At 41.2% G+C, this 71,367-nt stretch overlaps 4 protein-coding genes and 3 long non-coding RNA genes across 11 annotated transcripts in view; 4 read left to right on the top strand and 3 right to left on the bottom strand.

Annotated features, from left to right (window-relative positions):
• Positions 1-6,184, bottom strand: part of CDK2AP2 (cyclin dependent kinase 2 associated protein 2) — an 8,743-nt gene extending 2,559 nt beyond the window's left edge. Inside the window, exon 1 of one of the 3 annotated variants that reach the window (XM_081313499.1) lies at positions 5,626-6,184. In XM_081313499.1, the coding sequence (XP_081169625.1) occupies positions 5,626-5,722 (97 nt within the window). In that variant the 5' untranslated portion in view covers positions 5,723-6,184. Of the gene's footprint in view, positions 1-5,527 lie in introns of all 3 variants that reach the window. The other 2 variants (XM_081313501.1, XM_081313500.1) reach the window with 2 other exon arrangements.
• Positions 6,185-13,627: 7,443 nt separating this feature from the next.
• On the bottom strand, positions 13,628-31,775 carry CABP2 (calcium binding protein 2; the record flags this gene model as incomplete). The annotated part of the gene is made up of 7 exons (XM_081328804.1): positions 13,628-13,653; positions 19,346-19,493; positions 21,926-22,035; positions 23,501-23,635; positions 28,331-28,361; positions 29,757-29,927; positions 31,734-31,775. The coding sequence occupies 7 exons, from the start codon at positions 31,773-31,775 to the stop codon at positions 13,628-13,630; spliced, it is 663 nt and encodes a 220-aa protein (XP_081184930.1).
• Positions 21,459-26,270, top strand: LOC308668748. Its single transcript, XR_014026583.1, has 3 exons — positions 21,459-21,475; positions 25,351-25,519; positions 26,209-26,270. It is a non-coding gene; the product is annotated as an uncharacterized lncRNA (long non-coding RNA).
• On the top strand, positions 28,380-33,094 carry LOC308668746. The gene is made up of 3 exons (XR_014026582.1): positions 28,380-28,516; positions 29,524-29,602; positions 33,083-33,094. It is a non-coding gene; the product is annotated as an uncharacterized lncRNA (long non-coding RNA).
• Positions 33,095-48,238: 15,144 nt separating this feature from the next.
• Positions 48,239-58,801, top strand: GSTP1 (glutathione S-transferase pi 1). Its single transcript, XM_081328811.1, has 7 exons — positions 48,239-48,317; positions 48,514-48,552; positions 52,963-53,069; positions 53,369-53,456; positions 54,295-54,398; positions 56,159-56,266; positions 58,227-58,801. Coding segments are annotated over exons 1-7 (636 nt in total). The 5' UTR covers positions 48,239-48,316; the 3' UTR covers positions 58,416-58,801.
• A 1,430-nt stretch (positions 58,802-60,231) lies between these two features.
• LOC308668735 lies at positions 60,232-63,621 on the bottom strand. 3 transcript variants are annotated; one of them, XR_014026577.1, is made up of 5 exons: positions 63,379-63,621; positions 63,015-63,146; positions 61,650-61,761; positions 60,547-60,649; positions 60,232-60,303 (listed from the first exon to the last, which is right to left on the bottom strand). It is a non-coding gene; the product is annotated as an uncharacterized lncRNA (long non-coding RNA). The 3 variants fall into 3 exon arrangements; XR_014026578.1 differs by having other exon boundaries at positions 63,417-63,621; XR_014026579.1 differs by having other exon boundaries at positions 60,236-60,281.
• Positions 63,622-71,142, top strand: NDUFV1 (NADH:ubiquinone oxidoreductase core subunit V1). Its single transcript, XM_081328783.1, has 10 exons — positions 63,622-63,795; positions 64,675-64,757; positions 67,760-67,930; positions 68,776-68,959; positions 69,086-69,275; positions 69,566-69,778; positions 69,942-70,108; positions 70,184-70,265; positions 70,576-70,721; positions 70,873-71,142. The coding sequence occupies exons 1-10, from the start codon at positions 63,715-63,717 to the stop codon at positions 70,954-70,956; spliced, it is 1,401 nt and encodes a 466-aa protein (XP_081184909.1). The 5' UTR covers positions 63,622-63,714; the 3' UTR covers positions 70,957-71,142.
• Positions 71,143-71,367: the final 225 nt, after the last annotated feature.

Genomic DNA, 71,367 nt, shown 5'->3' with positions numbered 1-71,367 from the left:
TGAATTAGAGTAATATATTCAGAAGCTGAAAAGACTAAACCAAGCATAAAGCCCAGAAAGGATTTTTAAAACTACCACCTAGTGCAAATATATTAATTTTATATAGAGGAACTTCAATATTCTCCCTAAAATAAGTAGTATTATTTTAATGTTAAGTATTTGATAATTAAATTGTTTCCCAATTTAAAACTGGAGAATATGGTCAAATTTACATGAAATTGAAAAAAGAATTTAATCCTTAAATTTTAAACCATTTAATGTTTTCACCATTAACACAATAGAATTTCCTTGGACTAGTATACTTACACATCTTACCAAGCCAAGGCCAAACAATGTGCACTAGAGCAGGGCTTTTCAACCAGTGGTACGGGTACCATCTGTGGTACATTGGCACCTGGCAGGTGGTATGCAACCATCCTAGAAAAGTGGTAGCAGGGGAGGGGAATGAGCTGAACTGGTGGCAGCACTGCATAAGCCTGAGCGAGAGATGGCTGGAGCTGCAGGGCTGTCAGGGCTCAGTGGAAGTGCCAGGATCAGCGGCAAGCTCCAGCTGGAGCTCGGCGCTGATCCTGGTGCTTCTGCTGAGCCCAGAAGAAACGTCAATCAGCTGGAATGTTGCAGCATCTCCAGGGTCTTGTGGTTTACATTCAGATGCTTGGCAACTGATTCATATTTATGATGGTCAGTGTCCCAGGGTCATGTGAAGTGACCAAAACCTACTGCAACCACCCAGCAGAGGGGGGGGGGGAATAAAAAACAAACACCTCCCCCACCCCACCCCTGCTGCCAATCCTCAACAGAAATGCTCACAACAATGAAAACCTTGGATAGGAGGAAGAGCGCCGCCAGTCTTGCTCGGCTGTGGCTTGGGGGGCACTTTTTTCAGTGCCATTGTAACTTCGAACAGTCACTAAGAGAACTGTTGTAAGTCGAGGACTACCTGTACTTCATCACTTTTTCCGTGGTTTTTTTTGGTCATCAAGTTTTTGACATTATGCTAGGCAACTGGTGGTACTTGGATGTTTCCATATGCTAAAAGTGGTACAATGGGTGAAAAAGTTGAAAAGCCCTGCACTAGAGGTTAGCAAGGATATGTAGCTTGCTTACTTTGTAATCCCAGATTTTTTTTAAAAAAAAAAAACTAATATATTCACACACATACAATTTTAAACAGCTGATTATTTGTGAATGCAGATATTATTTTATTCTAACTTATTTTTACCACTTTTTCAATAGAATACAGTAGTTGCTCAAGCATGTGTACATTTTAGTATCTTTTGATTCCCTTTTTAGGACTGAAGTAACAGAAATTTTATTTTAGGCTTTATGTTATATTCTAATATTATATTGACATTCTAATCTTATTTTGAGTGACAAACAAATTGTAACCTTTACCTGATGTAGGAGGTACGCTAATTTATATCTTCATTACTATCTGACTGACTACTGCAATTCACTGTATATGGGGCTGACATCTTTTATCCCCCTTGTTACTTGTGTACATTTTGTTTTTGCTGGAGTTTTATGGTGCTACTATTGTTTTAATCATAGCTTGGATCCTTTGCATTTTGCTAATACGTTATGTGAGCTACTGATTTTGCCTTGCTAGACTGAGATACGTTTAGTAAATAAATGAATAAAATATCTTGGAAGTATCAGCAAGTCTTTAAGAAATGGAAGAGGAATAAGTAACAAAAATATATTTATAATGTGAACAGAGAACTTCCCCTTGGCTTTTCCGTCTTGACCGCAGTAGCTTGTGGGTTTTAATTCAACTTCCTGTAGCCCAGTGTATAACATAAAGCAGAATTTTATGGGTTTTTACTAAGAACTTGCTGCTCTATACTGATCTGAATTCAGCCATTATTCTTGGCTGTCAACTTCATCTTCCTTTTCTCATCCTAACCATGTGAGCCTAACACTGTAAAAGAAGAGCATAATTTCAGTATTTTATGAGTCATCTTGCGAATTCTATTATACAATGATAAGACACTTAAAAAATAAATAGTACATATGTACACATAAAAGGTACACTATTCATCATTCCTAAATCATATTATGGTCTACTAAAACTATTCAACTCAGGACAAATTTCTAAAAGTAGAAAACTTGAAAATACAAAGTCCTTAACTGAGGAAAGAAAAGAGTATTATGCCACTAATAAAGTGTATGTTTTAAGACTATGAACTATCTGAAATTAATTTGTGACAGAAAGAAAGAGTATGAAAACAACTCAATTACTTTGATCAGTAAATTAATTTGTGCAAACAAATCACCTATTCAGGGGTAGGCAACCCAGCCAGCATGGCTGGCTTAGGAATTCTAGGAGTTGAAGTCCACAAGTCATAAAAGAGCCAAGGTTGCCTACCCTGAATGCTACTACAAAGTGAAGCAAACTATTGCAGATGTTACTTTAGTACAGATTTCTTCCACAGGAAATACCTTTTCAAAGTAATTATACAAATAATATACCATTTTCTTTAATACCATCTAATAATGATTTCATCCACGATCCATATATTTCGGATTGGCATAAAGGCAATATGTTTTCTACTAACTGTCTAGTTTTTCAGCCACAGCAATACAGTAATTACAGACATGCAATTAACTTCCCTGAACTGAAGAAAATATGAGAACTAGAAAAGGAAGATTTTTATAAAGTGGAAGTCTGCCGATTCTTTTCTTTGAAAACTATTAATGTTTTCAAGATATCTAATACATGCATATAGAAAATTCAGTTAATAACCCTTTGCATGGACTAGAATATATAAAAGATTGATCAAATCCAACAGTATTATTCTGGCTGCTAATATTAGTCCATGGTGAGGCAGATAATTAAGTTTGCTATTTGAAATCTAACTGAAGACGACTTCCATGGAAAAAATGGCAAACTAAAGACAGCTCTGTTACAAGCAAAGCCAATAACTGCAGCAGAATGAAGAGAGAGTGAGAAAACCAGAATTTGTAATTCCTTTCTGAACAAGGAGAGGACTTCAGATTACACATAAGTGCTCAGAGAGCTGCTCCTCATCAGAAGGCTGCAAGACAGCACTGGAAATCGAAGTAAAGCCAACTTTGCTCAAACCACGGTCTACACTTTTAATGACACTGGGTTTCCATACTTCCTTCTCTAGTTACTTTCAGAAATTGCTTGATAAGTGCTGTTTTAGATATTAGGAATCTTTGAATTGACAAATTTTATAGCACTAGGTGAATTTCTTTCAATCCTTTCAAAATACATATTAAATACAAGTTTAAGGACTTATAAAATTCTTAGAGTAAATGGGTGATTAGAACTTTGATTTTAGAAAGTTACAAATGGTGTAAGGGTCTACTAGTTGAATTTGAAATAAAATTTTGAAATTAATTCTTAAGAAGCTTTTCCATGGGAAAATGCATTTGTTTTGAAAAATGATTTGATGGGACTTGAAGGCTATACATTAGAGCCAGGGTGTCAAACTGCCAGCCCATAGCCTGGATGCGTCATGGCAAAACTGCGCCCTCCCCATTGTCAGCAATGGCAAAAAAGTCAAGATACGTCGCAACATGTCACGTGACATTGCAAGTTTGACACCCCTGTATTAGAGGGAACTAGAAGAAACTAAAGATTACAATTAAAGATCTAAATTTGATTTATTAATATAGAAAGGAACAAAACACTCTTAACATTGCATGTTTTTGAAAAATGGACACATGTTAATTTTAAGTGTGTCTACTATTATAGATTGTGCTTAAAGATTTTATGGAGGACAAACATATTTTATTGGACAAGACTGAGGGTGATTTGACATTTAAAAATGACAGGCTAAAGAAATTATATGGAAAAAGAAGCTATACTGGATATACAAATGAAACCCATTGATGTCTATTAAGACATCAATATACAAATATACAAATAATAAACCAAAAGATGAACTGGCTAACTTTCCTATATTGGATTTTTAAAAAAGGTTAAAACTTTGAAGAATTTTGTGAGTGAAAAAAAAAGAAATCAAGTTCCTAGTGCATTATTTGAAGGAATAAAAAATATCTGGTAACCCTTAATGGACTTTTGCTGAATGACAAAGTTTTAAAGATTTGTGGTATGGAAGGAAGAAATCACGTTTTATATTTTAAGAGAAGGTATTAAGTTACTAAAAGGGACGCGGTGGCTCAGTGGTTTAGGACGCTGAGCTTGTCGATCAGAAGGTCGGCAGTTTGGCGGGTCGAATCCCGAGTGCCGCGTAGCAGAGTGAGCGCCTGTTACTCGTCCCAGCTTCTGCCCACCTAGCTGTTCGAAAGCATGTAAAAATGCAAGTAGAAAAATAGGGACCACCACGGTGGGAAGGTAACAGTGTTCCGTGCGCCTCTGGCGTCTAGTCATGCCGGCCACATGACCACGGAGACGTCCTCGGACAAGCGCTGGCTCTTCGGCTTTGAAACGGAGATGAGCACCGGCTCAATCTTTTGCAAGCACCATACATACATTCATTCCAACAGTCACTTATCTTCAAAGCTATATAATGGAATGCCAAAAGAAGCATAAGTACATTGGCAGGAGGGTATCAGCATAGCTAATATCTCCAGGAACTTTCTGTAACCACACCAAGATATGTACAAGGAGCAGAATTAGTAGTCTGTGTACTAGTAAAAAAGTAATTTCCATTCCTAAATATGGTAGCCAGATTCTAGGCAACACTCAGTCAGAATACTCTTTAACAGAAAAACTGACAGGATCCAGTTCCGTTCTTCAGGTATATGAAATTGCTTCTTCCTGGCCACTGCCACTTATGCTATGTTCAAATAAGTTAGCCCTAGTTATAAGTAAAATTGTAATTTGTCCTCCTTTGTGCTTTTCAATTAAACTTTAATGTATTGCTAATCTAGGAAAACCCGATTCACCCGACATTATGTAACCCTATATTGCTCAAACAGAAATCCAGCTGAGTTTAATGGGGCTCACTCTTTGCATACACTGCAATTTTATACCAGTCCACACCGAATATAATCAGAAATCTCTCAAAATATGCAGACTGAGCTTTCCTTCTATTTCTCCGCTTTTACCATCCAGAAGTTAAAACTTTTTACTTTTCTGGGCCGGTTCGCTTTTCTTTTTAACCAACAGCCCTTTCTTACTTTAAAAGAAGTAGTGTAATAAGACACTCACACATATATATAGAAACAAACAAAATGAATGTATACTTCAAACAAAAGGGAAAGTAACTAAGGCGAATAATATATATATATATATATATATATAGTGTGTGTGTGTGTGTGTGCACACTATATATATATATATATATGTGCACTATATATATATATATTATTCGCCTTAGTTTCTTTCCCTTTTGTTTGAAGTATACATTCCTCTTGTTTCTTTCCATCTAATACAACCAGGGTTTCTTTCTCCCCTCTTCGCTTTTCTAATCCGCCGCCCCCGAGCCTCTGTCTTATCAAGCTGCTCTGGAAGGCCCAAGAAAAACCTGCCAGGAAAAGGGCGGAGAAGGGGGGGGGGAGGTGAGGCAAGCCTCTAGGGCCGGGCACTGACCCCAGGCGACTCCGCCGTCTAGCCTTCCGCCCCGTTCGGCTTTCCGCCGGCCCCTCTGCTCGGGCGCGGGAGGAGGGCAGGCAGGCGGGGGCTCTTACCGACCGGCGGGGCTCCGGGGGCGGGACTGGCGCTACTGCTGCTGGTGCCGGCGGCTCCTGAGCTGGTGGGGGCAGGCGCGATAGGCTTGTAGGACATCCCCGACTCCGCGCTCTCTAGTACTGGCTGGCCCGCGATTGGCGCGCTGCTCCGGCTTCAGCCGCGACTGCCGCTGCTCCGATTGGAGGGGAGGCTACAAAAAGTACACCCCTGGCTGGCAAACTCTTTTTTCCTCCGCCGGTCCTGATTGGTCAGAGGCGTCCTAAATGCCGCCTACCAATCGGCTGCGTGGGTCCTTCCTTCCCCCCTGCCGGCTCCACGCCTCTTCAGCTGCTTGTCCCGGCTTGGTTCCCCGGCGAGTGTGGGGGGTCTCTTTTCTCGCGCCCGAGGAGGCGCGCGCGCTTCACCCTTCGGTCCCTCGAGCGAGCGGAGCGGCCGCGCTTTTCCTCCCTCTTTCGTGCTCGCGATGCTAGGCGGCTTGACCCTGGGAGAGCGAGCGAGCGCGCGCTTCTTCCGCCCCGTTTCGCTCCTCGTCCCCTCGCGCTCCGAGCGGAGTCCCGCGAGTGGCCGCCGCGGATTACGCCTTCATCTCGCGCCTACGTGTCTCGCTCCCTCCCCCTGTGACCTCACTGCGTACTATCACCCGTCCCGTCCGTTTCCATAGCGACGAGAGGGCCCGAACAGTGGCCTGCCTGATGTCCCTTCGTCAGGCCTTTGGGTTCCGAAGGAAGGCGGTGGGGCCTCAGTTGCCTCTTTACCCCGCGCCTTGGTGGCTCGTTGGGCATCTACGTGTAGCAGAGTGCCCTCTTGAACCGTTTTGAGCCCCCTAAAAGTTTGGGGCGTTCTTTTTCCGGGGGGGTAGGGAGGGAGTCTATTACCTCGAACGTTGAACATGACCTATTTCTGTATTTTTATTTTAGTTTTTATATTTCCTATGCCTGTAACTGGAATTTTTCTTCGAAGAGAGATGAGAGGGTCAGGGGTCAGAGGTCAGGGTTTCTCTTTGGATACTGCATGGTTCACTAGCTGGATATTTTGCAAGACTATCAGAGAGGTGCGAGGCCCTTCTGCAACACATTTTGCAAGTTTATTCAGATATTTTTATTGCAGTGGACTTCCAAAATTTCATGGTGATTGAACTGCCTCTCTTTTCTTTGATATATAAAGAAAGGATAAAATTACTTCAGACTGAGGGATACGATTTTTTATTGTATGGCTACATTTTATAGTTTTGCATATTGATGATAGTGAGGGTATAAAATAGTATTAATAAACAGTAAAAAAAATAGCTTCATCTCAGGTGCTGAGTTGTTTAATGATAGATTCCAGATTCCCAAACAAAAATAGTATTTTTGTTGTCATCTGTAATAGCATCGATTTATGACAAAAGAGTTGAACAGTTTTTTACTATAAGATAGTAGTCATATGGGGAGAAGGTAATCCACAAACATCTGAAGCAAACTGCAATACAGATATTCCTCAACTTACGACCATAATTGAGCCCAGAATTTATGTTGCTAAGCGAGAAATTTGTTGAGTTTTACCCTATTTTACTACTTTTCTTGCCACATTTGTTAAGTGAATCATCATTGCAATTAAATTAGTAACATGGATGTGAAGTGAATCTGGTTTCTACATTGCTAGTCAGAAGGTCACAAAAAATAATCACATGACCCCAGCACATTGCAACTGTCAAAATATGAACCAGTTGTCAAGAATCCGAAAATATATGATTTAATTTATATATCACATGATTTATTTTCATATAAATGAAAAATGGTCATAAGTCACTTTTTTCAGTGCCATTGTAACTTCGAAAAGTCACTAAATGAACTGTTGTAAGTCGAGGATTACCTGTGGTGTCAAAATCATGATGTGTTGTCACATAAATTACAGCTATGTTATGTTCATACAACATATATAAACTGATAGAAGTTCATAAGGTGTGTTATTTGCCCCCCTGTGAATAAAAGTGAGCTACAGGTAGTCCTTGACTTACAACCATCTGTTTAGTGGCCAAACTTACAGCTGCTCTGAAATCCTTTCATTTATGACCATTGCAGCAACTTTATTTGACAAGGGGAATGAAAACAGAAATATGAAAATAAAGCTCAAACTTTTCATGGAACTGTAGTTAATGCCTTCTGAGTCTGAATTTCAAGTCCTATGCTGGCTGGAATTCAATCTTATTGTACAGCACCAAGCTAAAGAAAGGTATTTTAAAGCAGAAGTCACCAACCTTTTGGGTACCAGGGACCGTTTTCGTGGAAAGAGGTTTTTCCGCGGATTGGAGGGTGCATGGTTTTGTGTGCTGCCTGCATCTCGCGGATGGGGATTTGTTTGTGTGGCCCGGTTGCTGGCATGCCGCAGCCCAGTACTGGTCCACGGACCTGGGGTTGGGGACCCCTGTTTTAAAGTATATATGAATAGATGGCAGGTTCAGTTTTTAAAAAAACAGCTCTTCCAATTTGCAGTACAGAGAGGAATGTATAGCAGACTATCCACTGCCTTGATTTTTTAATTTTAAATGGTTCCCTTCTGTTTAAAAAACCGAGTGCAACTTTGTACTGATTTAGGCTATAAAATATGAATATTTTCTTTACTAGGTCACAATTCTTTGGGAGTGAACTTCAAGAATCTATTAGGCATAATAGAGAAAAATTCTGTGTTAGGTAAATATGTCAAACATGGATGGTGGAAATGCAATAAAAATTAAAAGCTAAGATTCCATAAATTTTTTAATTTAAAGTTTATTTAGAATAAGATTAGGATGATGCCCTATGAATAATTTTGATCTCTGAGACAATGCAGTTCCTACTTATGACCATTTTTGTATCCTCATGGTCAGTGATCAAAATCTAGAGGCTTGGCAACTAACTCATATTTATAATGGTTGCAAGATCCTAGAGTCATATGGATTACAAGCAAAGTCAATGGGAAAGCCAGATTCACTTAACAACTGTATTGCTAACTTAAAAACTGCAGAGATCAAAACTTTGTCATTCAGTCCTGATCTGCACAAGCCCAGTAAAGATTACCAGAGATAACAACATATCTATTTTAATCTTGATCAAATAAACCAACTTTGCAGTTGTTAAGTTAGCAACACAGTTGTTAAGTGAATCTGGCTTTCCCATTGACTTTGCTTGTAATCCATATGACTCCAGGATCTTGCAACCATTATAAATATGATCAGTTGCCAAGTGTCTAGATTTTGATCACTGACCATGAGGATGAAAAAATGGTCATGTAGGAAAAACGGTCATAAGTCACTTTTTCCAGTGCTGTTGTAACTTTGAACAGTCACTAAATGAGATAGTCAAGGGCTACCTGTACTATCTTTGAGTGTACTTTGAGTATACACTCCCTACAGTAGTGGCCAAAATTGTGGAAACCTTTTGGGGAAAGTGTACAGTAGAAATGCTACCTTTGGTTAAGTTTCCACCAATTTTTCTTCTAATTTCTTTATAACTGTAGCCTTGTTCACTTAATAATACTATTTTACATTGCTTTCTGGGCGACCAGTCAACTCTTTGCACAATTTCTTTAATTTTACTACGTTTTACAAGCTCACTAAATGAAAAAAAACAACAACCAACCAACTTGATAGCGATCACATAATACACTGATAAATGTCCTCCTCTCAGCTTCAATACATGACATCAATAACTGAATGCTACTGTTATTTGATTGGCTCATTGCCAAAACAAGATGACGCCTGATTGGCTCTCTAAACACTCATGCTCATTGGCTACAATCAGATGAAGGAAAGCTACCTGATATCAACCTAAGCAAGTTGTGCTTCCTTTTTCTGGTTATTTGGCTATACCTTTTCATAGAATACAGTACAGATAATTTAACAAACTATATTGCATTACATTCTTGATTAAATTATCTATTTTATGGTACTACTCCCAAAAGAAAGTGGTGTTATTAGCCATCAAACCTCAAAAATATACTTTTCCCAAAAGGTTTCCACAATTTTGGCCACTGTGTATAGTCAGTGGTGGGATTCCAATATGTGAACAACCGGTTCTCTGTGTGGATGCCGCTTCCGGAAGTCCATTGTGGGCCTGGGCAACAAAAAAATTAGCTACCGGTTCTGCCTAAGTCAGACATGTCAAACACAAGGCCCGGGGGCCAGATCCGGCCCGCGAAGTGGTTTCATGCGGCCCACGAAGCCATCCTGGAAACAGTGAGGGAACGGCCCCCACTGCCTTGGCCCTGGCCCAGAGACCCTCCTTCCGCCAGAGACCCTCAGATCTGTCCCACTCCTGCCCAGGCCCCATAGGCACCCTTGATGTGAATGATGTAGAGCTGGCCACGCCCACCCAGTAGGCCATACACACTCTAGCCACGCCCACCCAGTAGGCCACGCCCACCCAGGCCACACCCACCCGCCCCCCTGAGGGCAACCACAATGCTGATGCGGCCCTCAATGAAATTGAGTTTGACACCCCTGGCCTAAGTGGTGCAAACCGGCTGAATCCCACTACTGCCTATAGTCTTGGGAGCAAGTCAAATGTCAGATGACTAGAGAAGTGTATTATCTTCCAAAAAGGGAAAAAGGAGAAACCCAGGAATCATAGACTAGTCAGACTTAACATTGATTCTAGAACAGATCATGAACAGCTTTATCTGCAAACATAGAAATTACTTTCTCTGGATTTATCAAAACAAATCTCACCAGACTAACTTTAACTCTGAACAATTATTTTCTTTAATTTTCATGGAAATACTGTAGACATAATATTTCAGCAAGGCATTCAATAAAATCACTGAACAACATTCTGATTAGCAAGCTAGAGAAATGTGGGGTAATAGCATAACAATTAAATAGATTCATAACTACCTGAAAATTATACTCAGTGTTTATCAAAGCTTCTTCATCAAACTAGGTGTGGTATTGAGGGGACAAGACTAAGGTGTGGCCCTGGGCCTTTCAGTATTTTTATTAACAACCTGTATTAATAAAATTTGTAAATAAAACTTGCAAAATAAGTAAAGTTTTATTAGTAACTTGCATATGTAGACCGAATAAATGCTTATTAAATTAGCAGATGACACAGGACTGGAAAGGATAACTCCAAAGAAAATAAAATTCAGAACAAACTTGTCAGGTTAGGGAAATGGGCTGAATGAAATTTAACAGAAAAATGCCAAAATTCTTCACTTCAAAAAAAACAAAATATGCAATTATAGAATAGAAAATTATTGGGTTGTTTATAGTACTTGTGAAGCAGTTTTTGGAACAATAGTTGATCAGAAGCTGAACATGAATTAGCAGTTCATCTGGCTATAAAAAGTCAAACGCATAACCAAATTATTATAGGTACCGGTAATAAGAAGAAATAGTTCCCCTTGTCTGCATTCCACCTGAAAGTTTCAGGCAAACTGAAACAGGTTCAAAGAAAGCCAGCAGAATTGGATTAGATTAGAAGGCTAGAAATGACATGGGAAGAATGCGAATTAAAAGAACAAGGATGCTTGGCCTTCAGAATAAAAGCTGAGAGGGGACATAATAGACCTCTCAAATATGATACTGCTAGTTCATATTCAATTAGTAATCACATAAAAGATGATACGTATATAAAAATTCAAGACCTGTTTTTAATGGAAAATGAATTTAAATTATAGGAGGGAGATTCCGATAGTTTTAAAAAAATGGTAATAGGAAGAACAGTTTCACAATGCAGTTACGTTTCTTTGCTCAATGTGTTCAGAAAGGGACATCTTTTGGAAATGTTTTAATTTGGATTTCTCTGGAAACCCTATCTTCACAGACTTTATTGGTCTGCTGCGAAATCATTGTGAAACTCTGAAACATTTTGGTACACACTTATTTAGGACATCATGCTGGGTTCTGTCTGGTGTCTTTGAGTGCATCTTAAAGCTCATTCTATATTCCCTGCAGGCTGTACGTTTTCAAAGACACAGTAGGAAAGCTAGTTCATCGTGGGTTTGTTGGTTTTTTTGAGGGAATTCTAGCAAGCTTCCAAGAGTTTCTAGGGTTCTCCAGAAGACTAAAAATATGATACAAAATTACTAATAAAATAGAATAATATATTTCTGTCATAGGCCCGGAGAGGAGACATTTAGTCATTGAGTTTTCTCCATGCAGGAATCCAAGTTAAAGCATCTCATATAAATCATTGTGCTGGAACACAACCAGTGAAAGGGAGTCTATCCATCTCTGGGTTATTGGTTCCACTACTAATCTGTTCTTACAATTAGCATATTTTTTTCTAATATTCAATCAGAATTGGTTTTCCTGTAACTTATCCATTGTTTTGTGTCATGTATTGAAGTGCAATCTACAAAGCATATGTTTTCATAGAGTGCATGGAAGAAGTATGTCCTCAAATTAGACAAAGAAGCAGTAATGTAGTTATATCCTTTAGCATTCCAGCTCCATCAAAGTACATACACCTCTGGATCGCAGATGCTACTTCCTGTGGACTTAATCAACATTCTTTTATCATCATTTTATTTAGACATTTAAACTGATTCAAGAGTAACCAGCTGCCTATCTAGGTCCTAGTAATTCTGTTTGGAGCCTTTCCATTTCTATCCTGCTTTGGAAGAAGAATTTATGACTTTATATATGGCATATTAGAAATGAGGGAATATTATTAATAAAGAAGAATATTTATAGCTCAAGGTTGACATGAGGGGTCTCTGGCGCTCTCTGAGCATGCTTGTTTTCTTGCAGATGTTTCATTACCAAAACTACGTAACATCATCAGTACTAGTAAAGAGTGCAGTTTGCTGTCAGCTTTATATTCTGATGGCTTGCCTGTCAGTGTTGGTGGGGGTGGTTTAGAGATACTTTGGTTGGGCTGTTTGCTGTTGGCTTCTTTGGCAGTTTCATGATTGGGGTATGTTTGTTTGATTGTTGTTTTGATGTTAACCTTGGAGTTAATCTATGGTGATCTGGGGGCTGATTGCTGGTGAAGAGGTGCTTGGGTCTTTTTGTTCCTTTTGGGGCTGGGTGTCTACTGAGGGCTGATTTGTCAAAGTGCCAGGCTTCTGGAAATTCCCTGGCATTTTTGGACTTGGCTTGGTCTAGGATGGTCACATTTTCCCAATTGAAACTATGGTTAAATCTGTCTATATCTTGTGAAATTAAAGAATTTTCATCATGTCTTCTGACTGCTAGTTGGTGTTCGTGGATGCTTTCTGCCAGTCTTCTGCCTATTTGTCCTACGTGGTATACAAGCATGGCATACAAGCCAACTAAAGCCCTTCAAAACATCCTAAGCAGACGAAAAGAACCAACAACCCAGAAGAAAAAATATGAGTCATTTACAACATACAATGTAAGGATTACAACAACCACTATGTAGGACAAACAGGCAGAAGACTGGCAGAAGCCAACAGCAAACAGCCCAACCAAAGAATCTCTAAGACCACTCCCACCTACACTGACAGGCAAGCCATCAGAATATAAAGCTGACAGCAAATTGCACTCCTTATCAGTGCTGATGATGTTACCTAGTTTGGGTAATGAAACGTCTGCAAGAAAACAAGCAAGCGCAGAGAGCACCAAGGACCCCTATTATTATTAATGCCACAGTGGGAAGCAAAATATATTTTGAAACAGAAAACAGCTGTTAGTTTGACAAATACAGACAGAACAATCATGGAGCTTTGTTGGTTAAGCCTGCTTAGAATGAACAAAGTGGAAGTTCAGTGTTACAGCAAACAGTTCACAAGATATGATGGCCTCTGAAATCTAAGAGAAGTTAGGGTTAATGTTCATGGCCACATTTAATACAGAGATCTGGTATTCCTCTGGTTTATGATCCACAGCATCCTTAAAGGTGCTGAAGCTGGCTGAACTTTCTGGATTTTAGGAATGGCTGCTTGGTTCCAGGCAGAGAACACAGGATATGTGGGAAGTTGTTTGCTGCCTTTTCTCCTAATGGCTGGATTGACTGAAGCTGGAATATATGGCAGTTGTCCCTCTCAAGGCACTTCATTCTTACATTGCTGCTGTTTTTCTCAGCGGGACATCATCCGTACAAACTCTACATGGAGAAAAGCAAGGATGTCAGCACACTAGGAGAGAAGAAAGAATGTATCATTTTTTAAACATTGCTTAGAAATAGGAATGGTTAGTTAGCTATAGATCCTCACTTTCTAATATTCCACCTCATTTTTCCAATACTGCAGTATTTCATCATGCTCTAGTTTGACCAAGAAACATCTGTAATGTACTGGCCTATTTATACAGTGTAACTGCTTGCTTGTGTTGCACTGTTTGCTAATTGCTTAATTCACATGTATGTTTTGTAACGGTTGCTGGGCTGGCCTAGACTGGCTGTCTCCAGCCAGTTAAGTAGGTTTTGGGCGGGAAACCATTGCTTTGAAACTATTGGTTGCCACCTACCGGCCAACTGTTTAAATAGCTGCGCAGCAGCTCCTAGTTGCTTCTGTTATGTTCTGACCTTCAATAAAGCCTGTTGCTGTTTGAACCTCCCGTCTAGCTCAATGCCTGCAAAGAACCAACTACACAATACTGGCAATGAGGGTGGGATGTGCTGCTTCCTTTTAAGAGCCTGAAGTCACTAGGGGGTGAGACCAGCGCAGAGCCTGGTAGGGAACAGCGTTCCCCCCCCCCATGGTATGCCTAGCAAGCCATGCTGGAGACCATCCCGTCCTGAGGATCCATCCCATGGCCTATGCAGAAGTCAGCAGTACAAGGCAATACGAGACATGAGCCGTGAAAACTTCTCACCAGGGCAAAGGTCAGAAAGCTTGAAGAGTTCGACGTGACGCACCTGGAGAGATGGTCACCCTACATTTCCCATGTAGAGAACTACATGCGCGCAAATCAAGTCAGCGAAGATGGGCTGAAGGCCACGACCCTCCTCTGCGTGTGCGGCCCAGCCACCTTTGATATCACTGAGAACTGGTCGCCCCAGCACTACTGGAGACCGACATATATGCTGACCTCAAGAAGAAACTGCACAACCATTTTGAGCCAAAGCTATTGGTGATAACGTGGAGGCATGCCTTTGGACAACGCGAACAACAACCCAGAGAGTTGGCGACAGAATTCATTGCAGCGCTTCGTCAAGCATCGTGACTGCAACTTTTCTGACTTAGAGGAGCGACTAAGAGAGCGCTTAGTCTGTGGACTCAGGAACAGAGAGCTCCAACAAAAACTCTGCTAAGGAGATTCTCTCACTACAAGAGGCCTTAAAGGAGGTAATGGCAGACAAAACCGCCAGAGCCGCCGTGAAGGCATTGCGGCCCTCCAAAAGTGCCAACTACAGAAACCGTCCACCACGAGGACACCAAACGGTCGGAAGACACTGACTCCAACCACGAAGTCAACAAGATTCAGCGGCACCACGGAAGGGGAACGAGGCCATCTGACAAGGCAGTTCTGTTCCCAAGGTGTTTGGGCTGCAGAGGCCGCCATCAATGCATGGATTACTGTTTCAGAACAGCCACGTGCCGGGTGTGTGGAAAACCAGGCCACATTGCCGCTCTCTGTTAAGGTCGCCAGAGGGACCGCCAACTGGACGAGCCATTCAGGAGAGGTACCGTGGCCCTGGGGCAACACGAAGTAGGGTTCTGCTCCAGCCGTCAGAGCGTTTTCCGCACTGGTGCCCACCAACCTCTTAAACAGAAGTTGCAACTGCAGGTCGAACTTCAAGGAGTTCCATGTAAAATGGAACTGGACACAGGCTCAGCTGTGTCCATCATCTCCATTGGAACCTTTTGGCACGTTTGTAGCTGTAGTAACAGATGGGTCAAGCTACGACCATCTAATATTTTACTCACTGATTTCCAGAATTCCAGAGTGGCGGTCAAGGGCGAGGCCACACTTGTGGTGAAATTCAAGGGGTTTTCAGGCCCACTAGATGTTATTGTGGTAGATGGTCAACGTACGAGCCTCATAGGGATCGATTGGTTTGATGCATTGGGCATCCAAGTAACCGGCATTCACTGAACTCAAACGACAGACTTGTCTTCCATCTGCAAGGAATTTGCAGGTGTTTTCGGCCCAAGTTTGGGACTACAAGGGCCCTCCGATAGCTTTTAAAGTTGATCCCCAAGTCGTGCCAATCCAGGTTAAGCCCCGCTGTGTGCCATTTGCATTAAAGCATAAAATTGATGCAGAGCTGGACAAACTTGTCAGTCGGGGTTTTGCAGCCCGTAGACAATGGAGAGTGGAAGACCCCCATTGTAACGCCACTCAAGGCCAATGGAGAGGTACGAATATGCTGATTACAAGTGTACCATTAAGTGGGCACTACAGCAGCACGCGTACCCTGTCCCAGTCATCAGCCACATTCTGGTGTCGTTGCAAGGAGGCTGCATGTTCGCTAAATTAGATTTAGTGCAGGCCTATCAACAGCTGCTGGTGGACGAGGCCACGGCAGCCGCCCAAATGATTGTTACACATAGGGGGGCCTTCAAGGTTGAGCGCCGTCAATTCGGGGTGAGTGTAGCCCCAGGGATTTTTCAAGGAATCATGGAGCATATGCTCAAGGGTATTCTGGGGGTCTGCCCCTACTTCGATGATGTACTCATCGCTGGGGAGTCCACAGAAGTTCTGGCTGAGCGGCTTAGAGCCGTCCTTCAGCGGTTCCGTGCCACGGGACTTAGATTAAAGAAAAATGCAAGATTGGGGTTCAGTCTACAGAATTCCTTGGGTTTCGAATCGATGCCAAGGGCATCCATCCTGCAGAGTCAAAGCTGACAGCGATTCAGCTGGCACCAAACCCCAGGTCCAGCGGAGAGCTTCAAGCCTTCTTGGGCCTCCTAAACTTTTATGATACATTCCTCCCCAACAAGGCCGCAGTGGCAGAGCTGCTACACCAGCTCTTAGACAAAAACACTCAATGGCAGTGGACCAAGATCCACAATAGGAGTTTCCAGGCAGTCAAAGCGCTGTCCTCGAACTCAGTGCTCACGCACTTTAACGAAAAGCTGCCAGTTTGCATCGCGTGTGATGCATCCCCATACTGGGTTGGGGCTGTGCTGAGTCACTTGGCGAATGGGAAACAGTTCCCATCGCATATTACTCGAGGACCTTGTCCTCAGAGGAACGCAATTATGCACAAATTGACAAAGAGGCCTTGGCCATCGTGGCCAGGGTAAAAAAGTTCCATGACTATTTATATGGGAGGTAGTTCATGGTCTTTACTGACCACAAGCCCTTGCTAGGCTTATTCACAATGAACAGGCAGACACCTCAAATTCTGTTGCCACAAATGTTGAGGTGGTGTATATTCCTTTCGGCCTATGACTACAAGCTGGTTCACAAACCTGGCAAAGAAATGGGCCATGCAGATGGCCTTAGCAGATTGCCGTTGCCGCACATGGAGCCAGATCCGGCTCCAGCTGCAAGCATTTTAGCCATACAGGACTTGCCAGAGTTTCCCCTACATGCGGGAGACGTCGCTGCAGAAACAGCAGCCGACAAAATTCTAAGTCACATGTTGGCTTGGATTCACACAAGATGGTTGTAAAATAGCGGGGGGGGGGCAAGTTCCACAGTTTTTTTACTCGGAAAAATGAGCTTTCATCTCATAAGGGGTGCATCCTTTGGGGCAGTAGGGTCGTAGTCCCCAGCTCACTCAGGCCCAGGGTTCTCTAGTCTCTGCACGAAGGCCATCCAGGCATCGTCTGGCTGAAGGCACTGGCGAGGAGCTACCTCTGGTGGCCAGGGCTAGATAAAGGTATCAAGGCCCAAGTACACAGGTGTTACACATGTCAACAGTTCAGACTGGAGATGCCGCAGGCCCCTGTCCACCGATGGGAGGAAACGCACACACTGTGGTCAAGAATCCATGTAGATTTTGCCAGGCCCTTTCAGGGACAGTTGTTTTTAATAGTGGTCGATAGCCACTCTAAATGGTTGGAGGTGGTTCCAATTCCCAATATGACTACTGCAAGGACCATTCAGGTGTTGCGGTCACTGTTTGCAATGCACGGGCTTCTGGACATCATAGTCTCTGACAACAGAGCCCAGTTCACCATGTCAGAATTCCAGGCCTTTCTCAGGGCCAAACTCATAAGGCACGCCACGTCGTCAGATGGGCAGGCAGAATGGATGGTTCGTACAACCAAAGATTCCCTCAAACGCATTACTATAGGGGACTGGTAGCCCAGGCTGGCTGATTTCCTGTTATGCCAGCATACAATGCCCTGCACAGCTACAGGCAAGAGCCGTGCAGAGCTTTGCTGGGGCAAGATGCTAATAACCAAACTGCACCCCAATAGAGTAGACTCCGACACGGCACGGCCAAAGGCACCAAGGAACTTACAAGTGGACCGGGTTTGGACCTGGAATTATGGGCAAGGGCAGTTGTGGGTGGCACCGAAGGTTGTTAAGGTGTCAGGACAACTCTCCTACATGGTGGTCCTGGAAGATGGGCGAGTCATTCGCCAACATGTTGGATCAGTTGCACCAGGGGCTAACAGAGCAGTCGCTGACTCAGGACTCCCAAGAGGGACAGATCTTGAGGCTGCAAACCCACATTCCAGCAGAACAGTTTGTATGCTCTGAGCCATCGTGCACAAGAGAACAGGGCCGGGGCCATAAAAGCGCTTCCCCCAGGAACACAGACTGGATCACAGGAGCTGGACAGTCATCCGACACCCAGTAGCAGCCCTGCTGATGTCGCAGCACCTTTAGACTTTGGGTTGGGCCGACTGGGACTCGAGTCGTTTTGACTCCACCGAACCACAGAGCCCAGGTCTACCCAGCACGGCAGGCGAAGGTATCAAGGTATCAACTCCAGGTAGACCAGGAGTTGCCGGTGACCCCCCCCCCCCAACGCTTTGAATGAGCATGAAGACCTCCCCAAGCACATACAAGATTTTGTAACCAAATGAATGTGTGTGCTATCCAGGGGGAAGGAGTGTAATGTACTGGCCTATTATATGTTGTAAGTGCTTGCTTGTGTTGCACTGTTTGCTAATTGCTTAATTCACATGTATGGGCTGGCCTAGACTGGCTGTCTCCAGCCGGTTAAGTAGGTTTTGGGCAGAAAACCATTGCTTTGAAACTATTGGTCGCTGCCTAACGGCCAACCGTATAAATAGCTGCGCAGCAGCTGCTAGTTGCTTCTGTTATGTTCTGACCTTCAATAAAGCCTGTTGCTGTTTGAACCTCCCATCTCGCTCAATGCCTGTAAAGAACCGACTACACAACAAGATGTATATGCATCAATGGACACCCTCCCATGAAAGAAAGAATGAAAGAAATATAAATACATCACAAAGAGGCAACAGAGTTTTATAGGAGCAAAATCTGATTTTGCCATTTTTCACTGAGTAAAAATCTTCACTGAGTAAAGATTTAGAGCCAAGCATTGAGTTCAAATGTTTATCTTCTCAGTTAAAATATGCCTGCCAATAGGAAAAGATAAAATGCTCTACAGTAGTTGAGTTTAAAAGGATGCATTGCTAGGCTTATAATATATAGGCATTCTAGTTAGAATTTGCTGTTTTGAAATAAAACAAAAATCTTAGCTTTCAAACTGTCCCTTTTTGACTTTATTGTCTATTAAACAGAAATCGGTAGAGAGAAATACATTACCTCAAACCCCAGTATATATTTTCTTCTGCCAGCCTGTTCAATATATTCCTTCCCAAAACCAAAACCAAGTTCCAAATAGTCTCCCGGCTTCAGTTTGGACATCCCACTCCATTTATAAAATACTAATTTTCAATCCCAAAGAACTTTCCCTGTCATACCTTCAAAGTCCACAAGACCATCCCCGTTCAAATCAACATCCTGCAGGATCTCATCCATCTCTTGGTAGTTCAGCTGTTGCCCTAGGAGCTTATGCATTGCTTCCCGTAGTTCAGCTATGCTGATCTGCCCATCACCATTTTTATCAAACTGGAAGGAGGAAACACACACACCTTATTCACTGTTCATTTAGCTATCTCTCATACTTCTCCAGTCTCATTTGAACCCAGTATTGTTTTCTGTTCTTAGCTGACTTAATCAACGATGGCAATTGGTCTAGTAGTTAAGGCACTGGGCCAGAAAGTGGGAAATCATGAGTTCAATTCCCACCTTAGCCATCAAAGCCAGCTGGGTGATTTTGGACCAGTCACTCTTTCAGTCCAATCTACCTCACAGAGTTGTTGTTGTGGGGAAAATAGGAGGAAGATGTGTTGGATATGTCAGCCACCTTGCGTTATTTGTAAAAATGATAAAGGCAGGAATTAATATGTTAGTAAATAGTAGATTAACACAAGACAAGACAAACTATCCTGATGTATACATCCTGTCCATCCAAACAGGCTTGCATAAGCCAGATATTTCAAGCAGCCACAAATAATTACATTACAATGTATAGTCATGTGAAGTTTGCAAAGTCAAAACGAAAATCATGTCTGAAAAAGCATTCATTACATCTAGGGTAGCTGCTGCAGTTAAAAAGTATTACTTAAGAAGGATTCAGAGAATTTGGAATGGGCTCAGAATAGGGCCATGAGGATGATTAGGGATTAGAAAGTACATCTATAAAAAGAGATTGAAAGAACTGAACGTTACTCTTGAGAAAAAACAATGATAACAAAGTTAAATTCCTAAAATAAGTTAATGTGCACAAAAAGGTCAAAACCTGTTTTTTTCTCTCATTCCAGAATCATAGACATGGAAGAATGCATTTAAATTACAGGAAGGGAAGCCTTACTCAGTAACAAGAAGAGCAGGTTGTGGAATCATTCTGCGAGAGGGTGAATTTCTCTGTGCTGGATGTATTCAGGCAAAAGCTTGATAGTTATAGTATATGTGAGATAAAAAATTTTAGGTTTCTGCATGTTGCAAGAGAATGGTTCCTAATGGCCTGAAAATAACTACTTTCTAATTCTACTTTCCCTGTTTAAAATGGCACCATAGTCTCCAGTTACTACACTAGATAAATTTCTCTGCCTGCAGACTCGTGATTTATTTTCGATGAAACCCCAAATATAGAGCATCCTTAAGAGTTTAGCATTTCATTATTTCCTATACCTAGATGATTCCAGTAAAACAGAGAATACTAAGGAGGGTTCTTCTTAATTTCACAAGTACTTCATTAGTTTCTCTATCTGTTTTCTCCAATGCCTTGTTGGTCTTACTAAGAATTATTTTGATACATAAAGAATATGCCCTTATGTCAGCTTTATCAAAGGAAGGGGGCAAAGTCTGAAGGTGGGGCCTTAGCGTGACCTAGAAGACTGTCAAAAACAAACAGCAGTTAAAGTATGGAGGATATACTTCTACCTTATTTATTAGTCAAGGAAAATAAAAGAAAATCAATACCCCTGAATTTTCCTCAGAGTTCTGCAGAGGAAAACCTGGTGGGTTGAAGGTTTCTTATGCAACAACAATACTTCAGAAAGTTAAAATATAATGGTAAAGTTATTTCTTGCCTAAATATCACATCTATGCATATCAAGAGTAAGAGAGTTACTCAAAGATATTTTACATAGTAAGAAAGAACTTAATTAAAACAGTGAAGATTTGCTTCTTTTACAAATTGGCCTTAGAATTATTTTTTTAAACAGTGGACGGCTTTAAAATAATCTCATCTATCCTAAAGGAACAACAAGATATTTCTTTTTTACTTCTGCTCATGGAACCTCTGTATTTGTGTAAAGCTGGAGAAAAATCTGAATAACAGGGGCCTTTGTTTTCAGGAATGAGAATAACCCTCCAAGTCCTTGGTGTCATTTGGCACATCTAGCAATGACTAAATCATTCTCTCTTCACTTTGATATTGAAACTAAAATGAAAAAGTTGGGATATAATTTCTGGTGTCAGTTTCTTACCTTGTGGCTTGATTCTTATTTATTTTTTAGGCTGATGAAACATTGATCATCTTAAAGGTACACATGCCATTTGTTTAAATCTTTTGATGGTTGTTGTAAAGATATTGCCTAACTTAAAATTGTGAATATCCATTATAAGGGGGGGGGGGAAAACAAGGCAGCAAACAATTTAATCAAAATTAAACACCCATAATATATAGTTATCCAGCACTCCTTGCTCACCGTATGTGATCATGCAATTTGTCACATATGACTTCATTTGAATTCCTGGCTTTTCCCACTCTATGATTCAGTGTGATTTGCTTATTTATGGCTTAGTGTGTTGGCTCAACTCATCCAGAATTGTTTTGTAAGCAACAGTTTATGACTGAAACAGGGCAAATGTGGTTTATTCAGTAAATCATTATTAACATATTCAACCATAATGCATTATGGGAAGATAGCCAGCATACATGTAATACTATCAGCTCTGATCCTTATAACTGTAACTTTATAACTGTAGCTCACCTCTCGGAAAGCATCCCGCAGCTCTTTAACCCCGATCATGTCTGCTGTCTCTGCCAACAGCTTAGGGCCCATCAGTTCTACAAAGTCATCAAAATCCACTTTTCCTCCAGCTGTAGGCATACAAAAGCATTTTCAGAAGAAGCAGGGCAACACAAAGTTAAATATTTTATATTGTGAGCCAAGGCCACCTCACACTGGAGAAACTGAATTTCACCTGTCTAACCACCATGTCCCCCAACAGAATTCCCTCTTATGTGGATTCTGTGTATTTATTAAAAAAATATACAGGAGTAAAATGATTGTTACCAATATAAATAGTCAGAATTTGAACCCTTTTAGAAAGTCTACACAGTCAGTAGTTTTTCCTTAGCACAACCATTTCTACGTTCAGGGCATCTTTAATGTGAGGCTTCTGTCCTCATTTGAAAATAGTTTTGGCCCCTGCCATCCCACTCCATTGTCTATGTTCAATAATCTGAGCCAGTATTTTCAGCTCAGCTGCAATAGCAGCATGGGTAGTATCCATCTCTTGCTGTTTGTGCATGGTTCTTTTCTTCATTGATGAGAATTCTTGCCTCACCCCTCCTCTTGAATTCAAGGCAAACCTCTGTTTGAAATGTATCCTCTAAGGAACTTTTGTTTCAAGGCAGTCACTGGGGGGGGGGGGGAGAGAAACCTAAATAGACCCCTGGAGCTTTGTACTCTGCTTGTCTCTGCAGAAAAGACGTGAAAAATCATTATTCTTCATTTCACATCTGCTTGCTTTGCCTGGGTTACAGGACTCCTGGGAACACTCACAATGGTCTTGAAAAAGTCAAAACAGCATGGATCAATCTTGGCTGAGTTCACCCATTTCAGCACAGCAACCAACCACCATGGTTAGAGCTACTGGGAAAAATGCCTTTGTTTGCTGCAAAATGGCTAACATGCTACCCTCGCAGTATCACTTCACAATCTTTTCAGCATAATCCAGGGCAAAGATTTAAGATTTGGGGTTCTATTAATTTGTTTAATTTATATACTATCTTTCATTTAGCTGCTCACAGTTCTGTATATATTATGCCCACCTGTCATTTTTCTCCATCCTGAAAATCCTTTGAGGTGGATTGGGCTGAGAGACAGTGATTGGCTCAAGATCAACTTACGAGTTTCTTGACTAAGGAAGATCTTGAAAATGGGTCTCTCCTGTGCCAGGCCAGCATTTTAATTGCGAGACCACACTGACTCTCAGTTTTGTGCTGTTCTTCGTTTTCTCTCCATTAATACCTCCCTTAATACCTGTCAGCCTGAGATATTCCTAGTCAAGGTAGCAGATAATTTCAAGGATGCTATTCATAACAAGGTGGATGAAAGATTGGGAGGGATCGAGAGAAGAATGCCCAGTAAAAACAATTCAAGAATGAAAGGCAGTTAAAGGCTAGTGCTGATTATAATTCCAGCACTCAAAGATAAAGAGAAGGGAGAAAAAGCTCAGAATCCATATTAAATGTAACTGGAAGACATTTCTCAATGTGACATCCATTACTGCAGAATATTCCTTAGGCATTAGGTTGACTTATAGGAAAAGGTACATACTAATTTGTTGAGATAATTCTATGAGTTCCATTTCAGTAGGCATGTAGCCCATGGTTCGCATGCATTCTCCCAAGTCCTTATAACTGATGTAGCCATCACGATCTTTGTCAAACTCCTGAAAAGCCTCCTTGAGCTCTGAAAAGAGAAAAGTTGCTATAACAAACTATCATTAATAGGCAGGCGAACCCCTATCCCACATTCTGACCCACAGTTGCAGCCTGCCTGCCAGTCCTTATACCAGACAACAAGATGCAGCCATTCTCTTCCTATAATTGTATAGTTCTTTCAGCGAGGAATCCTTTTCATTTGAAATATGTATTTTCAATAGCTCTGTTTTATCTTCTTGCCAATGTAATGGGCTGTGAGAAACCTTGGGAAACAGCAAGAAGAATCACAGCCTTGGCAAAAGTCTGATAAGACAAAACTAAATCTAGAAGAAAGACAGGGATGGAGAAAGCACCTCAGAAGGGACTCTCCCTAGTTCTCTGGTAATTAAAAGGAGGGGGCAAATGCCTTCAGACTTGCAAGGTTTTGCAATATGGTAATTATCTTACAGTAAAGGTAGTATTGGTACTCATGGTGTTGGTTTCATACGTGGACCAGCTTGAAGAGCTAACAGCCACTGAATATCTTACCAGTGATTATTTAAAACTGGAAAGTGATTTTCTCTTTCCTATTTTAATAACATTTTATTCTAGACAAGCCTTGTGAGACTGATGAATCTCCCAAAGGGGTGGTATTGATTTCCCTACGGGTTTTTTCCCATGTAGAATTGGATACCTCCAATTCTACGTGGGAAAAAACCCAAATGACCAAAGATCTACATAGAAACACCCGCAAAAACCTCAGAAAACACACACACACACACACACATATATATATATCCTTTTATTATCTAATTAAGCACATGGTCTATGGGGGCCCTATCTTTCTCACATACCACATAAAATTCCTCTGAAAAATATTTGATAGTACCATGGTTCCCCGAAAATAGGACCCAACCGGAAAATAAGTCCTAGCATGATTTTTCAGGACGCTCTTAATATAAGCTCCCCCCCAAAAATAAGCCCCAGTTAAGATTGTCAGCCAGACAGACACATTTAGTGCCGTATTTCGCTGAATATAAGCCCTAATGCATTTTTGGAGCAAAAAATTAATATAAGACCTGGTCTTATTATCAGGGAAACACAGTAGCACTAACTACCAAGCCACCATACCCAGACAGAAGAGTGTGTAGTCAAAAGAGTTTCAAAAATAAGAGGTTAATACTTCCAGTCTTTTATCCTATGTGTTCAGCTCTGTTGATATAGGATCCCAATAGCACTTTATTTAAACATATATGGGGCAGCAATCCAAAATTGCTACAGCCAGGCACACTGGCTGAGGAATTCTGGGAGTTGGAAGTCCACAAGTCACAAAAGGGCCAAGTTTGAAGACCCCTGCCTTAGTTCATAGCTAAACTCAAAACAGTTACGTCATAGCAAAGAGGAAGCCTACAGGAAAGAAGATAGAACGTTGTACAATTAGGCCAGGAATGTATTAACAAGGAAGATCAGCAAAAAGAAGCTACTCTGAAAAGCTGAGTAATTAGCTCTCAACAAATGAACTAGCAAACGTGGAAAACCCTTAAAGTCAGGGCTTTTTTTCTCATAGAACGCTCAGAACGGAGTTCCGGCACCTTTTATGGATGGAACCTTGTAGGGTAGGCGGCGGGTTGTATGACGTGTGAGTTCTGGCACCTTTTTCTTTTACAAAAAAAGCACTGAAGTTATCACTGGTTACAGATAATCTCCTTCCCATGCTGAAGGGAATTGACAACTGGCAGATGACCTGAATATGTTTTACTGTAGGTTTGAGAAGAAACCACCATCAACTATTGCCACCCTCTCCATCTGAAACACAACAGCCAAGTCTCCTACAACTGACTCCATCTCTCTGGGGTCCCCAACTCTGGTGATCACAGAAAAAGATGTATGAGGTTTATTTCATAGACTAAAGCCTGGAAAAGGCCCAGACAAGGTAACTCTTTCTTGTTGAAAATTTGTGCTGACCAATTGGCCCCCATCTTCACCCATATCTTTAATAATCCCTAGAGATGTGTTATGTTACTTCTTGCTTCAAAAGTTCTACTATAACCCCAATGCCTAGAAAACCCTCCATTAAGGAGATGAGTGACTACAGACTGGCATCTGTAGTTATGAAAACCTTTGAAAGGCTAGTGCTGGCCCACCTGAAAACCATCACAGATCCACTGTTAGATCCATGACAATTTGCCTATCAAGCAAATAGATTGGCAGATGATGCTGTTAATATAGCACTACGCTACTTCTTACAACATCTTGAATCTCCAAGGACCCATACAAGGGTCCTTTTGTAGACCAGGGTTGTCAAACTGCCAGCTCACGGGCCGGATGCGTCATGGCGAAACTGCACCCACCCCATTGCCGGCAATGGAAAAAAAGTCACGATATGTTATGACACGTCACATGACGCGAGTTTGACACCCCTGTTGTAGACTTTAGCTCAGCATTCAACACCATCATACTCAGCTAGCTGTACGTGACCACACTTATAAGTGGATCATAAGCTTTCTAACAGATAGGAAGCAGAAGGTGAAGCTAGGCAAAATCATATCAGATACCTGTACAATTAGCATAGGTGCCCCCCCAGGGCTGTGTGCTCTCTCCATTATTTTTTTCTCTCTATAGCAACAACTGCATTTCAAAAGATTGGTCTCATTCAAAATGAAGATGAATCGGCATACAGATGGGAAGTTGAACAACTGGCCCTACCACCTCTTACATACTAGACAATACAGTATCTACAGTAGAGACCTTCAGGTTTCTAGGTTCTATAATATCTCAAGAGTTAAAATGGACACCTGGCATCAAAAATGTCATCAAAAAAGCACAACAAAGAATGTTCTTCCTGCGCCAACTCAGAAAGCTCAGACTGGCCAAGGAGCTACTGATACTGTTCTACAAAGGAATTATTGCGTTTGTCATTTGTACTTCTATAACTGTCTGGTTTGGCACTGCAACCAAACAAGACAGACACAGACTTCAACAGATGGTTAGAATTGCAGAAAAAACAATTGCTACCAACCTGTCTTCCATTGAGGACCTGTACAACGCACAAGTCAGAAAGAATGCTGTGAAAATATGTATAGACCCCTCACATTCTGGATATAAACTGTTTCAACTTCTTCCCTCAAGATGACGCTATAGGGCATTGCACAGCCAAACAGCCAAACACAAAGACAGTTTTTCTCCCATGCTATCACTCTATTAAACAACTAATTCCCACGACACTGGCTATGCCCTGGGATGTCAAACCAGCCAATAGGCCTGTATTACTTATTATCTTTCTCATCTGTCCTATACCTATTTCCTTAGATTCTTATGACTATAACTTGTTGTATCTCACCATTTATGTTGATTGCTTGTTTAGTATTCTATTATGATTTATATTGATTGCTTTAGTATCCTATGAGTATCACTGAGTGTTGTGTCTATAATTTATAATGATTATATTTTATGATTATCACCTGTTGCTTGTATGTACACTAATAGCTTATGCACCAGAGACAAATTCCTTGTGTGTGTCCAATCACACTTGGCCAATAAAGAATTCTATCTATCTATCTATCTATCTATCTATCTATCTATCTATCTATCTATCTATCTATCTATCTAATGAAGATTTACACTTTAGATCTTAGGAGACCCTCTTTAGACAACAATGTGTATTACTTCAGCTGTGAAACACACAGTGAACATTTCTAGCCAAAACCATAATCTTTCCAAGCTTTACAATGGCTCTCAATTCTTGATATGTTAGAGCAAAAGCTAAACAAGACTGAAGTTGGGAGACAGTCCTCACACCAGAGGGAAAAAGAACCTTTTAATTAAGAATTAAAATGATCATTAATTCATTATCATTAATTAAAGGGTAACACCACCTCCACTACAGAAATAAAATACACTACATAAATAATAATAAAATAAAATATAGATGCAATTGGATAAAACACAATGTGGTTTTTGCACTCCACATTTATTGAGGGGTATTTATTATCTATATAATTTGTGCCATTGATTTAGTCTGCCTGCCATTAAAAGTAATCTCAATAAAACAAGCTCATGAGCCCAGGCAAAATGGTAAAATGATAAAAGCAAGCAAAATTAGAACTACGAAACTTTTTACAGCAAAAATGACAAAAATGCACTACCATACGGGATGATGAGGCCTATAGTGGCACCACCTCCTTCTAACCCCAGAGCAATGAGAGAAGAAGGACAAAGGAGGTCTGGCACTATCTAGTAACCATTTTCCCCCCACTTCAGATTGAGTTTTGAGGGCTGTTCTGAGACTCCTTTGGAAGTGAGAGGCGCATTGAGAAGGAGATGAAAATACCTTAAATGACACCATGGAATGAATTCAGTCTAAGATTAAGAATTGTTTTCTTTCAGAGGAGGGGGGCTTATCAAAATAAAAAGGGGAACGTCATATAATGACTAGTGTCAAGCCCTATGCCAAGGGTCTTCAAACTTGGCCCTTTTATGACTTGTGGACTTCAACTCCCAGAATTCCTCAGCCAGGCACGCTGGCAGAGGAATTCTGGGACTTGAAGTCCACAAGTCATAAAAGGGCCAAGTTTGAAGACCCCTGCCCTATGCTGTCCTCAGTGGCCAGCTTATCACCTGTTTCTGGACATGTCTTTGAAGAACTTTCTCAGCTGCCTGCAGGGCCCTAGATTTCAGATCAGAGTACAGACTAGCCAAGCTTGAAAAGACCTTAAAAGGAATGAGAAAGTATATTTCATTTTACCTTCAATTTCTTCCATTCGCAGCTTTCGGTCCTAAAGGGAGAACAAGAGTAGAGGCCAATGAAAAAACAAAACAGACACAGTTTGCCAACTGACGCTTATTTGAACGGCTGTTATATCAAATTCACCCATCCATTTGGAACCTTCCATTGGGCAAAACAGTGCATCATAAGGCAAGAAGTTTTGAAGTAAGGTACCTCAAATGGGCTAATTTAAAGAATGCATCCAGAATCCAGGATCTGTTATTGTGATTTAAATGAAATTTCAAGGATCTTTCACCAGTTGTATTAGCAAAATCGTGGCCACTGCAGCATTGCTGCTGTTTGCCGCAGCCATTGTGATTGTTATTTCCAACTGCACTTTCCAAAAACCCATAGGATACATGGGTGCAAGGAAAAATGAGAGGGATATACCAATTGGCTGGCAGCAAGGGATGACAGGTGATTGGTGATTGGTTGTTTTGGAATCAAGGCTGAAATTTAAAATCTCTTAGTGGGTGGTGAGGGAAGAATGAGAAGCGATTCAGATGCCTGCTGGTGAAGTAGGGCTGGATGGCGGGGGGGTCAATGTAGAGGCAAGGCCCCTTGGGGATACACCAGGATGAGGAGCACAGGTGCAATTTTCAATGCAGTTCATGACAGTCTTTCTTTCCACCCCCAACAACAACCCAGCAAAGTGGCAGGTAATATGTGGGTCAGCCAAAGAGAAGGAGGAGATTTTTTTCCAGCGCTTTGCTGGGAATGCTGAGGGGAGAAGAAAGAATGCCAGTCTATATTATACATGGAAAGAAGGATAACCCAATGGGTTACGGGTTCTAGTTCCTTTTAAAAATGGGTGTTTTGTGGACACTGACAATGAGCAGGTAAAGTTTGGAAATACCGGTATGTTAAAAGGGTTCCCCTCCTAGTTGGAGGATAGTTCAAAAGCTGCTATTAAAAGATCTATCTGCTCTTTGTGGGGTCTCAAAATAGGAGATTGTCTTTGCCATGAATTACCAAGTAACCTTAAGAGCTTTGTTTTTCCTCACAGTCTTAGCATCTAACCCCACTAATTTCACTTTCCTCTTTTATGGCATGGTGTAAATAATACTGATTTATCTTTTGAGGTTATTGTAGGGCATGCAATAACGTAATGTGCATAAAATGGCTGGATATCGATATATTCTTATTATTAATTAATCTTTCTTGTTTCCTAGCTTTTGACATAAGGGCAGTGAAGTCACTGAAGGACACTTTATACATGCATGGGTTTATAATTTGTTTGCAGAAAAGATGGTAAGTGGAATTTTCAAGGGAGCAGAAAACTCTGAAATGAGCTAATTCATAATTGAGCAGTGGCAGATAAGTGAGTGGAATCATTCCAGCAGGACAAAGGGTCATTGTGGAAAATGGAGATAAGTGGAAGCTACAGCAGAAGCAGAGTACGTACGATCAATGTGATGGCGATGCTCTGGCGCAAGAAGATGCAGGCTGGCCCCACCAAACCATGCAGCATTGAGTAATTCTGCAAAGATGGATACTGTGTGCCATCAGCTATTTCATCCAGCTTGCAGTTAGAAGAGGTTGGGGAGTCAAAAGCTTCTGAGGGTTGCTTATTCTCTTTCACAATAGCCTGCAATTAGGTACGTTTGATTAAAAGCCCTAGCGCCTAACCTATCACACCCAAAGGCTTAAGGTTCCTAACTCTTGGAAAATTCTAGCAAAGGAAAGAATGTAATGGAAAGGAAAGAATAGACAGGAAGGAAAAAGGAAAAGCATACAAAAGAAAAACAAAGAATGACACAGAGATGTTATTAGCTGAGAAATGCTGAACATCCATCAATACAGGGGTCTTCAAACCTGGCCCTTTTAAGACTTGTGGACTTCAACTCCCAGAGCTCCTCAGCCATATACATATACCAATGCCTCAAGCGTAGAAATATAGATCCTAACATTAACACATTTAAACCACCACAGTAGGTGTGCTCATTTTTCCTAATAATCCCTCTGCTTTTTGTCCTACATATTGTCCCTACAGATTTAGACTGAAACTCAAGGATTTGTGGTTTTGTGAGGAGGGCAAATGGATCTTTAACAAAGTTCTCAGCAAATTATGTTTTTTTCCTAACCAGATATCGTGCATGAGTGTTACATTCAAACACCTATAATTTCTATTCAGCAATGGATATAAAAGTTAAATAGAAGTAAAACTCATTCTTAAACTATGTAGTAAGATATTCCTTAAATGTCATTAAAACAGGGTGGTGTAAAGGAATGCCCTAACTCTCACATAAGCACACAACTTTCAATTTTTCAGAGTCCCCACCAAATCATCAGTTTTAATTTGACAAAAAGGGGATTATGAAATGATATAGTGCTTACTTATGCAATTCTTTACTGAAGCAACATAGACTGAGATAAAAACTGGGCTGACCTGTTCGTGTGAATTTGGTTACAGAGATCATCTCTCTCATGATTTCAAGTTTCTTTTTTTTTGTTTAGCTTTGGTTGAATGTCTTCTTTTTATACAAAAATTGCAAAAGTTACAGAGTGCTTTGGCGATTACATGACTCTTGACAACAGGCAGAAACCTAAGCCTATAGATGACATTACCTAACATGGTAATAAAACGTCTGTAGGAAAACAACCAAGAGAACCACAAGAATCCAAAAATTCAACCCTGAGCTACATAGACTCTCTATTATTAGAGCTAATTTTTGTTTTCAACATACACGTTTTGTTTCCCTCACTGAACAATTCACAACATTTTCTCTCTTCCATTCTGTATTCGGTGTCACCCTTTCCTTTATTTGATAGTCTCTAAGCAGTGTACAGAAGTGGCATGTAAATACTGGAATACAGATTTGCTCGTCTTCCATTCTTCTCACCTAGTCATCAGGAAGGGAGATGACTGACCTTGAGCAAACGCAAGAATGTGGGAGTGAGCATAAACAATGGGACCAAGTTCCAAGAACCAATATTTTCTGGTCCTGGGTTGCAACTTTTTCGTTCCCTCCATTCAATGGATGTGAGAAATAGACCTGGCTGCTAAGCTAAGGATTAAAACAGGGAGAAAGGAAAGGGCCATTTTCAGCCTCCTGAATTATTCTTCTTTAAAACATTCCAACGATTGGCAGAATTTGTACCTAGAGCTAAAGTATCCTGGGGTGATGCCTCAAAGCTCATAAGTCTGACATAGGGCAAAGCAAAAAAATTTTCTACAAGCACTCACCAAATGGGGAAATTTTGCCATATTTTTTTTTAAAAAATCAGATCTAAAATTGGGACATTGATGGACAAACACAGCAAAACAAGGAAAGTAGACAAACGTGTGCTGAAAAAGCCACATGCAAGGAGACAGAAATAAAAAATGGGAAAGCAACAGGATGAAGAGGGCCCCCCCACCCCTCCATCTTTTTCTCCCTACCTTGGAGAGATGCTTGCCTAGGGTTTTGGTGCAGTTGCCCATGGCTTCTAAGGCCCCCCCATCCCCACAGAGCATAGCATTGGACTGGAGGCAGCTGGCGCTGATGGCAGTGGGTTTTTTATAGTAACAAGTGATTCTCTTCTAGGAGGTTTAGTCTCTTTGAGGATTTTCAGGGTTTTTATTGTTGAATATATCTAGAATATTAAGAGAAAGTAAATGGAGGGGGAAAGGCGTAGAGTAGTACCATAATCCTCAGGATTATGCAAAACTCTATAATAGATGGTGCTGAAGCAGAGAATGGAGGGCAAACAGGCATCTCTTCCTCTGAGCACTGCAGTATATCAGGAAGAAAAACATTATCCATGGTCTGTTCCTCTTTCCCAAAAACTCCCTCTCAGAGACCTGCAAATGGAGAGTCCCTGGCTCATAAACTGACCTTCCTCTCTCTTAGAGTATATGTGGACATAATCTCCTCTGTGACAATTGACTATATTTTGAAATCTTTGCACCAAGGATGGGCTGCTTCCATTGAGTATAGATGCTGTAGCATTACCGGCATCATTGGACGTACAAGGTAGCACATACATTATCAAGACTGTCAGTCAAATGTATCAACTGCCCACAAGATCTGAATGAGCTAACAGAATCCACTGTAATTTAGACCGTCAAGGCCATTTTCACTAGAGCTGAACAGTGATTCTTAACATCTGTTATAAATAACACTAATTCTGGACAGAAATTGGGAGAGAGGCATTGCCAATGGAAAAACTATCTCTTGTCTAAACAATTCCCTAGTGAGAAATAAAACTACAATCATAGCATTTATGAAAATTGGTACAAGTCAAGGGTTTGTGTAAAAAGCACATTTGGATCATACAATCCGATCAACTTTTGTGAGTCACAAAAGTATGCAGAGAAATTCAGGCTTGTTTGTATAAGTATTTAAGGACTTTCTAACACAAAATAGTCTTCCCCTACTTGTCGAAAATTGGAATATAACACAGGGGAAAGGCCCAAGTTTAGGTTAGAAAAAATAGAAAGCTTTAAGAGTTAAAATGTTACCCCAGAGCAATCACATTCATTGACTCACTTCATCTGTTCAGAGACAATTTGCAGAATTATACAATGATCAAATAACTATAACAAATAAAGTAATGGAGTCTGCCCATCTTGCTGGCCTCTCCTCTCTCCTCTCCTTTTTCCCAGCATTATAATCTTCTCAAAAGAGCAAACATAATATATCTAAAATATAATTTCAGGCAGATCAGTTGTGTCTCAAGTGAGAACTCTGGGTTGACTTGTTCAATAATCCATTTGTTTACTTTCTTGACTATCTATGGTTTTCTCAGTAAACATCTCCAACCACAAAATTTAAAAGCATCAGTACTCTTTCTGTAATGAGAAGGAAGGACTCACTGGAGAAGAGCCTCATGCTGGGAAAGGTCGAGGGCAAGAGAAGAAGGGGACGACAGAGAATGAGGTGGCTGGATGGAGTCACTGAAGCAGTAGGCGTGAGCTTAAATGGACTCCAGAAGATGGTAGAGGACAGGAAGGCCTGGAGGAACGTTGTCCATAGGGTCGCGATGGGTCGGACACGACTTCGCAACTAAGAACAACAACAACACTCTTTCTGTGTTGCTTCTTCAAAGTCGAACTTTCCTTTCCACAGAGTGTCACAGTGTTGAAGCCATTTCCTGCTCAGTTCTAATCACTGCAGGTACTGTATAGACACATCCTGGAATCTGAATATGGTTTTTCCCCCCATAAAATAGGATTCATTGCTACTTTACCAAGACTAGTCTGAAGCTGTCAGCCTTCCTAGGTTGATGAGACAGGAAACATGACCAGATGAACTAAGTCTAGTTTATTGTAAGGTTACATTAACTAAATCTGGCAAGTCTGAAAGTACAGATCTCCCACCATCTCTTTTATAAACTGAGTAGTTAGGAAGGTTCCTTACTGATTCTCTTCACATTATGCAATTTTGGGCTATGCCCCCTCTTATCCAATCACTCCCTAGGCAGTAACTCTTCCCCAATCTCCCAAGGTCATTTCCTCATACCATTACAGAGTCATATTTCTTGATTGTTGGGTCCTTTGCTGTTGATTCAGTAGATCTTAAATTATTCACCAAAAAGTAGTATTTCAGATGTGTTGGTGCCCATTGTATTTGTATAGGCAAAGAATGAGTAAAGTATGTGCTTCTTAGAGATGTCATAAAAATAACACTTCTTTAAAACATGTTTTACAATGTCCTAAAGTTAGCATGTTCTGCGAAGAAGTAATTACATACATTAACTTGATTTTGAGACAAAGGGAAACAGATCAATCAGGAATTCAACGTGCAATCATTTTATTCAGTTCTTAGATAAGTTTGTGCAAATTTGGGTGTTGTTTTTTTTTAGAGATGACATGGTTTTCAGGACGCATAGGACCCTAAAGAAAATCAACAAGGAAGCTTCACATATCACCCCATTTTTAGACTGCATGAAGCAGCATCAAAACCAATACAGACTGGCTTAACTAAGAAAACCAAGAAAAAACTAGCATGAATGCATAAAGAACTTTCTGACCAATTGAAAGAAAAAAGGGACAAGTACAAAAAAATGGAAAGACAAATAACTGAAGCAGAGTACCAACAAATTGCCTGAACCTGCAAAGTTGAAATTAGGAAATCTAAGGCTCAAAATGAATTAAGACTTGCAATAAATGTCAAAAACAATAAAAAACTTTCACACATTAAAAAAAACGTGAAAAAAGTCAAAGAAACAATTGGTTCACTAATGGGAGAACATGGCTAGGAAGTAATGGGCAGTAGAGAGAAAGCAGAACTGCTTAATTCATTCTTTGCATCTGTCTTCACTCAGAAAGAAAATATAAACCAACTTACCAAAAACAAAATCATAAAAGACAGGCTAGGAATGCAAATTAAAATAAGCAAAAATAGGGTAAGAGAACACCTGTCAGCTCTGGATCTATTCAAATCTCTGGGTCCTGATGGATTACATCCCAGAGTTTTGAAAGAACTGGCAGATATGATCTCAGAATCTTTGAACCACATCTTTCAAAGTTCTTGGAACAGAGGGAAACTACCTGAGGACTGGAAAAGAACTGATGTGGTTCTCATCTTCAAAAAGGGAGAGGAAAAAAAGATCCAGGAAATTACAAACCAGTCAGCCTGACATCAATACCTGGAGAGATAAGGAAAAGATAATCAAGCAACAAATCGGTGAACATCTAGTTACAAATAAAGTTATAACCAGTAGCCAACATGGGTTTATCAAAAACAGATCATGCCAAACAAGTCTTATTTTATTATTTGATAAAATTTAAGGCATTTGACAAAGTAGATCACAACCTGCTTTTTGATAAGCTAGAAAAATGTGGGATAGATAGAAAGCATCACCACCAGATAACTGGTTAGTAACTGGCTGATAAACCGTACTCAACATGTAGTACTCAACGGAACTACATCCAGACGGAGGGAAGGAAGTAGTTCCCCAAGATTCAGTTTTAGGCCAAGTACTCTTTAATATCTTTATAAACAGTCTAGATGATGGAATAGAAGGGGAACTCATCAAATCTGCAGATGACACTAAGCTGGTTGGAATAGTCAACACCCAGAAGATAGGCTCAAAATCCAGATGGATCTTGACAGATTTGAACATTGGGCCCTGTCTAACAAAATGAAATTCAATGTAGATAAAAGTAAGGTTTTACACTTGGGCAAAAAACCCCAACTGTACAGGTATAGACTAGGTCAAACTTGGCTCAATGCCAGTAACTGTGAGAGGGATCTTGAAGTCCAAGTGAACAATCACTTAAAAATGAGCCAGTGTGCAGCAGCAGCCAAAAAAGCCAGTGGAATACTAAAGGTAAAGGTTCCCCCGCACATGTGTGCTAGTCGTTTCCGACTCTAGGGGCCGGTGCTCATCTCCGTTTCAAAGCCGAAGAGCCAGCGCTTGTCCGAGGACGTCTCCGTGGTCATGTGGCCGGCATGACTGGATGCCAAAGGCGCACGGAACGCTGTTACCTTCCCACCGTAGTGGTCCCTATTTTTCTACTTGCATTTTTACGTGCTTTCGAACTGCTAGGTTGGCAGAAAGTGGAATACTAAGCTGCATTAAAAGAGGGATAGAATCAAGGAAACATGAAGTATTAGTACCACTTTACAAAGCCTTAGTACGGCCACACTTGGAATACTGCATCCAGTTTTGGTCACCACCACAATATAAAAAAAATGTTGAGACTCTGGAAAGAGTGGAGAAAAGAGCAACAAACATGATTAGGGAGCTGGAGACTAAGACATATAAAGAACGGTTGCAGGAATTGGGTATGTCTACTCTGGCAAAAAGAAGGATTAGGTGGTGATAAGATAGCAGTGTTCCAGTATTTGAGGGGCTGTCACAAACATGGGATGGGTGTGTGCAAACTATTTAACAAAGCACCAGAAGACAGGAGAAGAACCAATGGATAGAAACTAATCAAGGTGAGAAGCAACTTAGAACTAAGAAAAAACTTCCTGACAGTGAGGACAATCAACCAGTGGAACGGCTTGTCTCCAGAAGTTGTGGGCACTCCATCACTGGAGGTTTTCAAGAAGAGACAGGACAGCCACTTACCTAAAATGGTATGTAGACTCTCCTGCTTGTGCAGGGAGTTGGATTAGATGATCTCCAAGGTCCCTTCCAACTCTGTTACTCTATGTTCTAACTCTCTACCTGCTATTGTTAACTATCCACAAGCCATGTACTATTGATAAACTACAAGTTGTTCATACCTGCACTGTGTCAATCCAGTGTCCAACAAGGCTTCTGAATCCAGTCCCTCTATTGCTCATTTAGCACTGAAGCTAAATCCTCATTTAGCAACCCCAATGAGACTGGTAACTGGGCTGTTAAGTGAAGTGGTGACTAAGTAAAACTGCAACTGAGCATATGATCTTACTTCAGCTTTCCTTTGCTTTAGAGACCTGCAAAGGTTGCAAACTTGAGGACTGATGGAAAGTTACTTTCTCATCACTATTGTAACTGCAAATGGTTGCTGTGAGGCAGTTGCTAAATGAGGATCTCCTATATCATTTCCCCCTGTGCCTTAGCATCATGTTGGTCATTGTGACTTGAATTGTTGATCTGACAGCCAAATCCACCACCCTTTTGTTGTTTGTGTTATTAAATTGTAAAAATTGATACAACCCGTAAGGTCTTACTAAACTTACCTGTCCAAAGTTACATTTTACTGCCTATTGCAAGTGAGCTCCTCAGAGAATAGCTACCTTTTGCAAGCCTTTTAACAATGGAAAGCATACTTCCAGAGCAACATTTTGGTTCCACTATGTAAGTGTCCTTGTGCTCTGTTCTGTGTAATAGCCAGCCTATGCTCCCTTTAGATAAAGGTAAAGGTAAAGGTTCCCCCGCACTTGCGTGCTAGTCGTTTCCGACTCTAGGGGCCGGTGCTCATCTCCGTTTCAAAGCCGAAGAGCCAGCGCTTGTCCGAGGACAACTCCGTGGTCATGTGGCTGGCATGACTAGACGCCAAAGGCGCACGGAACGCTGTTACCTTCCCACCGTAGTGGTCCCTATTTTTCTACTTGCATTTTTTACGTGCTTTCGAACTGCTAGGTTGGCAGAAGCTGGGACGAGTAACAGGCGCTCACTCTGTTACGCGGCACTCGGGATTCGACCCGCCAAACTGCCGACCTTCCGATCGACAAGCTCAGCGTCCTAACCCACTGAGCCACCGCGTCCCTGATTCCTGTTCTGAACCAGCCCTCTTCTGGCCTTGTAGTAAGGCAAACCCCTATTCAGAAAGAAGAGACTGGAGAGCGTCCAAGGCTAAAAGGCATCTGCCAAGATTTATTACGCAGTTAACAAAAACACTAGAGCTTGTCTTCTCAAGCGGAAAAGTTGCTTTCAGCAACCAGCCCCTCCCCAAACACTCCTTTTATAGAGAGCTCAGGGCGTGGTCTCCCTGTGCCTCCTCCCGAGGAGTCCCACAGCCTTTCTTTGTTTGTTCCTGCTCGACTGCCTCCTGCGTCGGGCGTCCTTGAACAGGGCCAGCTGTGGGTCATCTTCCTCCGCACTCTCGGGCTCACGCAGCTGAGAAGAGGTCCCCGGCTGAGGGCTCTGCAAAGCCTCCAAACCATCATCAGCCGGTTCGTTTCCCTCCCCCTCATCTGAGTCATCCGATACATCGGAGCCGGCTGTCGGACCCACAGGCTGGCCCTGAGTCACAACACTTCCCTTTAGATAAGAGGTATTTAAACTTTGCCCTTTTATGACTTGTGGACTTCAACTCCCAGAATTCCTCAGCCAGCGTTCCTGGCTGAGAAATTCTGAGAGTTGAAGTCTACAAGTCATAAAAGGACCAAGTTTGAAGACCCCTGCTCTAGATTGTCTTCTGTAGGACACAATCAAATGGTAGTCAAATGCTATCCTACTCACTGCTCCACTCACCCCTTTCCTTCTTCACTGCATTTGCTTTTTCACAATATGAAGGAGAAAAAGAAAAAGGAGGAGATCCTACCAATGGCAAACCAATCCACTCACAGCTGCAGTAGAAATGCAGCAAATTTGTCTTAATTTCTTCTGGAGCTGGAAGAGCTAAATTGGTAGTTATGGCCAAAAGTCCCACCGTATTGTGGGGCATGGATGGGGGCACCACCAATCTCATACTGGTACAACCTTTAATTACAGAAGGGGTCAATCCTACAGATTTCCTGTAGGAAAATCCTAAGGGTTTTCAGGATTAGAAAAAACAAACAAACAGATCTTGGCTTCTAGACTTCTTCAGCTGATCCCAGAGTAATAAGTAACAAATCTATGAGTTCCCATATATGGCTAACTCCCCAGCCAACATGGCAAATGCTGAAAGACACTGAGCTAACCTGGAACATGGCAGAAAAGCAAGATCTCTAGCTATGAGAGAAATAAGAAGGGAAAAAGAAGCCTGATAGAAGGTGGAATATTGATCAGTGGGGGATTTCTCTTATTTGAGCTTTTCTTCCATTGAACCTCAAGTACAATTTCCCCGATTTTCAACCCCTGCCTATTCCTGGATAGCCCATTGTTCCTCCTTCTCATGGCTTCCCCCATCTGCTCCCAGTTTTTTAGTTACCTGCCCAAAGACAGAGGTGAGGCTAAGCTCCATATCCCTGATACTTAAGCATTTTTCTTCTGCACGAGCCAAGGTGGTCCTTCCAACTTCCTCTTGCAATGGCTTGTCCTCTGGCTTGGTTACAGGCAAGGTTGCTCCGTCACCCAACTGAGAGTGGGTATGAGAGAGGGGCCCAGAGGCAATAGTTGAGGCGGGGTCAGAAGTGCTCCTGATCCTGGATCGTTGCATGGATTGCCGGTCTTCTTCATGGGACCGACTGCTTGTCCATCGGGAGTATCCACCCTTGGACTGCCTCTGAGCACCACCATGTCGGGAACTAGACGCCTGCAGGTGTGATGTCTCACTGCTCAGTCGGCGGGTCTCCCGAAGGAAAAAGAACATGCTGAAGACTGGCAAAGAATTACAGTCCTCCTTTGGAGCTCTCACTATTTACTTCTTTGGGCAAGATGATCCATGGAAAGGCCTACTCCCTTTTCCCACTGCCGTGGCCTTCCTCTCTGGCTCCCATCCTCATAGGCACATCCCGTGTGACATTGAACTATATTCCTGATTCCTTCTCACCTGTTTCCAGTTGCTCCACTTTTGTTCTTGATGCTACTTGCTTGCCACTCTATTGTGGACCACTCTGCTGGCATATATCCTCTCCAAAGGCACACGCTCCTAACCGGACGGCCATAGTGTTATATTTCTAGATCTCAAGTAATGCAAATATCTTAGAATACCCTTCAGCTAAATATGCCTTCCACTGTCTCTCTCCTTCTCCCATTAAATTTTCCTCTGCAATGTTTTCCTCCTTCTGGGATCCATTTTTCCCACCCACTCTAAACACCCTCTCTCCCTTTCCTTACTCTCTTTCTCCTGTTTCCTATCCTTTCTTCCCCCTCCCTTATCTCCCCATTCTTTCAGGCATGTCTTCTGTTTGCTTTCCCTGCTTCTAATGGATCATCCCTTGTGTTTCCCAGGGCCAGGGGCTGACATGGGAGCAGGAGGGAACTTCAGCTTCTGTCACAGCTCACCCTCGCTCTCCATCAAAACTTAATTAAGTCATCTTATTATTGTAAGGAGTGAGATTGAAGCCGGAGGATATAGAGGGAATCTGAGCTTATCAGGTCAGACATATGACCCAGTCCAGATTGGCTTTTCACTAATGATGCGAACAAGGTAAAACAACTCGCTCAAGTAGGAAACCCAAGAGATCTCAGTGCCTGCAGATTAAGGTTAGAGAAACATGATGGAGTCCCTGGGCATTTACATAATATCTACTTATTTTCAAAAATAACGCATTAAAGAAAAGAGACTGAGACAATACCCTGGGAATAAAATACACCACGTGCTAGTAGTGTCTATTTTTTTTTAAAAAAAGTCTTCAATAAAACTATCTTGCCTTCTCTGGACCCCTGCTTGCGCTTGATATATCTGCTCAGGAATGAAAGCCAAGAAAATCTTTATTATGGTCATAGACCAGCATAATGCTTAGATATTTAGAGGTTTTGTTTTCTCACTTCTGCTCTCTCCGTTTCCATCCTCGTACCTGCATTTGCTTCCTTAGGTCTTACTCTCCATTATGATTCACTCACACATGCATCACCCCCTTTTTCTCAGCTTAGAAAGCTGATTGTATTTCAGGAAAGCTGGATCCCACCTGTGACATTGGCTACCTTCCTAGCTCTTTGAATGGCAGAATGGAGTGAATGGCAATGCTCTGCGGGGACTGTTGAGCAGACCATGATTTATTTAGTGAAAAGCTGGCAACATTCCAGTTCAGGAGTAACCAGACCTCATCTAGCTCTTACAGACAATGCCAAGAGTCCTGGATGAGGTCTTAATGTTCTGTGGCTCAGCTAAGAGAAATCAAGAGCAGAAAGAAAGAACTAAAGAACAAGTCTCAGTTGGTTGGACACTGAAGATTTCTCCTACCCCTACAGGGCCTATTTTCTTACCTGGACTGTTATCATATTTACAGGGACAGGATTTGTGTACTTTTAACTGCTTTAGGCACCAGAGAAAAGTTTTCCATCACTGGATCTTCTGGTTGAAGAGCATCATGTAGTCAATATCTACTTGTCAAGTATTTTGCCCATCTTTATATGCTTTATATGGTAGAGGACAGGAAGGCCTGGAGGAACGTTGTCCATGGGGTCGCGATGGGTCGGACACGACTTCTCAACTAACAACAATATGCTTGATGAGTGCATCCAAAGATCTATTTATATGCATGCAGTTAGTTATGACTCGGTGATCTGGGCTGCAAAAATCGGTATCAAGGCAACTGATTTATTTTACGCTCCCCTTTTTTCCCATTAGGGCCTTTATTTTCACAACAATTCTGCAAGAAAGGTTAGGGAGAAAAAAATGGAAAGCAGGTAGCTCAAGTAAGGTATGTGACCTCAACATCTGGCTGCGTGTTTCAGGTCAGGCCTGGTGATGTTTGTCAATTGCAGTAACTAGAAAATTCTCGCCCTGCTTGCTTGCCTGTCTTTCATTACAGTAGAGCAAAATCTCTGTCAGAGGTTTTGAACTATGATTGGTCTTTCTTTCCATGGAAATATTTGGTTCCTCTTCACACAGCTGGCAAATACTGTAGGCCAATCTTGCTAGGTCTCCAATGGCATGGTCCCGAGACAACCCTCCCATCTCAAATACATGCGCCATCTGCATTTGTAGAGGTACCAGCATGGCTGAATCTATAAAGTGAAACGCTTGAGAGATCTCTAGCCCGTGTCCCAGAAGTTCTTGGAGACTGCACACCCTCGGTTTCCTCCCTTCCTACGCAGTTTTTAAGCTACCATCTGTCTTCAAGGGAGTTGCCTTTACAGGTAGTCCTCAACTTACAACCATTCATTTAGGGACTGTTCAGAGTTACAACTGCAATGAAAAAAAGTAACTCAGAACCAATCCACATGGTCATGTGATCAAAATTTGGGCGCTTGGTAACAGGCACGTATCTGTGATGGTTGCAGTGTCCCAGGGACATGTGATCGCCCTTTGTAACTTCCCAGGTGGGCTTTTAACAAGCAAAGTCAAAGCCAGATTCACTTAATGATCATGTGATTCACTTAAGAACTGTAGGGGGGAAAAAGGTAATAAAATTGCATATGACTCATTTTACAACAACCTCACTTAGCAACAGAAATTCTGATTCCAATTCTGGTCATAAGTCAAGGACTAAGCTATACTTAGCATCTTCCGCCTTCTGGCAACTCTCAAGATATGTAAGAGAGAGAGTGTTCCTGCAGTCTGGGCAGTAATAAAAATAAAATAAATTCTATAGCCACCTCCTAGCCCTAAAACACTGAGGAATGTGACTAGAGAAATCAGCTCTTCTTCGTTCATCTCCTTTGTGGGCTGATAGAGTAATATCTCCACAGATAAATAGAATCAAATCTTATTTTCAAAAAAAATGAAAAGAGAAAGCATAAAGACATTAAAAGATTCAATAGCACAGGGGAAAAAATACGACACTATTGCAATCACAGTGCTAAAATGAAGCCAGCATTTTAGATCAATGAATAGATAAAGATACAGAAATGATAAGGCTCTCAGTTTAAGAATATCCCAAGATGATCCTGATCTTCTCTACTTAGAAGAAACTCTAATATAAAGCAATTCCAATTTGCCTGAGATTGTAGAGAGATAACAAATCACCAGAAACTTAAAAACTGACCAAGAAACTAAGTGGAGTCGGTTTTTAACTTTTTCTTATTCTTGTAGGGAATAAGATGCACCTTGGAACAGATGTTGCCTTTGTGCAAATCTGTTACATGGAAAATCCTTCTTTTTTCAAATTTCAACTTTAATCAGAGGTTAAAGGATAATCTTATCTCTCTCTTTATTCCTACTCATTGCAACGTACAGCTTTTTACTTGTGTCCTTCCTGTTACAGAATCACTGGAGTTTTCAAAAGTACAGTTTCAAAGTATGTAAAATTGGATCTGTTTTGCTAACGATTATTTTGACATCATAGTTGGGTAACTTGTAGAGGGTAGGAAAAACGTGGCATTTCTTGGCCACAACAGACTGGTACAACACATTTCCTACGGTTCTTGGGCATTCCCCAGTAACATTATTATTTTTTGTTTCCTTCCAAAGAGCCAAATATAGCGGCATGGGGCATTGCTCTCTTTAGCGAGGGTACAGAGTTTTGAAACCTGAACTTTGGAATGGATAGTAAAGCAGGAAAACTCAAGTGTAGGCATCTTTCAAAACTTGGGAAAATGGATTTCACTGTTTTGTGTGTGTTGTAATTCATCTCCCTTCATGATCCCATCAGGTTCTCTTTGTGGTCCATCCCGTTCACTGCTCTTTGTATTGTCAACTCTTGTCAATACTAAAGGGCACATGGTGTCAAAGATATTAAGCTCCAGATATCAAACCCTGTGCCCTATTCCTGCTGTCTTGGGATGATGGCATTGACATTCCAAACAGAAGAAGTATAAGAGAATATTAATATTTCACCATTTACTTTGCTTAACAACCTTGCACATGAGAAATTGGGAGACTACCTTGTTCTGTCCCAGCCTATGTGAGTCCTTGTTATGCTCACAAGGAGAAACCCCTCTTCCAACAAGCAGGCAGGAACTGCAAGAAAAACTAATCCCTTTTATTATTCACAGACCTGAGTCAATGTCCAAGGTAAACAAACACAGTTCACAGAAACTTGATCCTCAACATGAATGGTTGCCTTTGGCAACCAGCACCTTCCACACCTTCCCTTGTTATTATTCAGCCAAGGGGTGGCTTCCTAATGCCTTCTCCTTTGCCTTTGGAGCCGCCCCATTGCATTCCTCTGTCCTTCTCTCTTTTCTTGCTGGTGTTTTTGTACATCCTGAATATTTCCCAGCTGTGCTTCATCACTGTCCAACTCTGACTCCCAGCACAGCTATGTCTCAGCGTGAGCTTAGTAGAGGGGCCAGGCTCCTCATCAGACTGTAAGTCTTGGAGCTCCTCAGATGTTCTGATGTCACTCCAGGCCCCTCCTCCTCTGATTCTTCAGACACAGCTGCTGGATCCACTGGCTGGTGAGGAATCACAACAACCCTTTGCAAGCAACCTAAAATGAAGGCAATACCTGGAGAGCAAAAATCAGTAATGGAATAACTTGTTTTATTCCTATCTAATCTATCTTGACTGTCAGGAAAATGTAAATATTTTTGTTTGGAATAAATGGGAACTGAGATTAGCCCTCAGGACTGATATTAATCTTAGCTTTGGGGTTCTTTCCATTATGTGGAGGGGAAGGGAATTATGGGAGAAGGTGGCAGCATCCAAGATCACAATCTGGATGTTTGTAACCTGACTTGCTCTGGTCTGTTGGTGCACATTTTTTTTCTTGAAACTCATTTTACTGTCTTACATTTTTCAAAATGTGACTTTGGAGATCATGGTATATGGAATAATTTTCAAGTTTAACAGATAACTGTGGTTTCCCCAATTATTAAACTATTTGGTCTTGTTACACGGCCTTTCTAGTTTGCTGCTATGCCCATTCCCCTATTCCCACCAACCTTTGCTGCAACTGTTTCTTAGGCCAAAACCCCATGTTTTCTCCTGTTTCTAAATTTTAGTTACATAATCATCTCAGAGGTCCTGAGGCAATTATTGTTAATTCAGAGCACTTATTTTTCCTTGATGGGTGAGTGGAATTCACTAAAAACAATGAAACAATGGAAAGGTAAAGTTAAATAGAGATGAGTGGATTGTACAACAACAATTTGTTTCACAAAATTTGCTTCCTGAAAAACATTTGATGATAATAATAGACCTCTTCAAGCTGAACACAATTTCAGAATGATTGTATCATGTCGGAATGTTGAGACATATGAAATTAACTTTTAATGACTACATTGTATTTAATAACAATGTTTCCAACACACTGCATAAATTCAGCAGGACTAAATGTGTTTTACTGGTAATTTTCATTTGTACTCGGTGTCCAATGTATGTTGCTGCAGTAATCAGACAGCATTGATGGGTTCCAGTTGCCCTGATACTGCTTTTGCATTGTGGCAATGTCCTAGTGAAAACTTCTGCCATGTTTATCCCTGATTGCACTTAGATTTTTGTGAAAGGAATCCAAGTATGAATGCAGAAAATGATTCTTCAGTGACACATTAAACTTCAAGGTCTTGTATTCTGTAAGTAGTCTATCAACCAGCTGAATGTAGTTTGGTATTCTGTAGTTGCCAAAAAAAATTCTCAACATCTTTGAATGCTTTCCAGGCACTTTTCTCTGGCCCCATTAATAGATCTTCAACAAGTTGTTATTGATGATGTATCTGATCTGTGGACCAACAAAAATGACTTCCTGGCACCCATTATTCTTGGAAACATCTCCCTCAAATGATAAAAACCATCACCTTCCTTGCTCATTGCTTTCACAAACTTTTTCATCACTCTGAGTTTTATAAGAAGCAGAGGCAAAAATATCTTTGTTGGGTCAACAAGTAGTTCATGTGCCACATTTTTCTGTCCTGGAACCAAATTCTTTCAGAGTCACCATTTCTTTTAAATGTAATGTGACTCTCTTCCATGGCTGAACACATTTGCATATGTAACAACAGGACTTGGTATATCTGAGCTGCATTCCAAGCAGTAGAGCCACTACTTTTTGATCCCCACAGATATTACAGTTGTAGTAGGTGTCCTGGATGTGCTTCAGCAACAGTTCCCATGTTTCTGTAGGTGTCTTTCATGTGTGCAGCATAGCCAACAAGTAGTGAAGATTTCTATAAGACAGTATATAATAAGTTAATTTTCGTGATTAGCAGCCAAAAATCTATAAATATACCCCAGAGTGTTCAGGAAGCAAAATCTTCAGCACTCATTTTAATTAACGACAATCTAGTTATGAGTTGTTAAAATGTTCCTTAAATAAATGTGTAGTTCACTTTAAGCACTGTTCTGATCTGGGAATTTCCAAAGGGCAAAGACTAGAAGAGAGAAATTCTATGGACATTCCAGCTCTCCAGGATATTCTGTTATCATGGCCACATAATACCCTAAACCAGGGGTCCCCAACCTCTGGCCCACGGACCACTAGTGAGTTGTGAGGTGTTTGTAACTGGGCCATGGAAATGGCAGGTGAGTTCACATGCACCTCCCCACTTGCACTAGCAGTGTGTGAGCACGTGCATGCGTACTCCATTTGCGTGAGCTACATGCATGCACTTGCGTGGAACCATCCTCTCCGTCCCCCCTCCGGTTCACAAAGCCAGAAATATTGGTGAACTCTGCTCTAAAAACTATTCAGAGATTGGGTTTACTGTTTGATCTAAATCTGGAAATATGATACCCTTGTGAATAGATGAAATGCCATTAAGCATATTTTTTTTCTTGGAAAACCAGCTAAGCACAACTTGGTATGTTGCCTGAACCTAGACTAGTAAAATAAAGTAAAGTAGCAATTAGTCCCCCTGGGAAATCAGTACAACGCTGCAGCAATAAAGAAGAGCTATCTTTGCTGCAGAATTTGCTCTGCTCTGCTGTAGTTTTCCAGCCCCTGCAAAGCTGTAGAAATTTCTTTTGGAAAGAAAGGGGATGGGGCGAGATTGGCTTTCCTTTTCTATGAATCTCCCTATCCCTAGAATAGAAGGGGACACCCCAGACGCGGTGGCTCAGTGGGTTAGGACGCTGAGCTTGTCGATCAGAAGGTCGGCAGTTTGGCGGGTCGAATCCCAAGTGCCGCGTAGCAGAGTGAGCGCCTGTTACTCGTCCCAGCTTCTGCCAACCTAGCAGTTCGAAAGCACGTAAAAATGCAAGTAGAAAAATAGGGACCACTGCAGTGGGAAGGTAACAGTGTTCCGTGCGCCTTTGGCGTCTAGTCATGCCGGCCACATGACCACGGAGACGTCCTCGGACAAGCGCTGGCTCTTCGGCTTTGAAACGGAGATGAGCACCGGCCCCTAGAGTCGGAAACGACTAGCACGCATGTGCGGGGGAACCTTTACCTTTACCTTTTTAGCAATTAGTCCCCCTGGGAAATCAGTACAACGCTGCAGCAATAAAGAAGAGCTATCTTTGCTGCAGAATTTGCTCTGCTCTGCTGTAGTTTTGCAGCCCCTGCAAAGCTGTAGCAATTTCTTTTGGAAAGAAAGGGGATGGGGCGAGATTGGCTTTCCTTTTCTATGAATCTCCCTATCCCTAGAATAGAAGGGGACTACCCCAGACTTTTTGCTGCTTGTGAAATAATAAAATAAAAACTTTAAAAATTTAAAAGGGTACTAGTTCACTTTTTCTGGGTGTCCTTAAGCATGGTAAGCAATGAATCATATTTAAAACAACCTAAAACCTTATCTTTAGGTTGAGGTGAGATTTCATGCAAGATTTACTGTAACTGAAGACCATAATTAATATTCTGACACAAATAGAAAACTACAAATAGATCAATGACCAACAAGCACTAGTGAGAAGTCTATACTCTTCAGCCATAGAATAAATATCTAAATTGAATCATTGGTTTGTTTCCGAGCAGGAGTGAGGGGTGCAGATTTTCTGTACATGTGATATATTTCTCAAGCAGTTAACTATGCTTCAACACACTGTAACATTAAGATATCTCAATTGACAATTGTATTTAAAAGTCACCATCTATGAACATTTATTCTATTTCTTCATTTAAAAAGAAAGAAGATCATATACTCGTCAAGTGACTCTGGACAGTTGACAAAAGGAATAAAAACAAAATGCAGAAGCAACATACCAACCCTGGGCCAGTAACCGAAATCACACAATCAGATGTTTTATGCAACATCAGGGCATAAGGCTTGAGAGAACAGCCAGTTTAAGGCTCATCCTTTTCATTCTTAATCTCTGCTATGAGTGATTTTCATTTAGGAGTTTTATCCTCTAGCCTCTTCTGGCCTTATTTTGGACAAGGAACACTCCAGTAGTTTCCCATTGCTTCTTCTATCAGACACAATTGCTGCACAAACTTTGTTACTGAAAGAAGCATTCGGGTTCACACAACATCAGCTATAATGGGGCTTCGTATGTTATGTGATTGTGATTTATAATATATTTCCTCCAACTCTTGCTTCTCTCTCCATCAGTTGCAGTTCCTGGAAAAGGGGAACGGACACCTTACTTTCGACTTTGTGACTCAACTTTTGACACTAAAAGTCGAGCTGATAAACGACCCCACTTGCAGTGCCAGCGCTATGTTCCAAAAGACAACCCGCTCCCTATATATTTAGGGATCATCGTTTTCCCAGGCACATTCCAGTGTCCGAGGCGGCCCAAAAGATTGCCTTGGATTCCCGCTAAAACTAAGATCAAACTTAGCCTCGGCGATAAAGAATAAAGACACGTCTAAACCCTTCCCTGCCCCTTTAAGAAGGGCTGGTCCGAGGCCAGCTAATGGAGCGTGACTCAGCCTCTTTTGCCGAGCTTGGCTTTGTGCAGCTGCTAGAAAATCTGCTCCATTACTCGCTCCCTGCTTTGGCTGTGCCTTGACCCGCAGCTTTTCCGACAGTGAGTATCCCCATGTTTCTGTTCGGCTAGGTCCGGTTCTCCTTCCCTTCCTGGGGTGATGGGCAGGCGAGATGCAATGGCGGGGGCGCCTAGTGCTCCCATCTCCTGGCAGAATTAAATGCATCCCGTCGCGTTTATTATCTCTGGCGGCTGCTGCGGTAACTCTCCTGCTTCCTTCCCGTTTTCCCCCTCCTAGTGCCTGGCGAGTACACCCTCACCTATTTCCCTGTTCGAGGTGAGTACTGAGAAATGCGTCTCGGGTGAGGGAGCTTTTTAAAGTAACGTTGCAGGAAGGAGAGCGGCGGGGTATGTGTGGGTGAAGTCTTCGCCAGTAGGGCGAAGCTTGAAATATTCTTCAATCGGGGGAAATTCTCTTTTTTTTCTAAGCTCGCAAAAAAGTGTTTGATTTGAATTGTTCTGTTCCTGCACCTAAACTTGTCTTCCAGTTTTCAGGAGGTCTCCTCGCTGGTTTCCTCCTGCGCAACAGGATGCCGTTTTTTTTACAAGGGCTTCATTGTTTCTTTCCAACTATTTTGATCATGTGTTGGAGCTTACACTGCGTTATTGCCAGAAAGTGGAGAGCACAACTAATACTCCTTCCTCCTCTTATTTTCCCCCATAACAGCACCCCTTTGAGGTGGGGTTGGGCTGAGAGTGAGTGACTGGCTCAAACTCACCCCAACCAGCTTTCATACTTAAGGTAGGACTAGAACTCAGTCTGACTGTTTAGCCTGATGCCTTCGCTACTAGGGTAGACCAACAGCATCTTAAGTTTTAATGGCCACATGAGATGTCCCCACAAATACACAGGACAAAAGTCAAAATTATTATTATTATTTTTTAATTCCATTTATATCCCGCCCTTCTCCGAAGACTCAGGGCGGCTTACAAGCTTAGCAGTAGCCTTCATTCTATGTATATGCCTGCTTATTAGGGCTTTCACACACACCCCAAGTGGCATTATTAAAAAGTCAGCTTATTGCCCCCAACAATCTGGGTCCTCATTTTACCTACCTCGGAAGGATGGAAGGCTGAGTCAACCTTGAGCCTGGTGGGATGCGAACCTGCACTAATTGCAGGCAGCTGGTGTTACTTAAGGAGGCATTAGCCCACTGCTCCTCCAAGGCTGTGGAATGCAAAAATGTTATGAAAAAGGTTGGGTGAGGAGGGAGTATTATACACACACACACACACACACACACAAATCTATATATGTGTGTGTGTGTATTACATATGTGTTTGTGTGTGTGTGTGTTAAATGTTTGTTAAGCATTCAGAATACACTTGCTTGGTCCCAGACACGGGACAGATCTTATTTCCTGTTTCAGCAGCCCAAGGCCATCTACGGGCAGTAGCCACAGCAGTGGCAGCTCATATTTGTGTAATTATTTTTTTTTGGCTTGCTAACAAAGAATAAAGGGAGATAGACAAAAGCATATATAGACAAAAGCATATATAGACAAAAGCATATATTATAATTCAAATATAATAGTAATATTTAGTTACTTAATACTGCTAATATTCATAGTAGTATATGAAAGACTATCTTTCATATAGTACTGTGAATATTAACAGCAAAGTATTGTAAAGATAGGACATAGTTTAGGAAAAGTTTAGGAAAAGTTGTTTTTCGCTTCATTAAGTCCTTGGGCCAAAGAAAATGAAACTCTGTATCTATATAGCATACATTCTGAACAGTTCTAAAAATGTTTTTTGTTCAGATAGGAACACTGAAAAACTTTTCCCCTTGATTTCCTCATGAATTTTTATTCAAGGTCTGTCAAGAATTCTTTTGCTAGATTGGCCTTAGATTTCTGTAGTATTCTGGAGAATGGGAAAAACAAAATTAGCACCCACCCATGAATTGTTTGCCATTTTTCCATGGAAAAACTTTCTTTTTCATCAAATTAAGAAGAAAATACAGATTTTTTTTTATATTGCAAAGCATTCCTTTTATTGGTCCCTGCTGAGCTAAATAGGATTTGCTACATAGTTGTATTAACATTCCATATCCATATAGGAGGAATGTAGTCTGGGTTCCAGCTGAGGGGCAGAAAGGCAGATCCTTGAGCTTCCAATATTTATTTTAAAATGCTTTTATTATAAAAACAAAAAAGGAAAAAAATAAAAACTCAAAAAAATAATAGTATTATTGAGGGTTGAATTGAGGGGCCCTTGGTGCTCTCTGAACGTGGTTGTTTTCTTGTAGATGTTTCATTACCCAAACTAGGTAGCATCACCAGTGCTCCTGATGGCAAGGATGATGTTACCCTTGTTTGGGTAATGAAATGTCTGCAAGAAAACAACCAAACTCAGAGAGCACCAAGGACCCCTGAAAGAAAAATATTTTGAATTAAATGTATACAAACAAAAAGCTCAAATTACAAATTACATCTTGACCACCTGGAGGAATACTGTTTAGATTTTGTACAATGCTGATAAAAGTTCGATTCCTGTTCAGAAATTGAATACATGCCTTCCATTCAGAGCTCTAAGCCAGTTGTAATTGTTTGGTAGCTCACATATTTAAATATTTTTTCCCCACATTCAAACAAGCCCAAAACATATAAGTTAATGTCCAAAATGTTATATTTCCAACTTAGGGAGGTTAAGCCCAACTTTTACTATGCAATCTCTGGGATAATCAAATACACATGAAAATAATATCACAGAGTACTAGTTTGATATTCATTAAAATGTAACCCATTCATTTGTTAAAATATCCCATTGTTCCTTGCTTGCTTTTATTATTAACAGCTTTTGTACACCTGCTCAATCTAACCAACTCTGGGTAATGTGCATGAGCAAGCCAGCACAAAATATATCAACAAAAATTAGTGTTTTAAAAAACACAATAAATTAATGACAGCAAAAAGAGGGAAGCGTACTAATCACTCTAGGGGCCCATGGGATATAATTTATGTTCAGGGTTAGAAAAGCGATTGGGGAGAAGATGGAAGAATATGCTCAGGGGAAACGTCTATTGTTATTCAATAGTTATTGAGCTAGGTACTGGGCTACGAATCAGGGACAGTTTACCATTATATGAAGGTTTTTCTGTCTAGATCAGGGGTGTCAAACTGCCAGCCCGTGGGCCGGTTTCATCATAACGAAGCCACACCCACCCCATTGCCGGCAATGCAAAAAAGAGTTGCGATACGTCATGACATGTCATTTGACGTGGCGAGTTTGACACCCATGCTCTAGATTGCTTTGAACTTACAGCACCCCCAAATTTATTGTTTTGTTTTACTCAGATTTATTTACTACACAATAGATAGGGTTTCCTGTCTGCTGTATCTACCGCCATTAGTAACTTGGCTCCTGTGAATTCATGGGCATATTCTTTTCTTGAATTCAGTACATAAGTCCTTTGGCACTGCCACTTTCTGGGATGGTTCTTGCCATTCCAACCCTGGTATTCCTCAGAGGGCTCCCATCTAAGTATTAACCAAGTCTGACACTTTTGCTGAGGTCACCTTAGCTATGATTTGGAAGATGGTGTATTTTAGTCTGAGAGAGTTGGCTGGCACCAGAGGTAAAAGCCTTGTAGTTAATCAGTCCCTTAACTGTTGTTGTTGGGTTACTTAGCTGGTATTAAGCTCCATTGGGAAAGAGTAAAAAGACTGACCTGTAAGCCATCTATAGCTGCTTCTCCTCTTGGAGAGCAATCATGTCCTGACTCTGACCATTTCTCCAGCAGAAGGGAGTCTTGGATTTAGAATGAATGCCTCATTTTATGACAGTACATAAAAATATACTTACTCAAATCCCAGTGGCAACATTTTCTTTGAGAACACTTCACTCAATCATATTTTACATTATCAATCTGCTGCTCTCATTTCTGTTGAAACACTATTATTTTAAAGAAATGTCTGGAGTTCCATGGATGAAGAAGCAGCCTGGCCAATGGATACTGCACTACATGAAATACTCAGAAGGGAAAGTGTAAAGCATAACATTTTATTTAAAACATAAAAACATTACCAATAGAAGAAATTATTTGTGGGGTCCTTGGTGCTCTCTAACCTTGGTTGTTTTCTTGCGGACATTTCATTACCAAACTATGTAGCATCATCAGTCCTAGTAGGGAGTGGGGTTTGTGCTCATTTTATATACTAGTGCCCTGTTAAGTGTTGGTAGGAATGGCCTTGGTGGTTCCTTGATTGGGCTGTTGTTTACTGTTAGCTTGTTGGCAGCATAAAAACATTGCTGTATGCCTTTCCCCTGAATCTACTGAGACTGAATTCAAGAGGCCATAGAAGGCTTTTGTAATATCCTTCACAGACAACTTCCTCCCATTCCAATATTTGACACAAGCATGCAACTGCCTCGTTTTCTGACAAGTCTGATTATTATCTGCATCTGTTTTTGTTAATTTTAGACTTCTTCCTTAGCAGCTCTTTGACAAATGTCATCTTTCCTTCTGCTCCGCTGCAGGGTCAGTTAAGAATTCTTGAAAATACTGCTTCTTGTCACCGAACATTGAAAACCAAAATGTGGTCTGTGGGGGTTGGGTGGGCAACTTAGCATCTTGTGAATCCAAATAATTATAGTCAATGACCCATACTTAAAAAAATATGGTTCCATGTGCTCAATAAATATTGCCACTAGGTTTATCCACGTTTGGATTTTTTTGTCTCAGGCCGTGGAGAAGCCATACGCATGCTGCTGGCCGATCAGGGACAGGAGTGGACAGAGGATGTGGTGAATGGGGAGATTTGGCAGAAGGGAGATCTCAAGAAATTGTGTGTGAGTAAAGCTGCCTTGCAGATACTTTTTATTTTATGGCTTTAGGAGGGAAATCCTTCTGCAAAATGAGCTTTCTCGTGCATTCCAGCTCCCAATGTTATAATTTCATTAACCAGACTTCTGTCTTAGGATGCACAGCCTGTAGCTCTCCAGTTAGTTTACAAATGTCATTATCTTCACTATTTGCTATACTTACTGGGTTTTGGAGGAGGCATTATTCAGCAATATCTTTTATTTTCCTGGAAATACAATGGAATGCTCCATCACTAAACATTTTTCTCTCGCTTCTTCTCTTCTAGGCCTTTGGCCAACTGCCGAGATTCCAGGATGGGGATTTTATATTGCATCAGTCTAATGCTATTCTGCGCCACTTGGCTAGGAATCACGGTGGGATATATGGGCAAATGTGTGGGCGTGTTGCCTTTTGGGGCTAGAACATTTGTGTCTACATATGTGCTTATGTGTATATAAGATGCCTCTTGAGTTGATTGCCGTGGAATTCTACATACTTGATCTTAACTAAAATACCAAGAAACAATACAATGGAATTCAATTAATAGCTAATATAGAGCCAGTTTGGTGTACTTAGTTATTAAGGCACTGAGTTCTTGTCCTGCCTTAGAAGAAAGCCAGCTGGGTGACCTTGGGCCGGTCATTCCTTCTCAGCCCAAGGAAGCAGGTAATGGCAAAGCATTTCTTAAATCTTGCCAAGAAAACTATAGAAATTTATCCAGGCACTCACTAAGAGTGAACAATGACTCAAAGGTAAAAACAAGGGGGGTGATTTTATTGCCCATAAGATTTTTAAAAATATAACAAAAGGCAACTACCAGATGTGGCTGTAAAAATACATTAAAAATCAGAGAATAAGTTATGATTTGCATAAATACTGATAATAAATTAAAAACTGCCTTGGGCCAAATACACCAATCAGATGTATGCTTAGCAGTTGTAGATTGACTTCCAGATGTTAGATGCAGGAAATCTCTGACTTCATTCCCATAAAATGCTAACCCAAATGTATAATTTGTTTTTGACTAAGTGCATTTTTAATTACACCCATTATAGATCAAGCTGCTATAGCTTATTCAACAAACCATGGCTTAGAAAAGCCTGGCCCAGACATGTGTAAATGCTATACAGTACTGGGGATAATGCATATTTATCAATGTTGTTATGATCCTCTCTGACTTTAGACTGTGTCACTTTCTTTCCTGCCTCTCAGGACTCTATGGTGAAGATGCAAAGGAAGCAGCACTGCTGGACATGGTGAATGATGGTGTGGAGGACCTGCGAATTAAATATGGCCGCTTAATCTACCAGAACTATGTAAGAGGGATTATAGGAGACCTGGTTTTATTTTTAGCTGCCAGATGGACAGCTCAGTCCCCTATTTAATGATGCCTTGGTTTCTCTGAGAACCAACAGGCTGATCAAATCCTGGGTTTTTCTTACAGTATCTTAAGAGGAGGTAGATTTTACTGGGAAAAGCTAATTTAAGTTTCAATCTAAAAATGTAACAGTAAACCTGGTTAATTTAGTTTACGTCATGATACGTCATGGCTGTATCATGATGTATTGGGATTTGTTTTGCCCTTGCGGGGCTGGGAGTGACCTGTGCAGGCCAGATGTGCGCCACATGTTTGACATGCCTGTTTTAACCAAAAGGGTTCCAGTAAAAGTGTCAGTGACGTTGGCTCCACAGTCTCATTCGGTTCCCACTTGCCAGAAGATGTAGCTGGGATGTTTCCTATTAAAAACCGTCACTGGCATTCAGGTTCTTTGCTTGATTGCAGTGAATTCTGTTAGGGGTTCCCCACTGGCTGAGAGGAATGTGCTGCCAAATAATTAAAAAGGGGTTTGCTATGGGACAGGGAGGGATGATGGGACTAGAAGTAACAATATGGCCTAGTGGTTAAGGCACCAGACTAGGAAGCAGTGAGTGAGTTCTAGTCCCTCCTTAGCCCTGAAAGTCAGCTGGGTGACCTCGGACCAATCATTCACTCTCAGCCCAACCCACCTCACAGGAGGAGGAAGTTGTGTTGGAGGTGCTTGCCGCCTTGAGTTATTTATAAAAATAATAAAGGTGGGATGTAAATAAATAAAACAAAATGGCTGCCTGCATGGCTCAGAAAGGCTGGAACACTTCTATGAGACTGGCTGTCCTGGTGGGAGAGGATATGGAGCAAGGGGGCAGCCATGGGAAACTATCCATTGGGCATACAAAGAACAAAAGAGCAATGGATTATTTCCTGAAGTAAGAGCAACTGCTGCACTGGATGCAGAGGCTGGATTGCTATTGTTGGTAATACAGGTGTGGAAATGGAATGGAAACTGGACTAGAGTTGCAGCCAGGTTTTCCCCTGTTCAACCTGCTGGAGGACCCTGGGGGCAGTGCACCCTTGGCAGCATATTTTGCGCCCAGGCAACAGGTTGGTTATCAGATAAGACAATAGGCAACACATCATCTAGAAAAGGCAGGGCGAGAGCAAGCAGCACATGAGAACCAATGACTAGCAAGAGAGATTTGGATTAATCAGAAACCCCGATCAGAGGATCTCTGGGTGCTGAAAGAATGCTAAGTGGCAGAGCCGCCCATTAAAAGGAAAAATGTGCATTTTATGAAGAGCATGGACTCAGCCCAGTGACTAATGAATGCTAGCTATTATTTCTTATTCTCCTGGAAGTAAAAGCTCGATTTATTAAGAAATGAAGATTAGAAAAGCCTCCCTACCTACACTAGTCTTGGACAGAGAGAAAATTATTTTTGTTGGTCGAACACAAAGATGCATTCAAGGACTAATGAGTCATATGAGAAACAGATGCTGGGATCCGTTTCTCCATTTACCATGGGCTCATAGGTACAAAGAGATCATGCAACCTCCCAACAATCGAACTCTTTTAAAAAAAAACACAAAAGGATTTCCCCCAATAACAAGGGCTGAAGCAAGCTGCTTAGGATAGCTGAATCTTTCATTTTGCAAGTATTGGTAGAAATGTCTTGGTGCATTCCTTTCACCCTAATTCTTCTCTCGGGAGGGAAAGGCAGGCCTGGGGGAGGAAAGAGCTGACTGTTTTTTCTCTCACAGGAATCTGGCAAAGCTGCTTACATTGAGGCCCTGCCAGCTGAGCTGGCCCCTTTTGAGAAGCTCTTGGGTCAGAACGATGGAGGGAAAGGCTTCATTGTAGGCAAACAGGTAATCCAACCTTCACAGCTTCCTGTTAATGTGTATTCCTGTTGGAGACAGACATCTGGATTGGCCATTAATGGCCGCCTGGAGATGAAGGCAATTACTCTGGGGTGAAATTCATACATTATTGTTAATGTGTATTCATTGTTAATAAAAACACTGGTTTACTGTATTGCAGCCACAACCATCTGGTTCATGCCAGGCATTAAATCAGAGCTAAAGCAATCAAGTATTGCTAATGTGCTAACAGCAGGCTTCTGCTTTGTCTTGTCAGGTATTAATCTACTGATTTTAGATAAAGAGGGAACACTGACTTGTCCTTGTTATATAAATAGAGTAATACATTTAGAATCCCAGTTAGACTTCCAGTTGATAGTATTTCTTGAAACTCAAGAAAACAGTTTCCTTTAAAAAGAAAAAAAAATCAAGATTTTTCAGTTAGGGTTTTATACTGTGTTCTGGGCTTCTCTGCAGTCCCACAGAATTGGGACCATGAGGTGCTTGTTTGTCAAAGCCTTTACTGGCAAAAGCCATAGGAAGCTTGGTGTTTTCTTCTGTGAAATAAAGCAACATGTAGCATCGGAGTATGTGTTTCTACTTTCCCTCATGTTGTCTGGGCAGATTTGTGTATGTGTGAGTGTAAACTGAGCAACACTGAGCTGACTGATTTGCTGCTGGTAAATCACTCTCTTCCCCCCACCCCCCATGCCTATACAGCAACATCCCTGCCAGGGCTGCTCTTATTCTTGGGAGGCTGGGGTTGTTTTTAACATGCCTTCCCTTATTGAGTGGTCTATGCAGACAAGATTTCATGGCTACCATGGATCTTGCACAACTTACTGAGGGGCCGACATACATAAAGGGTGATATGTTGGGGTAGATATATGATCTGAAAATGAAGGGCATTGACTCTACCTTTTGTCATGGACATATCATTCTCTGGTAGCTATGGAGTTTTACTGTATACCCCCTCACATTTTCCCCTCCTGTGGGGAAGACATCCAGTTTAATAAGTCCAAATTTGAAACTCCAAATGAGTTCCATAGGGCAACTGGGAAGTTTCCCATGGATAGGGTAGGTAGGCCATTTGGTTAAAACCCTGGCTACATAAGGCGTAGCACTTGATCAGATTGTACTGGCCATCCCTCTGATACATCCTCAGTAGACCGAGGCACTCCTGGAGATGAAGCAGCAAAGGAAAGCCTATCTTAAGTCTGAGAGTGGGTACATAAGACCTCACATTCAAGCTTACAGTATGGGGATATGGGCAGCATATTTTGCTGCCTTCATTGTGTCCACTGAATGCTGTCCAGCAGCCCTTTTTAAGGCAACTCATTGCCTTTCAGGGATGGGTAAAATACAAATAAAATAAATGCATAAATATGCTCCACTTGGAATCATCAGCACACTGCGAGTGACAGCCTGACTGTTCTCTCCCCACCTCCCAATTGGGGATTTCCCCCCCCCCTATTTTTCTCCATAAACCCCAGCCAAATCCATCTTAATTTGGCTAATTTCTACACACACACAGAGGTTTAGTTCTGTTTAGTTTTTGCAGGGTCGTTCTGCTGATGGGCAAGTAGAGATCTGAACCCCTTTATGTGACTTCATCCCCAATGTTCTACAATTCTGTGGGTTGCAGGAAAGCACAGAACACATTACCAAAATCCAGCTATATGAGAAATCTCATTTTTTCTTTTTTCTTTTAAAAAGCTGCTTTGAGTTTCAAGAAATACTATCAGTGGAAATGGAAGAAAATGCCAGCTCTGCCTTTATAGATATTTAGCCAACATGGTACACGTAGTCCTTGAAAGGTTTGGCTTGTATTTAGGGGGTGGGGTGGAACTTCTATGTTTACTGTTAGGTACAAAAATACAGAACTAAACATGTTTTGCAAAGTTAATTATGTTTTTATTTCCATTGCTCTCTTCTGTTGTTGTCTGCCACTTCTCTCCGCCTTCTCCAGATCGGCTTTGCAGACTATAATCTGCTTGACAGTCTACATGCTCATTTGGTCCTGGCACCCAATTGCCTGGCTTCCTTGCCTTTGCTGGCTGGCTATGTGCAGCGTCTTAATGACCGGCCACTCCTCAAGAAGTTCCTGGAATCAGACGCCCGTAAGAAACGTTTCATCAATGGGAATGGCAAGCAGTGAGGCTACTTACTTTTCTAGGATGCAAGTTTGTAGTTTTGCACCTTTGAGATCTAATAAAGCTAGTTTTAAAAAAGGCTTGTATCTCTCTGCTGAGGAAGGAAAATCATGAAAACTGCAGGCACGGAAGGCTTTTACAGCCCAGGAAAGATGTTTAGCCCCTGGTGTCTGGTTGTATTAGAGTGGCGATAATGCTAAAATCACTTATTATTGATGATGGTAGATACACTTTTTAAAAAAGAATAAAATCCAGTTCTGCAAAAACTGATTCGTGGTGCAACTATGACACAGGAATGAGAATGTACCACTCACTCATGCTCTTTTCTCATTGGAATCAAAATTCAACAGTTGCATTTTTCATAGTCAACAGTTCCTCATAAATCAGTCACCCCTCTTTTAAATATATTCTGGCCTCTCTTATTAGCAGTGTATATTTGCCTTAGCAGTAATCTGCATGGCTACAGTTCCAAGATCAGAGCCTGCACTGCTTTTCAGGATTAAAGATTGCTGAAACTGCTGAATTTTTCTTTTATCTGGGTCTGATATTGAACTCTACAATAAAATGGAGAAAATATCCTATCAAGTCAGTTTGATTAAAATAATTTCAGCAACCATTTCTGAGGTAACTTATTTTCAGACAGTTTTTCTACTACAGGGATCTCCAACCCCCAGTCCGTGGACTGGCACCAATCCGGAGCATGCCAGCAACCAGGCTGCACAAACAAAGCCCCATCCGCAAGATGCAGGCAGCACACGAAACCACACCCCCTCCGGTCCACAGAAAAATCTCTCTCCACAGAACCGGTCCCTGGTGCTCAAATGGTTGGGGACCTCTGGTCTATTATATAAGTGTGCAAATGATTTTATGCCTGCCCCCCACTTCATCAAACATTCTTGTAATATCTTCCATAATTTCAATGGTGCAGCACCTTACTGCACAGTCACTTCTCTTTTCCGTGTTGGATCAAGTTATTTCTATTTATTATACATTTAAAATCAGTCATACTGCTATTCTTGCCTGAGATTCTTAGGGTTTGCCATCTTTATATCCTAATTATTTTACCTGCATTTTCATTATCATACATACCCTATAGGTTAAAATATTTTGAAAATATATCTTTGGAAAGAAAAAAAAGTTGCTCATAGGAGACTTGTACCCAGAAAGTTCATTTAATAAGCCAGGATATTTGAAGAACTATTTTGCCCCAATGGGATTGTGCATCCCTACTCATTCTAGCATAGGGGTGGGTAACTATGGCAACTTTACAACTGTGGACTTCAACTCCCAGAATTCCTGAGCCAACCATGGGAGTCAAAGTGCACAGGTTGTAAAGTTGCCATAGTTGCCCACATCTGTTTGAGCAGAAGGGGACCTACTGCAGACTCCATCAGCCAAGGACTCCTAGACTCCAAGGTCTAGGAGAAGAGCCTTTTCTGGTGTGGTCCTGCCTTTGGAACATCTTGCCACTGGAGATGAGATTCACACACACCCATCCTTCTGGCCTTGGTTCTGCTAGTTGGCTTGGGGATGCTCTAGGCTGGAGGTGGTTGGTGCAGTGCCAGAGAAGACACCACTTCAGCCCCATGTTTTATTTATTTATTTTATTTTTTTTATTTTAATTCCATTTATATCCCGCCCTTCTCCGAAGACTCAGGGCGGCTTACAAGCTTAGCAGTAGCCTTCATTCTATGTATATGCCTGCTTATTAGGGCTTTCACACACACACACCAGCGGCATTATTACAAAGTCTGCTTAATTGCCCCCAACAATCTGGGTCCTCATTTTACCTACCTGGAAGGATGGAAGGCTGAGTCAACCTTGAGCCTGGTGGGATGCGAACCTGCACTGATTGCAGGCAGCTGGTGTTACTTAAGGAGGCATTAGTTAAGTCTTGTAATTAGTTAAGTCTTGTAATTTTAAATTGTTTTTATGTTTAGGTTTTTATTGTATTATAAGACACCAAGAATTAACTTTAGAGGGTGATATAAGTGGCATATAAATTTAATAAGTAATTTTAAAGGAGGAGACCCATTCTTTGATTTGTAATAGATGAAAATATGCTTTTGATTGTTCCCTCTAAAATGTTTTCTTTTACAAGGGAGCCTTTTTTTAAGAAACAGTCTCTAAGGATACAAGCATAACAGATGATGATGTCTTCTCAGGGGGACAAAGCGGATTATTCTTGCCTCTTGTTTATCTTTCTGTGTTGGTAATTGTACAGCAAAGTAAGTCAGTCCTGGAGAAATAAATGTTATACAATAGTAGCGAATATCTGTAGCTCCAGTGTAAGATGAGGGTGGCACTGGCACTCCACAATTCCATCGACAGACAGATTGACCCACAACCAGCCTACAAACCCCTCAGAATCTAAATCAACCACACAGCCAACCAGAGACAGCACCAATCCTCAACCAAGTCACGCAAGCCCTCCCCCTCTCAGCAGTTCACCTCCAAATGACCCTGACCTGACGACCCATACCTGACCCATCACAAAACCTTTACTTGACACACCCACACCTGAAGCCCTGATAAACAGAAGAGCACTGACAGAGACATCCCCTAAACGCTGCTGAAGATGTTACCTAGCCTGTTAACGAAACATTCGGAAATCAACCCACAAGCTCGGAGAACAAACCTCAAATAAATGTTAGCCCTTTTTTGGGGGGGGGAATCAATTCTGCCATAAATTGATGGGTTGTAAATGAATTTCAGTAGGGTGATGCTAGACTCAGGACCGCTATATGGGTTAAGGACCACATACAACTCTTAAATGATAATATTCCTATCTTTTGAACATATAAATGGGGAGAGACTTCTGCATGACTGCACTGAAAATCATGGACATGCTTGTTCATCAAGAAACTGATTTTTGTTTTAAGTGTTACAATGATTGTAGTTGTTCATATGCATTTCTGATGTTTCTGTGAGCAACAGATTGTTCCTTGTATCACAATCACAAGCTATTATTACTAGGAGCTCAAGACGTTTTGCTGTGTGAGGCAGTGGACAAAAAGGTGTCCCTCTGCTACATATATACAGATAGCTTAACTTCAACACTGGCAGAAGAATTGTATCCTTCACTCTACTCAAGAAGGGCGTACTAGTTTGATGGCATAAGCCCCACCTGCCATTTTGTCATTCAGTACCTTTCCATTTCCTTATTCCTCTATGCACCAATGTATGTCATATATGGTCATACCTCACATTCATTGATTAAAATTTTTATTTTTGCTTACTTGGTTAGGTGTTTTATTGGTGTTTTGTTCAGCCATACTGCCTGAGATATCGGTAATGCAAGCCTCTAGTTTCTTGCTCCCCGGACTAGCAACATGCAAGCAAGTACTAGCTCTGAAAAATGGGAATGCACATATAACAGAGAAGCTAGGGTTAGGAGGATCAAGTGCAGTTGGAGATACTGCTGTAATGCTTTCCTGCATCTTTTGTTTGAGGTAGGTACCTCACTGCCTAATGGCTGAGCTGGCCTATCTTTAAACAAGGATTGGAAAATTATGTTCCAAAATCTATGTATGATTGATGATCCCTCTTTAGAATTTTGGAGCACTTTCATGCAACTACAATCCTGGAGTACACTCCAATATAATGGGATCATCCTTCTCAGATTAAGAATCAACAGGATCAGAAAGATCAGTGATGTAATCCTCTTCCTGGCAGAACAGATTAGCAGCTTTCTGAAAATGAGGTAAACTGACAAAGGCAAGCCCCAGTGGAGCTAATGGAAATGGAGGGATCCAGAATCTGTGGTCCTTCGTATAGCAGATACAGACAGAAGCATAATCAGAACACTTCATATTTAAGAAGAAACTATTACAGAAAACAGCTTCTGAACTATATATTATTTAACTTTAAAATGAAATTGTTTCCTTTTCATGTAATGCCATGTCATGATCTTGCAGACTGCAAGCCTATGAGCATTTTTAAAAAAATAATTATACTTATTCTGAGAATATGTTTGGCTGAAGAGCAAGATAAATTCCTACTAACTAAAATAAGTAAATAAAGCAAGTCAATAGAGGACATTTTTGTGGAAAAAGTACTATTATATAATTTTAGAACATAGGAAGATGTAGAATGGTAAGTCCACAAAATTATAAATAATATTGATTAAAATTGGTGACATCTAACAACATGCAGATACGTATTTATATACTATATATATATATATATATATATATATATATATATATATATATATATATAAATCTGTTGGATTTATAGCCATTGTATAGCCAAATGACTAGTTACATAAAATACATATTTGAAGCACTAAACAGCCTATGGTTATTAAAATGATGGGAAAATAGTTTTATTTTTAAATTGAATAAATAACAAATTGCTGTATCTGTTTACTTTAGTCGTACTCATCTTATTAACTTTATTAAAGTACCTGGTTGACTACTGCCCAGCTAACTTCACATATGACAAACTGGCAAAACCAATAGATAATAAATATTCTCTAGGGTTCTTATGCTTGCCATGATTATTTTACATAACTGTGTGGCAATTTCACAAATAGGCTATCAAAATGTGTACAGCAGTCTTCATAGATGGAATACTAAAATGTGTAAAATCTTTGACCTAACCTGATAAGAGAAGTGAGTTAACTGTATGATCCCAGCTTCACTATGAGTTGCATTCGAAAAGCCAAAAGGCTGCAGATGGTTGTGCAGAATTGACTGCAGTATCCAAGACTAGATGGAAAAGGTGTCCAGTACCTAATAAAAGATGTTTGATTTTGCTATAAACTTATAAACTTTTTGCTATAAACGTATTTATTGCAATCTTTTAATTACAAACTTCTGCCTTACGCACATAGGATATTAATAGTTAATATATGTGAAATCTCATTTCTTATTGAAAATAGATTTTGGAATAGTCGATAATTTTTTTTAAAGCATCCTAAATATTGTCATATATATTGCAAACAAATCAAAGATAAATGTTTACCCTTATAAATATATTTTATCAATCACTATGGGACGCACATCTACTGCTTTATCCTACACCCACAATCTCTTGCTCCAGAAAAGGGTAGACCTTCGTTGCGGTTTGTCATTTATTCAGCACAGAACACGAGTCGGAAATGGCGCGCACTTTTTTTGTGGATTCTAAACTACAATACCCATTAGCCCACACGCCAAAGGAAGTTGCTCAGTCTTTTGGTGTTCCGGGAAGAGCGAAGAGAAACATCGTGACGTATTATTATTGCGCCGGACAGGTGAAGGTGACGAGGGTAGAAGCTGCAGCTGGGGAGACCTTCCCCCTCCCTCTTCGCTCTCCGCTATGTTGGGGGCTCAGCCCTTGCGCCTCCGTCCGATCTGCACCCAGGCTCGCTTTTTTTCCGCCGCCGCCGCTCCGGAATCGGTGATTTCTACTTGCCATTCTTTTTTTTTCTTTTTTTCAACAAGGGCAGGGGTCTTCAAACTTGGCCCTTTTATGACTTGTGGACTTCAACTCCCAGAATTCCTCAGCCAGCAAAGCTGGCTGAGGAATTCTGGGAGTTGAAGTCCACAAGTCATAAAAGGGCCAAGTTTGAAGATCCCTGAACAAGGGAAAGGGAAGAAGGGATGGGGACTTATGCAACTACAGCAATGGTTCTCAGCTACCCTGCTGCGGCGCATAGACGTGCCACGGGCTTGTTTCTAGTGTGCCACGAGATTCTTGCGTTATGTTATGTTTTTCTACTACGCCTATTCTGTGTAACCCATTGTACAATGCAAATATTAAATTATTTAATTTCCCCTCGAATCGTGTCTTACACTTTTAAAAATATTATATGCAATTAATAATTGTGTGGTGTGCCACAGGACTGTGTTATGTTCAGTATTGTGTTGCAGTTGAACTAGAGCAGGGATAGGCAACCTTGGCTGTTTTATGACTCGTGGACTTCAAGTCCCAGAATTCCTGAGCCAGCATAAAAGAGTCATAAAAGAGCCAAGGTTGCCTAACCCTGAGAGGAATAAAGAAAGGGAGGATGGATGATGGAGATCTCCAAAGTCCTACTTTTTGGACCTCAGTTCCTCCAAAAAGCCTTTTAATTATTTCTATTTTTAGCATGAACATGTATTTTAGAATATACATTCTCTGGGGAGAGTGTTAGTGTTTTTTACTTGCTTATTATGATGATGGCTCAGTTTCTGTGCTTAGCTTTTGGAAGATTTATTTGCCCTTTTTGTTTTGCCTTTGTACTTTTTTTTAGTATAGCTTTCTTCAAAGTTAAAGCTATATCTTTTTGTTTGACAGGCACCCCCAAAGAAAACTCAGTTTGGTCCCCTCAAAGATGAGGATCGCATTTTTACTAATCTTTATGGACGTCATGATTGGAGGTGAGAAACAAAAATGCAGAATGTATTTTGCTTACTGACAGGAAAATATACAGTTCCCAAGCCTTTTTTAGCTAGTGGAGAAAAAAATAAGTTATAAAGAAAATGGAGGATTAAACATTTAACTAGTGAATGACTTATAGGCTGCCAAAAATATTTTTCTACTTATCTAACAGCTGTGGTTTACTTAAATACAATTGTATGCATTCACTGATTGCAAAATTGCTTTCTTGGCAACTAAATTTCTCTGGTATTTTGATGCTGCACAATTATGCATTTATTTGTGCAGCTACTACTTTTGAGGTTTTCTGGCTATTATAAAAGAAGAAGATGCCAGGATATTGCCATGTCCTAGCTTCTACTACTTTGCATACAATAGAAAATAGGGAAGAAAAATCCACAGTGATCTGCTTGGGGTCAATATGACCATGGATAGAGTTGGAGGCCTTACTCAATCCTACAGGTGAAACTCGAAAAATTAGAATATCATGCAAAAGTTCATTTATTTCAGTAATGCAACTTAAAAGGGGAAACTAATATATGAGATAGACTCATTAAATGCAAAGCAAGATAGTTCAAATCGTGATTTGTCATAATTGTGATGATTATGGCTTACAGCTCATGAAAAGCCCAAATCCACAATCTCAGAAAATTAGAATATTGTGAAAAGGTGCAATATTCTAGGCTCAAAGTGTCCCACTCTAATCAGCTAATTAAGCCATAACACCTGCAAAGGGTTCCTGAGCCTTTAAATGGTCTCTCAGTCTGGTTCAGTAGGAATCACAATCATGGGGAAGACTGCTGACCTGACAGTTGTGCAGAAAACCATCATTGACACCCTCCATAAGGAGGGAAAGCCTCAAAAGGTAATTGCAAAAGAAGTTGGATGTTCCCAAAGTGCTTTATCAAAGCACATTAATAGAAAGTTATGTGGAAGAAAAAGGTGCACAAGCAGCAGGGATGACTGCAGCCTGGAGAGGATTGTCAGGAAAAGGCCATTCAAAAGTGTTGGGGACTTTCACGAGGAGTGGACCGAGGCTGGAGTCAGTGCATCAAGAGCCACCACACACAGACGGATCCTGGACATGGGCTTCAAATGTCGTATTCCTCCTGTCAAGCCGCTCCTGAACAACAAACAACATCAGAAGCGTCTTACCTGGGCTAAAGAAAAACAGACCTGCTCTGTTGCTCAGTGGTCCAAAGTCCTCTTTTCTGATGAGAGCAATTTTTGCATCTCATTTGGAAACCAAGGACCCAGAGTCTGGAGGAAGAATGGAGAGGCACACACTGCAAGATGCTTGAAGTCCAGTGTGAAGTTTCCACAGTCTGTGTTGATTTGGGGAGCCATGTCATCTGCTGGTGTTGGTTCACTGTGCTTCATTAAGTCCAGGGTCAACGCAGCCGTGTACCAGGAGATTTTGGAGCACTTCATGCTTCCTTCCGCAGATGAGCTTTATGGGGATGCTGACTTCATTTTCCAGCAGGACTTGGCACCTGCCCACACTGCCAAAAGCACCAAAACCTGGTTCAATGACCGTGGGATTACTGTGCTTGATTGGCCAGCAAACTCGCCTGACCTGAACCTCATCGAGAATCTATGGGGCATTGCCAAGAGAAAGATGAGAGACATGAGACCGAACAATGCAGAAGAGCTGAAGGCCGCTATTGAAGCATCCTGGTCTTCTATAACACCTCAGCAGTGCCACAGTCTGATAGCTTCCATGCCACGCCGCATTGAGGCAGTAATTGCTGCAAAAGGGGCCCAAACCAAGTACTGAGTACATATGCATGCTTATACTTTTCAGAGGTCCGATATTGTTCTATGTACACTCCTTGTTTTATTGATTGCATGTAATATTCTAATTTACTGAGATTGTGGATTTGGAGTTTTCATGAGCTGTACGCCATAATCATCACAATTACGACAAATCACAGCTTGAACTATCTTGTTTTGCATGTAATGAGTCTATCTCATATATTAGTTTCCCCTTTTAAGTTGCATTACTGAAATAAATGAACTTTTGCACGATATTCTAATTTTTCGAGTTTCACCTGTACATCTTTCTGCTCCTTTTTAGAGGGAATTAAGAAAAAGAGATGGAGAGCTAAAGAAAGACTTATTTTCGTTATGTTTCTCTTAGTTTTTACCACTGTTTTAGAATAACAGAGTGAAGGTTAATGCCTGTTTATTCTATAAATTATTCTTCTGCATACAGGGACTAAGAGAATAAGCAATGAAACATGCAGTGTGATGCAAATTCTGTCCTTTACTTGTGCTACAAATACCAGAGGACAAGGCTTGGGTTATAACATTATGACACATGTGTCATTTTGGCATCATTATGGTTAGAAATGAGGACTCTCAATTCCATCTACAAGAAGAGGATATATTTGTTAATTCCAAACAGTCAATGTCCTTTACATTAGTTTTTAACATTTGCACAATGTCTTATCTCATACTTTGACTTAATGAAGTATGTCATTTGAACAAGATTTATGAACTGTGATATCAGGACTGGTGTTATGCTTCTCTGTGACATCTTCCCCACATTATTTCATGTGGAATAGCACTACAGTTCTTAGTGTGGTGGAAATTTGGAGTGTAAAGTATCTTGAGGGCCAATAGGCTTGGAAGTGTAATAATTATTATCTGTTAGATTCATACAGTATCCCAGTATTTATATTGTACTATTGGTATATAACTCAAGATAGAATCAAAATGCTCCTGGCCCCTATTTTTTTATATATTCTCTATTAAGAACCCTTAATATAGGGTGGGTTGGCCAAGAGAGATCAACTGGGTCAAAATCCTGATTAATGCCATATTCATGCCAAAAGGAAGACTAGAACTTGCATCTTCCCAGTTTCTGGTCCAGTATCTTAACCACTATATTAAACTTCTATCATATTCTGAGATACCTGAACAACCCCAGATGGGGAAAGCAGCTCTAAATTTATTTACAAAATGGAGTTAATATGCACGACTCTTTCTTTTTTGTCTCTAGGTTGAAAGGGGCTTTGAGCCGAGGTGACTGGTATAAAACCAAGGAAATTCTTCTGAAGGGCATTGATTGGATCTTGAATGAGATAAAGATTTCAGGCCTGAGAGGCCGAGGAGGAGCTGGCTTTCCCACTGGCCTCAAGTGGAGCTTTATGAATAAGCCTCCAGATGGCAGGTGTGGTATTAATGATGAAAATTGTAGTTTCGAACACTAGATCTGCCTGTCTTCTTGTGCAGAAACTTTCTAAGCCATAGTTTTTCCTTTCTACTTTTGAGTTGGAAGGCCATTTATTATTAATTAGAATTTGGGACTGTGGTTTCCATTTCAATATTTTACATTTAAAATTGTGCATCTCAGCTTTGAGGAATGATTTATACCTGTTTCAAATGTTTTAAGCCCATCTTCTCTTATTTTTTTAAAAAAGTTGTGTTCTCTAGATAGATTGGCTCTGTGAAGCAGCCAGATCTCTGGACTTCTTATCCAGAAGAGCTGCTATAAGGTGGGATAGTTGGTTTGGCTAGGTCAGGGGTGTCAAACTGCGGATGCGTCATGCGGAAACTGTGCCCACCCCATTGCCGGCAAGGGCAAAACCATCCTGATACGTTGCACGACATCACGTGACGTCGCGAGTTTGACATGTCTGGGCTAGGTGAATAGAGTGTGAGATTTGTACTTGGAAAAGTCAGCTTTAAATATCTCCTTGCGTGCTCTTATGTGAAATTCACCTTTTCTCAGCCTACTTTGTGATATGGTTAAAATATTATCATTTACTGTGGCTGCAGAAATACAAATGTAGCTTTCTCAGTGATACTTAAGATGCATACTTGTATGCTCAGGTTTCCTAAGCCCTTGATGCTGAAGTTGAATACTACAAAGTGAAGATCCTGAACTGGACAGACTAGTTATGCGGTCTGTTTTTAATAGATAGTAAGCAGATTAGGTAGCATTGCTAACTGTAGCACAAACTGATGGAGAGGCTTTTCTTCTTGTCGGTGGATATTATTATTTCTGTATTTCAGGCCTAAGTACTTGGTAGTGAATGCGGATGAAGGGGAACCAGGAACTTGTAAGGATCGGGAGATTATGCGTCACGATCCCCATAAGCTAATAGAGGGCTGCCTAGTGGCAGGGAGATCTATGGGGGCTCGAGCTGCCTATATCTACATACGTGGAGAGTTCTACAATGAAGCATCAAACTTGCAGGTAAGATGCTGTCTCTTGTGATTGCTTTAATATTGCCTGCCAGATTGCCTTTTTCTATGGTCAGGAATCCAGGTCACCAGTGTTGGGGTTTGGCTATAGTAATTAATGCTTTCTTACTTTTATTAGGTGGCAATTAAGGAGGCCTACGAAGCAGGACTGGTGGGCAAGAATGCTTGTGGCTCTGACTATGACTTCGACGTCTTTGTGGCAAGAGGGGCAGGTGCCTACATTTGTGGCGAGGAGACAGCACTTATTGAATCCCTTGAGGGCAAACAGGGCAAGCCGCGCCTCAAGCCTCCTTTCCCTGCAGATGTAGGTGAGGCATTTTAAATGCTCCTTCTACTAATGGTTGTGGGTTTGTGTGTGTGTGTGTGTATGTGTTGGTATTTCTAATACGCTTCCTCAAGTCAACATGAGACTCTCATTGTCTATCTGTGAATGACTTCCTCGACATACTTTTTTCACCTAAAGTAACTTTGAAGTCCCTTTCATATATCCCATTTAATAGTACTAGAACTCCCGTTTTGATTATTCTTGTGCCCATTCTCCTTTTCATCGTAGATCCTTCAGAAATGTTGTTCATGTTAAGCCATTTTCTTTCTCTAGGGGTTTTTGGGTGCCCTACTACAGTAGCAAATGTGGAAACAGTTGCAGTAGCACCTACCATCTGCCGTCGAGGAGGTACCTGGTTTGCTGGCTTTGGACGGGAGCGTAACTCTGGCACTAAGCTCTTCAATATCTCGGGCCATGTCAATAATCCTTGTACTGTGGAAGAAGAGATGTCAGTACCATTGCGTGATTTAATTGAACGACATGCAGGTGAGAGTAACTTACTTGCCCTGAAGAATGAGCTGTCACTTTAATTTAGATGCCTCATATTAGTGGCATCATCTTTTTAGTTCATTTTGTTCCTCTTGTATGTTGACCTGATCCAATCATCCAAAGAGCCAGGCCTCATGGTGTGTTTCTGCCTTCTAATCAGGGGGCATTAGAGGTGGATGGGATAACTTACTCGCTGTGATTCCTGGAGGCTCTTCCACTCCCCTCATCCCCAAGTCAGTATGTGAGACAGTTCTGATGGACTTTGATGCCTTGGTGGAGGCACAGACCGGGCTTGGGACAGCAGCTCTCATTGTCATGGACAAATCGGTAAGCAATGTTCCCTAGAGTTATTTCTCTGTGTTTTGCATATGGCATGTCTTCATTTTCTTCTCTTCTCCCCAGACAGATATAGTTCGAGCCATTGCCCGCCTCATTGAATTTTACAAGCACGAAAGTTGTGGTCAGTGCACACCATGCCGAGAAGGTGAGTGTTATTATTCAAACCTTTTGAAGTATTAGCAAAATTATCCCACAATTCTCTGAATTAGGGTTGGGATTGGAAAAAAAAACCTCCATAATTTCACATTATTTTGCTTATGCCAGTATTATTTAAAATACAGCGGAAACAGATATGTGAAAATCCCTGAGGAGGGAAATTGCTAAGCTGAGGTCAAAGAAAGTCCTGTAACTTGGTCAGCAAAATCAATTTCCACTTCTGTGTTCAGTATTGGGCTGCCTTGCTGAATTTCGTGAGGCTTTGTATTCCACTGTGAATGTTGATTCCCTTCCCACAGGTGTTGACTGGATGAACAAGGTCATGTGGCGATTTGTGAGAGGCAACGCACAAGTGGCAGAAATTGATGCACTCTGGGAGATTAGCAAACAAATTGAGGGTCACACTATCTGTGCCCTGGGAGATGGGGCTGCTTGGCCTGTGCAGGTAATTTCCTTTTTACTTAAATGTGCTGAAGAATCATGCAATTTGCTTGAGGGAGGGCTAGAAATGAAATGATTTGGTAGGGAGGCCTCAGTATGGGGAATGCTACAGATATATTTAATCACTAACTCCTGTGCTTGATTTCTTCTCACAGGGTCTAATTCGTCATTTCCGTCCAGAGTTGGAGGAACGGATGAAGCAATATAATGAATCTAAGAAGCAGCAGGCATCTGGGTGAACAGTTATGAAGCCCACCTCAAAGAAGTTACACTGTTCTATTATTTTTTGTAAGCCCACATCTACTCTTGCTTGGGCTTCAGTAACACTGTTTGATTTCTGTTATTTGTCACAACCTGCCTCAACTCCCAGTTTTTCTTTTTTGCTTTCTTATTGGGCAGTTTATCTATTAAATACTTTAGACTGATCTGTGTAATTTCTTACAGGAAGGAGAATAAGATGAATAGCTGGATGTGATCTATTGAATTTATATACCACCTAATTGACAAATGTGGCTCTGCATGGTGTACAGTATTAGAAATAGAATGTAATAAGCCCCAAGAAAGTAACTGAAAATCAAACCACACAGAACGCCTCACAACATCTCACAGAACAAGCGCAGCCGACATCCTGTGTCCAAGGCCCTTGAATT

The sequence above is a fragment of the Vipera berus genome, assembly GCF_964194415.1.
Source record: "Vipera berus genome assembly, chromosome: 1".
Classification (NCBI taxonomy): domain Eukaryota; kingdom Metazoa; phylum Chordata; class Lepidosauria; order Squamata; family Viperidae; genus Vipera; species Vipera berus.
Note: the sequence above shows the minus strand (reverse complement) of the source record. Positions and strands in the feature narration are given on the sequence as shown.

What these genes read in the sequence shown, in the direction of transcription:
- NDUFV1 (XM_081328783.1), top strand. Translation starts at nt 63,715, where the DNA reads ATGTTGGGGGCTCAGCCCTTGCGCCTCCGTCCGATCTGCACCCAGGCT. An exon ending in TATGGACGTCATGATTGGAG is followed by an intron (nt 64,758 to 67,759) that starts GTGAGAAACAAA and finishes TTTTGTCTCTAG; the next exon opens with GTTGAAAGGGGCTTTGAGCC. An exon ending in GGGCTGCTTGGCCTGTGCAG is followed by an intron (nt 70,722 to 70,872) that starts GTAATTTCCTTT and finishes TTCTTCTCACAG; the next exon opens with GGTCTAATTCGTCATTTCCG.
- GSTP1 (XM_081328811.1), top strand. An exon ending in CCACTTGGCTAGGAATCACG is followed by an intron (nt 53,457 to 54,294) that starts GTGGGATATATG and finishes CCTGCCTCTCAG; the next exon opens with GACTCTATGGTGAAGATGCA. An exon ending in GCTTCATTGTAGGCAAACAG is followed by an intron (nt 56,267 to 58,226) that starts GTAATCCAACCT and finishes CGCCTTCTCCAG; the next exon opens with ATCGGCTTTGCAGACTATAA.